At 33.0% G+C, this 69,617-nt stretch overlaps 7 protein-coding genes and 2 pseudogenes across 12 annotated transcripts; 1 reads left to right on the top strand and 8 right to left on the bottom strand.

The window, feature by feature from the left end:
* The first annotated feature begins 14,428 nt into the window (after positions 1 to 14,428).
* LOC107932727 (photosystem II CP43 reaction center protein-like) lies at positions 14,429 to 15,526 on the top strand (annotated as a pseudogene).
* Positions 15,527 to 17,905: 2,379 nt separating this feature from the next.
* On the bottom strand, positions 17,906 to 20,966 carry LOC107932728 (putative disease resistance protein At3g14460). Its single transcript, XM_016864816.2, has 2 exons — positions 18,158 to 20,966; positions 17,906 to 18,075 (listed from the first exon to the last, which is right to left on the bottom strand). Exon 1 carries the CDS (start codon positions 20,964 to 20,966, stop codon positions 18,207 to 18,209), a length of 2,760 nt encoding a protein of 919 aa, XP_016720305.2. The 3' UTR covers positions 17,906 to 18,075; positions 18,158 to 18,206.
* Positions 20,967 to 21,239: 273 nt separating this feature from the next.
* LOC121227847 (putative disease resistance RPP13-like protein 1) lies at positions 21,240 to 22,082 on the bottom strand. Its single transcript, XM_041110718.1, has one exon. The coding sequence runs from the start codon at positions 22,080 to 22,082 to the stop codon at positions 21,240 to 21,242; it is 843 nt and encodes a 280-aa protein (XP_040966652.1).
* Positions 22,083 to 26,429: 4,347 nt separating this feature from the next.
* LOC107932770 (putative disease resistance RPP13-like protein 1) lies at positions 26,430 to 31,983 on the bottom strand. Its single transcript, XM_041110717.1, has 6 exons — positions 27,791 to 31,983; positions 27,534 to 27,700; positions 27,253 to 27,429; positions 26,949 to 27,086; positions 26,774 to 26,844; positions 26,430 to 26,660 (listed from the first exon to the last, which is right to left on the bottom strand). Exon 1 carries the CDS (start codon positions 31,660 to 31,662, stop codon positions 29,824 to 29,826), a length of 1,839 nt encoding a protein of 612 aa, XP_040966651.1. The 5' UTR covers positions 31,663 to 31,983; the 3' UTR covers positions 26,430 to 26,660; positions 26,774 to 26,844; positions 26,949 to 27,086; positions 27,253 to 27,429; positions 27,534 to 27,700; positions 27,791 to 29,823.
* LOC107932729 (putative disease resistance protein At3g14460) lies at positions 27,840 to 29,162 on the bottom strand. The gene has a single exon (XM_016864817.1). The coding sequence runs from the start codon at positions 29,160 to 29,162 to the stop codon at positions 27,840 to 27,842; it is 1,323 nt and encodes a 440-aa protein (XP_016720306.1).
* An 8,334-nt stretch (positions 31,984 to 40,317) lies between the features above and the next one.
* On the bottom strand, positions 40,318 to 46,203 carry LOC107932730 (aconitate hydratase, cytoplasmic-like; annotated as a pseudogene).
* On the bottom strand, positions 43,418 to 49,330 carry LOC107932712 (putative disease resistance RPP13-like protein 1). 6 transcript variants are annotated; one of them, XM_041110712.1, is made up of 5 exons: positions 46,195 to 49,330; positions 46,023 to 46,104; positions 45,655 to 45,831; positions 43,833 to 45,486; positions 43,418 to 43,719 (listed from the first exon to the last, which is right to left on the bottom strand). In XM_041110712.1, exon 1 carries the CDS (start codon positions 49,244 to 49,246, stop codon positions 46,556 to 46,558), a length of 2,691 nt encoding a protein of 896 aa, XP_040966646.1. In that variant the 5' UTR covers positions 49,247 to 49,330; the 3' UTR covers positions 43,418 to 43,719; positions 43,833 to 45,486; positions 45,655 to 45,831; positions 46,023 to 46,104; positions 46,195 to 46,555. The 6 variants fall into 6 exon arrangements, with proteins under 6 accessions (XP_040966646.1, XP_040966647.1, XP_016720287.2 ...); XM_041110713.1 differs by having other exon boundaries at positions 43,833 to 44,047; XM_016864798.2 differs by having other exon boundaries at positions 43,418 to 45,831; positions 45,936 to 46,104.
* Positions 49,331 to 50,939: 1,609 nt separating this feature from the next.
* On the bottom strand, positions 50,940 to 57,712 carry LOC107932767 (aconitate hydratase, cytoplasmic). Its single transcript, XM_016864863.2, has 20 exons — positions 57,296 to 57,712; positions 56,931 to 57,035; positions 56,601 to 56,761; positions 56,412 to 56,504; positions 56,118 to 56,303; positions 55,781 to 55,942; positions 55,396 to 55,540; positions 55,146 to 55,288; positions 55,001 to 55,057; positions 54,842 to 54,921; positions 54,685 to 54,760; positions 54,206 to 54,391; positions 53,748 to 53,815; positions 53,498 to 53,616; positions 52,904 to 53,025; positions 52,402 to 52,500; positions 51,836 to 52,315; positions 51,655 to 51,753; positions 51,322 to 51,564; positions 50,940 to 51,231 (listed from the first exon to the last, which is right to left on the bottom strand). The coding sequence occupies exons 1-20, from the start codon at positions 57,582 to 57,584 to the stop codon at positions 51,163 to 51,165; spliced, it is 2,982 nt and encodes a 993-aa protein (XP_016720352.1). The 5' UTR covers positions 57,585 to 57,712; the 3' UTR covers positions 50,940 to 51,162.
* An 8,758-nt stretch (positions 57,713 to 66,470) lies between these two features.
* On the bottom strand, positions 66,471 to 67,409 carry LOC107932731 (heterodimeric geranylgeranyl pyrophosphate synthase small subunit, chloroplastic). The gene has a single exon (XM_016864818.2). The coding sequence runs from the start codon at positions 67,407 to 67,409 to the stop codon at positions 66,471 to 66,473; it is 939 nt and encodes a 312-aa protein (XP_016720307.2).
* Between the last annotated feature and the right edge of the window lie 2,208 nt (positions 67,410 to 69,617).

Genomic DNA, 69,617 nt, shown 5'->3' with positions numbered 1-69,617 from the left:
TTATTTTTTTATTTCTCCTTTCTTTACGATATATTGTCATTACCAACATTCTATTTTTTTACAAATTGGTATCTGAGCTTCGAGGTTCTTCATCTCGATCACGGTAATGGCGTCTTTAAAGTATGAAATTCCACTATTGGATCGCAACACCAGATTTGCGTTGTGGCAAATTAATATGCAAGCAGTTCTTGCGCATATGGATCTGAAGGATGCCCTGCTAGGGATAAATAAGATGCCTTCGAAATTAGCGAATGAAGAGAATGAGTGTAAGGATCGAAAGGCATTAACACAATAACATCTACATTTGTCTAACAAAATTTTTGTAGGATGTGATGAAAGAGAAGACCGCCACTGCATTATGGATGAGGCTGGAACAAATATGTATGTCGAAAACTCTAACCAGCAAGTTGCATATGAAGCAGCGTCTTTATGCTCATCGTTTGGAGGAAAGTGCGTCTATGCATGAACACTTAACAGTGTTTAAAAGAATTCTCTCAAACTTCGAGGCCATAAAGGTTCAGTATGATAAGGAAGATCTAAGGTTGATTCTACTTTGTTCGTTACCCCCGTCTTATTCAACCTTTAGAGACACGATTTTATATAGCCGCGAGTCTCTCACAGTTGATGAGATTTATGATTCTTTAACCTTGTATAATAAGATGAAGCATCTTGTGGTTAAACTCGACTCTTAAAGAAGGGTCTCATTGTTCGTGGGAGACAAGATCGAAATGGTGATGATGATCATGGAAGGACATAGGAATGGAATCCTCATGATTAATCTAAGGGTAGATCGAAGTCTTCAAATAGAGGTAAAACTTGTAACTTTTGCAAGAAAAAAGAGCACATTAAGTCTGAGTGCTATAAGCTACAGAACAAGATTAAAAGGGAGGCTACGAATCAAAAGGGAAAACAACCAGAAAATTCTGGTGAAGCTGATGTTGTAGAAGACTACAGCGATGGTGAACTTCTAGTCGCTTCTGTCAACAATTCTAAAGTAAGAAAGGAGTGGATCATTGATTACGACTACACCTTTCATATGAGTCCCAATCGGGATTGGTTTACAACTTATGAAACAGTGTCTGAAGATGTTGTTTTGATAGGAAATAATGTTTTGTGTAAAATTACAAGTGTTGGAACGATTAAAGTTAAGATGTTTGACGGAGTTATCAGAACATTTAGTGACGTGCGACATGTTCCAGAATTGAAGGGAAATTTAATTTCGTTGAGTACTCTTGATTTAAAAGGGTACAGATACACAGCTGAAAGTAGGGTTTTGAAAATTTCCAAAGGTTCCCTCGTTGTAATGAAAGGGCAGAGAAAGACTGCCAAGTTATATGTTTTTCAGGGTTTTACTATTACTGGTGATACAGCTGTCATTTCTTATTCCTTGTCAGATACTAAACTTTGGAATATGCACTTAAGGCATATAAGTGAGAATGGCATGGCAGAATTGAGCAAAATAGGACTTCTTGATGGGCAAGGAATTTACAAACTAAAATTCTGTGAACACTGTATTTTTGGGAAGCAAAAAAGAGTTTGATTCACCAGCAAAATCCATAACACGAAAGGGACGTTGGAGTATATTCATTTTGATCTATGGGGCCATCCAGAGTGCCTTCAAGAGGTGGAGCTAATTATATGCTAACTTTTATTAATGATTTTTCCAGAAAAGTTTGGGTGTTCTTCTTGAAGCAGAAAAGTGATGTGTTTTCCACATCTAAGTCTTGGAAAATTATGATTGAAAAATAGACAAGAAAACAAATAAAACACCTCCACACAAACAGTGGCTTAGAGTTCTGTTCTGATGAGTTTAATGAATTATGCAAGTCAGAGGGATCGTGAGACATTTGACAGTTCATCATACTCCACAACAAAACGGTGTTATAGAATGATCATGGAGAAGTTCGATGTATGCTGTCGAATGTTAACTTACTGTAGTCGTTTGGGGCCAAAGCAGCTTCTGCTGCATGTTTTTTGATCAACCGATCTCCATCTGTTGCCATTAAGAAAAAGACTCCACAAAATGTATGGTCTGGTAATCCTATTAACCATTCTGGTTTAAAGATCTTTGGGTGTCATGCGTATACTCATGTTAATAATGGAAATTTGGAACCAAGATCCATAAAATGTGTTTTTCTTGGTTATAAAGGTAAAAGGGTATAAGTTATGATGTCTTGAAAATAGAAAAGTTATGATTAGCAGAGATGTTTTTGATGAAACTGCTATGCTACCTAACTTATCTCTTAAAGACTCTTCTAATAAAGAAAATCAAAAGCAGGTGGAGCACCAGATAAATCCAGAATCCACAACAGAGTCGATTCTTCAAGCCAGTACAAAAATTCATAATAGAGTTGCTTCTCCACCACAATATTCTATCACCAAAAACAGAACTAGAAGAGAAATTAAACCTCCAAAGAAGTATGCCAAGGATGATCTAGTTGCTTATGCTTTAAATGTGGCTGAAGATATAGATGCAAACCAAAAGTCATCTAATTATTCTAAGGCAGTTAGCTATGAAGACTCAGAAAAGTGGATTTTTACTATGTAAAAGGAGATGGAACCACTCCACAAAATAGAACATGGGATCTTGTGAAACTTCCTAAAGGTAAAAAGGTTATTCGTAGTAAATAGGTGTTTAAATAAAAAGAAGGGACTGCAGGAGTTGAAGAACCCAGAAATAAAGCAAGACTTGTTGCAAAGGGTTATAGTTAAATTCTCGAATGGACTTCACAGATATGTTCTCCCCAGTTGTGAAGCATAGTTCGATTCGAGTTTTGCTTAGTGTTATGACCATGCATGATTTGGAGCTTGAGCAGTCAAATGTAAAAACTGCATTTTTGCATAGAGAACTTGAGGAGGATATTTACATGCAACAACCAGAGGGTTTTACAGTCTCAAAAAAAGAGAACTATGTTTGCTTACAGAAAAAGTTCCTTTACAGTTTGAAACAGTCACCAAGACAGTGGTATAAGAGGTTTGATTCCTTTATGACTTCTAATGATTTCAAAAGAAATAGCTTTGACAATTGTGCTTACTTTAAGAAAAATAGTGATGGTTCTTTTGTGTATCTACTCCTTTATGTTGATGACATGTTGATAGCAGCGAAAGTTAAATGAGAGATAAGAAAGGTCAAAGCCCAACTAAGTAAAGAATTTGAGATGAAAGATTTGGGACCAACAAAGAAGATTGTAATAACCCGAATTTTGCGGTTATCGGAAAAGTGTATTTTCGAGTCTTCGTTACTAAAAAAAAGGATCCGTAAATATTTATCAAAAATATTTAAAAAGTTCAGACTGGCTAATTAGAGTTTAATTAAGTGAATTTAGCTTAATTAAGGATAATTGGATAAAAGGATTAAATTGAATAAAGTGTAAAAGTTTAATTATAGATTAAAAGAAAATAAAAAGGACCAAAATGGCAATTATGCCATTTAGCATAAGTGAGGCAGCATATAAAATAAAAATCTAAGATTTTTACTTAGATTTTAATTAATATATATATTAGTAATAAATGATATTAAATTAATTTATTATAATTATATTATAAGATATTTATATGATAAACAAATTAATATAAAGACAAATGTATAGTAAATAAAATATACAAGTGTATGGATAAAAATACATACATTTGTAATACATGTATTAGATATTAAATAGATATTTATTAATTAAATAATTATATTATAAGATTTTATATGATAAATATATTAAATAATGACAAATGTATGGTTATAAATGGATACAAATGTACTAATAATATACACATGAATAAATAAATAATACTTATTATTCAAGTATAAATACATGTGTGTATATATAAAAAAGGGAAAATAAAAAGGAAAAAAGAAATAAAGGAGAGAAATAAAGAAACAAAGCAAACGAAACAGAAAGCAGGGGAAGGAAAGAAAGAAAAAGAGAAAAGAAAGAAGAAAAGGGAAAATCAAATGTGTGAAGCTTGGAAGTTTAATAGGTAAGTCAATTGAACCCTTTTTACTTAATTTTGATATTTTAGAAGCTTTGGACAATATTTTGATGAAATTAAGTTGATATTTTGAAAGATATTAGATTTTTAGATACTGTTCATGTTGAGTAAAATGATGAAATAAGGGTTAAATTGATAGAAATTCAAGTTAGAAATGAAATAAGGATTGAATTGTAAAGTAATTCACAAGTTTTATGTTGAAGGGCTAATTTGAGGAAATTTTGAAACTAGTTAAATAAGCTGAAAATTTAGTAGTTAAATTTGAGTTGGGATGGAACTTGAATAGAAATAGAGTACGAGCTAAGTTAGTAAAATTAATGGAAATTGATTTTAGGACATAATTGTGAAAATGTTGGAATTAAAGTCTAGTGCTGAAATTATGATTTCCAAAAGTTGTAAAGTAGTTTAAAGTGATAGAATAAAGTGTTAATTGAGAAAAATCAGCTCAATTGAGAGGCTAATTGAGTAGGGACGAAATTGTTATTTATTAAAGCTTAAGGGAAAAATGGTAATAAACAACTTGCACTAAAACAATATTGGACAGCAGCAGTAGACTAACTTTGAAAAATTACCATAAATTGTAGAAATCGAATTAGAAGATGAAAAAATATGAAATTAAATCTTATTGAGTCTAGTTTCTCATAGAAGAAACAGTGTAAGCAATAGATTTGTAAATCATAAGATATAATAAATTTTGTGAGACAATATCAGAATTATTTTGGGTTCCCCTATTCTGAATTTGAAAAATCATAAAAAAATTGGATAAACATAATTATGGGCTTAAATTTATATGTTTAGAATCTTGAATGAGTCTAGTTTCAATAGAAATAACCGGAAACATCATTCGAATTCTGTACGAGAAGATAATTAATTTTTAGTGAAGAAGGGTCACAACTGTTAGACAGCAGAATAGGGGTAACTTTAAAGAATAAACTGTACTCATTTACTAAACAAAAAATTCTGAAAATTTTATAGTAAGAATATATATAAGTCTAGTTTCAGGGAAAATTAGCGGATCTTAATTTTGAGTTCTATAACTCCAGATATAAATAATTTAGTGACTATGACACAGATGGACAGCTTGAATATTCATAAAAGTAAATAATAAAAAATTATAGATGATGTTACTTACAAGTGTGTTATATACATTAAGGATGTGGAATGGAGAGGAGGAGGAGGAAAAATATATATGAATATCCAGCTAGCATGGCTAATTTGCATGTTTTAGGCTTAAGGACTAAATTGAATAAAAGTAAAACTTCAGGGGCAATTTTGTAAAAATGTCAAAATGATCAAATTGAAGGGAATGAATTGTTTTATTATCTAAATTAATAAATTGAATGAAATTGTCAATTTAATATCGGGTGAAAATTGGGAAAATGGTAAATTACCAAAATGTCCCTAAATCTTGATATTTCTACAATTTCGCTAGGTAAGTTTATGTAACTTGAATTATATTCTTTAATGCTTGAAATATATGTTATTGATGTGAAAATGATTTGAATGTTCATTGTATGAAAATTGATGAAACATTGATATATTTGATAAAATGGGAAGAAATCCTGGTTGAATGAAAGGAAATTTCGATGGATCTCTAAAAAGGAATTGGCGGTAAAAAGGATCTAGCCCGGACGGGTGATCCTAACCTGATATAACCCTCCTGAAGAATATATGGAAAATGGATTTAGCCCGGACGAGTAATCCGAATTAGGGTCTGAATTTAGCCTGGACTGGTAATTCAGATCCAAGCTTATTAGAGTAATTGTCGTTGCAGGGGATTTAACCCAGACTGGTTATTCCGACAATACTCAATGAGTTTATATTACAGGGGATTTAGCCTGGACTGGTAATCCCACTGTAAGGATGAGGTTCGCAGGAGTGTACTCTCTGATATGAAATGTGTAAGACCATGGTTGAAAGATACCATGGCAATCTGATATGAAATGTGTAAGACCATGGTTGAAAAATACCATGGCAGTCTGATATGAAATGTGTAAGACCATGGTTGAAAGATACCATGGCAGCCTGATATGAAATGTGTAAGACCATGGTTGAAAGATACCATGGCAGCGTGACATGAAATGAATAAGACCATGGTTGAAAGATACCATGGCAACATGACAGAAAATGAGTAAGACCGTAGTTGAAAGACACTATGGCATCATGTCAAAGATAAATAAGACCGTGGAAGAGAGACGCCAAGATATCTGTTGAACAACTAATATTCAGGTAATATGTACCAGATGACAAATAGTTATATGAATTGGTTGTACAAAATGGTTGTGTGAAATGTTTACAGGAATTGGTCATATGGAAATATATGTACAAAATAGTTGTATGAAATAATTAAGAAGATAGATAAATGAAATAAGTATAGATACATGGAATTTAATTTATGTTAAGTTTAATACGAACTATTACCAAAGTAAATATACATAAGATATAAGGAAATGATGATGCATGAAATATTGATATAACGAAATGAATGATATATGCTTATGAAGAAATAGTAAGAGAATAATATATTTTGAAACATGTACATATATAATTATCTTTGATATGTTGATATAAGGAAATTATGTAAGTTGAGACTATTATTGAACTTAAGTGTGATATGTTGAGAAAATAGGTATATCATTGTTGAATTTATATGAAGTATGTGCAAGTATACTAACAATGTTGTTGTATGATGCTTAGACAAAGTGCCAAGCTATTGATTGAATGGTAACATGTTTAATTATAAGGAGCATTGAAATGGTAAGTACTTAGATGAAAATATAATTTAAGATTTTGCGAAATTTTTTTATGATCCCGATTTAATTCTGGTTGGTTTTTAATGTATGTTTGGGGCTTCAAGGGCCCAATAGAGAAACGTTATGGTTATTTTCAAACTATGAATAATAAATGACTCAAAATTATCTGAAAATGTTTAGTAAACTCCAGTAATGCCTCGTACCCTATTCCGGCAATGGATACGGGTTGGGGGTGTTACAAAGATACTTGGTATGGAGATTCTCAGAGATAGAAAAGCAAGTAAATTGTACCTAAGTCAGAAGGGATACATTAAGAAAGTTCTTTGCAAGTTCAATATGCAGAGTGCTAAGCCTATTAGTACTCCTTTAGCAGCTTATTTCAGACTTTCATAGGTTTTGTTTCCAAAATCAGATAATGAGATTGAGTACATGTCACATGTTCCATATTCTAGTGCAATGGGATCTATCATGTATGCTATGGTTTGTTCACGTCTAAATTTATCATATGCAGTCAGTGCAATTAGCAGATACATGGCAAATCCCAGTAAAGAACATTGGAAATCAATTCAGTGGATTTTAAGATACTTACGAGGTACTACTGATGGTTGCTTACAATTTGGAAGAACTAGAGATAGAGTCATCAGGTATGTTGATGCTGATTTTGCTGGAGACCTTAATAGAAGAAGATATTTCACAGGTTATGTCTTTACAATCAGAAGTTATGCAATCAGTTGGAAAGCCACTTTGCAAACTACAGTCGCTTTGTCTACCACTGAAGCTGAGTACATAGCGATTACTAAGGCTTGTAAAAAAGCTATTTGGTTGAAGGGACTCTTTAGTGAACTCAATGAAGACCTTCAAATCAGTACAGTATTTTGTGACAGCCAGAGTGCCATCTTCCTTACAAAAGATCAAATGTTTCATGAGAGAACAAAACACATTGATGTTAGGTATCATTTTGTCCGTGATATTATTGCTCGTGGTGATATTGTTGTGAGCAAATCCTGAAAATATGATGACTAAGTCACTTCCTATAACCAAGTTTGACCATTTCTTAGACCTTGGTTGGTGTTCATTATTAAAGTTAAACCCTTAAGGGGTTTTATAGAAGAGGTGGAGAACTTGTTTGTTGAGAGTTCACGATGAAGAACTTGTTCATTGAGAATTTGTGTCAAGGTGGAGATTGTTAGAATTAAGTAACCCGAATCCTTATTTAAATAAAATACAGTGGTAAAATAAAATAAAAGTAAAATCCATATAGAATTACACTTCTTTTATTTTATTTTAGAATAAGGTTTTTTAAACCTTATTAAACTTTATCTATTTGATATTGATAAGGTGTTTCAATCTTACTACACTCTTATTAGAATATGGTTTTACAAGACTATAAATAGACATAGTCTACTCCTGTTGTAATCATTCGAATTTGACATAGTGAATTTTCTTCTCCTCTGCCCGTGGTTTTTTCCCTAAAGGGTTTCCACGTAAAAATTTGTGTTCTTTATGATTTTTTTTTGCGATATATTGTCATTACCAACATTCTATTTTTTTTACAGTTACTAATTTCAAGAACACTTAATCTAGAAAATAAACAAGCAGTTACAAGAAAAACGAGCATTTAATCTATATACTTAAGTTTTGCTAATTATCTCCCTAATAAACATGCATTAATCAAGCAAATCACTCAATCACACACAAACTCCCTGACAACAGCGCCAACAACGTGACAGCGTACACCGGTGCTAATAATCAACACAAAAACAATCAATAATCTAGTGGTGTATTGCAAGTGTGACAAGTCAAGTTGTAATATTTTTAGTATTATGAATATTCGAGTATTCTAAGGATTGAACCCAAGAAAGTTCGGGGACTAAGTGATTCCTAACCAACAAGAATGGAACAAAGAAGTCTACCTAACTACTTGTTAAATTCTATAGTACGATAATTCATGATCAAGGTTAATTACACTAATTGGCTACCTAACACTAACAAGGACCAAATTGTAAAACTGTAAAACTAGAAAATTATCAGTCCCATTAATGAGAGTGGTTTGTTGACTTCTATGTTGTTGATTAGCCTTTGGATTAGGGATCTAAAATGTAACGACTCGAACTTTAAGGTTATTAGAAAAGTGTATTTTCAGGTCAGTGTTTCTGAAAAATGGATTAGAAAATATTTATTAAAAAATATTTATGAAGTTAATCGAGTGGTTAATTAGAGTTTTAATTAAGTGAATTTAGCTTAATTAAGAGTAATTAGGAAAAATGACTAACTTGAATAAAAGATGAAAGTTAAATTGTAGATTAAAAGAAAATGAAGAGGACCAAAATGGAAATTATGCCATTTGTCCTAAGTGAGGCGGCATAAACATAAAAATCTGAGATTTTTATGTGTTAAAATATATATATTAAATTATTATTATTTATTATAGTTTTATATTTAATTATTATTGTTATTGTTATTATTATTTAAATTGATATTATATTATAAAATGAATAAAAGTAAGACAAGTGTGTGGTAGAAATAATTTATATTTGTACCAATGATATACATACACTTGTAATACACATACATGTTTGCTTATTATATAAGTATATTATATATTATTATTAAAAGTAAAGTAAATAAAAAGGAAATAAAGGAAAGAAATAGAATGAAGAGAAACAGAATGTGGAATGAAACAGGGGAAGGAAGGAAGAAAAAGAGAAAAAGAAAGAAGAAAAGAGAAAATTAAAGGTTTGAAGCTTGGAAGTTTAACAGGTAAGTCAATTTAGCCCATTTTCTTATGATTTTTGAGTTTTTGGAATCCTAGAGATAAATACTACTTGTTTTAATGGAAATTTTGAAAGTCATTAGATTTCTAAGTATGGTTCATGCTGAATAAAATGATGGAATTGGGGGTTTATTTGATAGAAATTTTGATTGGAATTGAATAAAGGATTGAATCATAAACTAAGCTATAAGTTTTGAGTTTTAGGGATTAAATGGAAATAAATTCGAAATTATGAAAATATGCTGGAAATTTAATAGTTAAGTATGAGTTTGGACAAAATTTGAATAGAAATGAAGTATGAATTGAGATAGGAAAAGTAAGTGAATCTAGTTAAGGTTAAATTGAAATTAAAGTAGAAATTGAATAAAAATTGTATTAATTAGATATAAATTAGTAGTGAATTAACGGAACTTAATTTGGAGTTTCGTAGCTCCAGATATAATCTTATGGAATTGTGTGTAATTGTTCTGTAAACTCCGGTAATGCTCCATAACCCTCTTTCGGGATGATTTGGGGTTAGGAGGTGTTAGCTATAAGGCTTAAACTTCTAATTGGCTTAATTTTAACTTTCAGTCACCATTTTACCAAATTAGACGATTTAGTTCAGTTTATCTCTCGACCTCACCAAACTAAATCTGGCTAAATGAATTAATGCTCAATAGGATCTCCTCTCGGTCTCACCTATCTAAATGTTTCCTTAAAGGTGTCAATTCTAAGTTTTAAAGTTTATTCAATTTAGTCCAGTTTTTACAATTTAGTCATTATACCAAAAACTAACCGAGCAACATTTCAATCAACCAACCACCAAAAATTTAGTTATCCAACATCATTTTCATACAAACTATAGCCCAATAAACATTCAAAGCATACATTAGATTAAGCATAAAAAGTAGGAATAAGAAAGTTTAGTAGTTTCTTAATGGATGCTTCAAGGAGAAAATGTACGCAACAATAGAGGTGAGAAAATATCAGAAAAGATCAAAATTTGAAACCTTTAAAATGAAAATAAAGCTAAGCTATATTAAATCTTTTGGATGAAATTGAAAATACAAGCTAAAGCTTGAGCACTAAAATGTAAATAACACCTAGCTACATTAACAACTAACTAACAGCTAAAAACTAGAAAAGTGATAAACTAAAACCCTAAAAAGATGAAAAAAAAACAACTACTTAGCTAAAAAGATGATAAAAAAAGTGTATGGAATAATGTTAAATGTGGCTCCTTTAAAGTTAACAACCAACAACTGAATACAATGCAAAAATTTTGACAAAAGCCAAGAGGTAAATTTTTTATTAGGGTTGGTGTTGGAAAAAACTACCCCTACAATCAATTTTTTCTTCGTCCAGAAGTGATATCGCGAAACCCATGCTTTGATGTTGCGATACCCAAGACAATATCAAAATTGAGAGTATTGAGGTCTCGGTGTCGCGATATCCATTCTCGGTGCCATAATACCCATCCCCGGTGCGTGATATCACTAAAGTTGGCCTCAAATTTCTTCATTTTAGCACCTTCAGGGGTATCACGACTTCTATGGTCTCAATATTGCAATACCCACTCTAAATGATGATTTCCTCGATCTCGAGCCATTATTAATTTCCTACACCAACTCAATCACATTGTTAGGTCCCCCATGGCGCCATTTGGCCAATTTGGGTCTCAAAAGGGCATAAAACTAACAAAAATTATTTATTAATAACAAAAGTTAGAAATTGATGAAAGTAAAGAAAAAACACCTAAATTGCTTGAGAATAAGCTCCTCTAGTGTAATGGAGAGCCTAATTTGACGTATCAAATTACAATAAATCATTGTTCAATGCTTAAGACAAAACATCTCTCCAATTGGACTTGAAAGATGGCATATTAGTCTTTCAATCGATTTTTTTATCTCTGATTAAACTAATGACGTGTTTAAGTTCATCTACTAATACAAGTCATCTTTCTGTATTAAGATCCGACCATATAAAGTCGCTTAGTATTAGTTAAACGTTAGATAACTAATGAGCCAATATTTGCTTTCATTTTTCTTTGCGTGCAAAATCCTTTGAGGACAATATACAAAGGGTATATAATGTAATTTATAGATGATTTTATTAAAACAATCTGTTCAAAAAAATACAAATATACAAACGAATATACTACACTTAGGGTACCAAATTCAACAAGTGCTATGAGTGTCAAGGATATGGTCATATCCAATCTGATAATGTGATTTTGGTTAAACAAGTAGCCTCCAAAGAAACGCTTTTTTTAGAGGAATCAGACAATTGTGTGAAGATCAAGAAAGAGCTTGCTGAAATGAAGCTTACGCTCGAGAAATTAACTATCAACAGCAAAAAACTCGATGATATTTTAGTAGATGGGAGGAGGGATCAAGGAAGGGGAGGCCTAGGCTTTGTTGATAAAATTAAAGTTGTAATGTCAAGGCTCACAATTTTTGTTAAAGAAACTAGTTTCAAAGAAGTTGGTGAAAGATCTAGGCTAGTGTTAGTTAAACCATTCAAGAAGAGTGTTCTTCCTCATAAGGTGATTTGTCATTACTATGGTGCCCTTGGTCACATAGTACCACATTGCTTCAAGATGTTGCATGAGCTAAGATCGAAGAATTCAGTGCCTAAGGCAGTGCCTACTCCCCATGGCATTACAATGCTGGGATTTATTTCTTTTTCGTAGGTTCAAGTCTCTACCTAGATTATAAGAAAAAAAAATTCTACCTTAAGAAGAAAATTAGAAAAGTTTTAAAAAACTTGGAAGGATCATGTTGATAATGTATTGTTATGAAATAAAGAAGAATGGGAGTAAACAACAAAAGAAAATAAGGAGACGTATCTATTTTATTGATTAAGAAGGATGTGTGCAATACTTCTCCAAAGCTTATATTTATAGGCATAAGAAGTATTAATGAAATAAAACTCTACTTCTATTGAATATTAGAGATATAAAGTACATCAAACTTATCTTGATCTTAATGAACATCCACTTAATAATAAAATATTTATAACAATAATAAGGTTTTCTTTGTAAAAAATATATACATTATGACAATTATGACTCATTATAATTATATTTAGGGTAAACTACAAGATCACTAACCTATTAGTAAGTTTACGTTTTGATCACTCAACTTCAAAAAGTTACAAAAATATCCTCTCAACTATTCGAAAGCTTTTATTTAAGTCAATGGACTGTTAAGTTTTTTTTTTCAAAAAAGAAGAAGTTTGGCTAGGAAGCTCCAATCGACAATTCGATGATCGGTATGGTGGATCAGTTCCCATAGACAAGTAGAAGAACATAGCTTAGATCCAAGTTGATTTGACAGTCAATGTCAGAGCTCAGATATCGAAGAAGAAAACTATTTGGATTTGGATTTTGATCTGTGGATTCGTGATGTTTAAAGCTACTTAATGAAAAAAAATTGAATTGTAGAAGAATAATTTAATGATTTTATACGTAAATTGTTTATTTTTGTTATTTATTGTCAGCAATTTGTGCATATTATTATTTATAATTAATTATTTTAGTTGGTCAATAAATTTTGAATGAATCCTTTATATCGTAAACATCAATCAAATTATTATTTTTGTATGTATCATTATGATATATCAATTTTTTTATTTCAAATTTATGGTGAATTAATTATTTGAATATAAAATATCTTTTAAACCTAAAAATATTAGAGCAATTTTACTTTGGCATAATGATAAAGTTAACCCTTAAAGCTTGCCTCTTTTGTCACTTTGGTCCTAATTCGTTTTTTTTTTTTTTGAACACTTTGGTCGTTACCCTTCAAATTTTAGTCAAAATGTATTTCTTTAGGTGAAAAACTTGACTGAACTATTAAAATTTTAATGACGCTGACATGACAATTTGCATGGAGTCCAGAGGTCTCCATAAGAATTAATAAAATTTTGATAAATTTTAGAAAATCAATAATTTATCCATTTTAGAAATGAAGTCACGAAAATTATCATGTAAGCTGCCATATTAGTGCCATTAAAATTTTAACAATTCAATCAATTTTTCCATCCACAAAAATCAATTTGCCTAAAATTTTGACAAAATGAGTAAGTGTTAGGAGCTATATTTGTAATTATGCCTTATGCTTTTTAAGACATATATATATATACCCACAATAATCGTTATTGTATAAAAAACTTATATGGTTATTCCTATCCTCTTCCTTTGTTAACGAGGATTATAGCAAACGAGTATAACGTTAGTTGACAACATCAAGTTGGTCTTTCTAACTTCTCTATTTATTTTTACTTGTTTTTATAAAAAGTTTTCCTTTTTCTTTCAACTTTGGCATATTTAGATATGATGCATTTGTTTCATCAGTAGGCAAGTAAGAAACTAAATTCATGAGTAGGGTCAGGTCAAACTCGAAATGAGTCTAAACATGATATTAACATAATTTACGCTTGTTTTATATTTGTCTAAGTCCAATCTAACCTAAAATATGAACCTAAAATTTTATCCAAGTTTGTTCAAATTTACAAAAAAACTAACCCCAAATCCATTTTATGTCCGTCCATTTTTTAAAAAAAAATTTAAATATTTATATTTTTAATTTAATATTTTTAATTTTATATATTTTTTATTTATTAAAAATTTTTATATAGTCATCTTAACATTACTTTAATGTTTACAATAAAGTAGTATTAAATATTTGTTTTTTTATGTGTTATAAATTACATAATAACACTAAGGATGGCAATTGAGAGAGGTTGCCATCATTTTGGATGTATGACTTTAAAAGAAATGGCATAATAAATTTTTTAATCCTCTAACTTTATAAAAAGTCATTTTAGTTATTTATTTAATTTTTCGTCTCTTTTAGCTTTTCAGGAAATTTTCAAACGAACAATTTCAACTCTATGTATTCCTCTATCCGTAGAGTGCATTGAATGTACAGAAATGGCTATAGTAGAGTTTCTATTATTCGTATTAACAACTACTCTAGGAGGAATGTTTTTATGCGGTGCTAATGATTTAATAACTATCTTTGTAGCTCCAGAATGTTTCAGTTTATGTTCCTACCTATTATCTGGATATACCAAGAAAGATGTACGGTCTAATGAGGCTACTACGAAATATTTACTCATGGGTGAAGCAAACTCTTCTATTCTGGTTCATGGTTTCTCTTGGCTATATGGTTCATCCGGGGGGGAGATCAAGCTTCAAGAAATAGTGAATAAATAGTGAATGGTCTTATCAATATACAAATATATAACCCTCAGGAATTTCAATTGTGCTTATATTCATCACTATAGGAATTGGATTCAAGCTTTCCCCAGCCCCTTCTCATCAATGGGCTCCTAACGTATACGAAGGAGAGCGGTTCGTTCGATAAATTTCTACCTCTCATCTATCTCTGAGATGCTTGGATTTTTCAAAACTCCATGGACATGCAGAAGAGAAATGCTATCCCCACTCAGACCAAGACATAACTTTGACTTTGACTTGTTCAAATAAAAATTAAGGTGACCTCGTGGAAACGCTCTTTAATAGAACTTTTGCTTTAGTCGGTCGTGACCAAGAAACCACCGATTTCGCTTGGTGGGCCGAAAATTCCCGGCTTATCAATTTATCTGGTAAACTATTAAGGGCTCATGTAGCCCATGCCAGATTAATCGTATTTTGGGCCGGAGCAGTGAACCTATTTGAAGTAGCTCATTTTGTCCCAGAAAAACCCATGTACGAACAAGGATTAATTTTACTTCCCCACCTAGCTACTCTAAGCTGAGGGGGTAGGTCTTGGCGGAGAAGTTATAAACACCATTCCATACTTTGTATCTAGAGTACTTCACTTAATTTCCTCTACTATATTGGGCTTTGGCAATATTATCATGCACTTCTGGGACCTGAAATTCTTGAAGAATCTTTTTCATTTTTCGGTTACATATGAAAGATAGAAATAAAATGACCACAATTTTGGGTATTCACTTAATTTTGCTAGGTGTAGTTATTTTTCTTCTAGTATTCAAGGCTCTTTATTTTGGGGGCGACCTTTAAACTTTTGTTCTTTGTCAAATCACTCCAAAATGGATATTAAAAAGTTAATAATTTATTATATTTTTTTGAATTTTTAAATTTTTAAAATTTTAAATTAATTAATTGTTGATTTGGCATCCATGTGGCATTTCACATGTATGTCACGTCAATAAAATAAACAGATATTAATTTTTTTCATCCATTTTGAAGTAATTTGACAAACAATATAAGTTTAAAGGCCAAAAGAAGCGAAAATTTACATGAATGACTAAAATTACTTTTTTTGGAAAGTTGGAGGGCCAAATAAGTCATTGTGCCTTTTGAAAAACACTACAACTTCCATAGATGTTGAATACATCCATCTTCACCTCGCCTTGTCTCGCCTCACTTCAATTTGATTTTTATTAATTATTTCTAATCATTTAAAAAACCAATATTTATTTTTTTTGAACAATTTTTCTAGACATAATACCCTTTTAATAATCATACTTATATAAAATTAAAATAATAAATTTATATAGAAAAACAAAGCAAGATAACCAATTATCATATATGCTCTATATTCAATATTCAAAAAAATCCGCTCTACCATGTTGGAAGGTCTATTCATAATATGGGGGAAAGACTTCAGAAAGGTCGAAGTTGAATGTGATAATGCACTTTTTGTTTAATTGATTTGCCTTCCAGATGCCAAATTCTGCAGCTCAAAGAACTTCTAAACTGCTTCTCTCAAACTCTTTTGTTGCTCTCTCCCACAAATGGGAAGTGAAAGAATGAAGAATGGAAAAGGATGGTGAATAAGGGATAACTTAATAGCTAGGGTTATTTATACTTGTAGATATTTGCTATTTTTAGCGAATGAGAGCCTCGAAAATCCAACCCTTATTTTAAGGAAAGTGAGTGGATGACTTTGAAATTTTTGCTTGATTCATGGGAGAGAAACCTTTAAATGAGGAGGGGAGTTGGACAGTCACATATGAGAATTTTGTGGCTGATTTTCAATGTTTTACCGAGTCTTGGGTGGCTGATTTGGGCACCTCTATGGACTAGGACTTCTCCTCCTTAGTGGACAGTTTGGGCTCCTATCTCCATAGCAAGCTATCCATTTTTGCTGACCCAATTCTTAAGTTGGGTTAAAAGAATTTTCTAAGCTCAATAAGCCTTTAATTGGGTCCAAAGGTAACCATATCTCAACCCTCTTTTACATGGCTTATGTTGTAGAAATGCTATAGCATTAAGGACCAAAAGGGTGAGCTTCAAGACTGGCTTTTCTTCCAGTATATCAACTGTCTCAAAAACTGCAATCATGTGTTTTAGTATATGATCAAATTAGTAAATTCATCTTAGTATCATTCGACAAGACAAAGTTGTAATAAAAATCTTAAAATTTTTTATCAAACACTTAAAATTTGCATGAAATACTAATCTAGAAGTGCTAAAGTTAACTCTATGTTTTAGAGTTATCAGTTAGACAGGAAAGGCGACAGTGAAAAAAGGGAAAGAAACAAATGGCTGAGTAGTAGTGCATGTTGACTAGAAGCAAGGCCATTTATGGTGGTGGCTCGGTTCGACGACAGAGAGCAGCGGTAGTGAAACACGGTCCAGGGCTTTAAAAACAAAAAAAATAAAGTAGAAAAGAAGCGGGAAAGAGAAAGGAAATGTGGACCATTTGGTGGCTTCTCCGATCAGTGACAACATCGGAACAAGCAGTGATGACACAAGAGCAAGGTGATTGATGGAGGAGAACCCTAACGCCATTATTTTGAAATGAAAGAGAATGAGGAAAAGAGTTGACCAACGCCATTATTTGGACCGAAGAACAAATGTCGTAGTGCAACTGTGGTGCATGCTAGCGATAGCTAAGGTTGGGAAAGAGAGGCAAAGAATAGGAAGAAAAGAAAGAAATAAAATTGAAATAGGAAAGAAAAAAACAAGAAAGGGAAATAGAAAAATAAAAGGAGAAAATTGGATAAAAATGTTGAAATAAAAAAAGTTAGGGAATTGGTCGATATTGCCTAAATTTAGGGAAATAGATTTATTTTAGAGGGAGAAACAGAAAATACATCTTGGGAAAAACATTTTGTACAAAATGTGTATTCTTTTAACATATTAGCTTTTTTTTAGTCAAATGGTCAAATGTTCAATTTCTCTCCTACTTATATTTATATTTTTTTATTTCATATAGTTTAAAATTTTTTAATTAACAAATATATTGTAAAAAAATTACTAATTTGTAAAAAGAAAATGAGTTTTATAGAAAACGCATTTTCTATTTCTATCTCCTAAATCAACATATTTCCATAAATTTAGAAAATTTCGGCCCAATTCCCTAAATTTTTTTTCTGATGTTTTTCCTAAATTTTCAAAAATAGAAGATAAGTTAATATCGATGGGATATCCTTTTCCAAACCAAATAAATATATTCAAAATAAGAAAAATGTTATAAGAAAATGAGTTTTGTAGTAACAAGAAGATTGAATGAATTTTAACGAAAGAAGTGACATCTTTTTACTTTTCCTTCAAAGGATCTTTCTGAAAGTCCACTTCCACCCCAGCTTAGCTTTCAATGCCTGCAAATATCAATCAATAAATTTATACTAATTCCTATTATTATATTGTTCCTAAGGAAAGTTAGAATTGTTTGTTTTGTACCTGTCCCATGACTCTGAAGAAACCAATCACAGATTTTGCGGCTCATCTTTCAATCTGATTCCATCGGGATGACACTTTTAAAATCAATTTTAACAAGGGGAATGTGGGAAATCTTAGACCACTCTCGTCCTTTATCGCTTGAGCACTCTTCTTTCAGCAACGGACACCTAGAAATAAGTAAATATCCAAGCGAGAGAAGCATGTCTTTTTTTGGAAGAGATGTTAGCTGGGGACAATTATCGATCACCAATTCTTTAAGTGAGGCGAGGTCTTGAAAGCCCTCGAAGAACATGAATTCCAGGTTCTCAAATTCTGAAAGGGAGATACGGGTGAGAGAAGGAGGCAGCATTATTCCAATCCCTTCTTCTGGGAACGACACCACGTTTGAGCATCCTCCACCTCCGATGGTCAATTTTTGAAGAGAGGTGAGTCTATTTAATCCCCATTCCACAAGTGACCTATAAATTTTGGGTGCGTTTGAGATTGCAAGTGATGTGAGATTGACAGGGAATCTCTCCGATGGAAATGATATGTCAGCCAAACAGTTGCACACACGTAATTCTCGAAGGGAGGTGATGCTGGCCATGCACTTAGGAAGGGCTCCAAATTTTCCACAACGATCAACTAAGAAAGCTCTGAAGCTGGTGGTGAGCAACCCACTTTCTTCAAAAGGAACCAAATTTGAACACGAACCCAAACAAATCTCCTGGAGATGGATGAGCTTGTCTAGTCCTCGTGGTAGAGATTTAATTCCAGATCTGAAAATTACAATAGATTCAAGACAAGCGGTTTCCTCAAACTCCTGGGCTATGTATTCCAACTCTGGACATCCCCTAATTGTTAAATCTTTAAGCGTTATGGGAAACATGGTGTTTGAAAATAGGCAACTCAGCTTTGAGCATGCGGAAATTTCGAGAAATTGAAGCTGATTGTAAATATTTTTGTGCCCCTTCGATGACAAAGACATTAGAGATGGACACTCAAATATTTCCAAGTCCTCAAGAAGACAGAGGGTACTACTCATACTCTTATTATCTTCTTTTTCATCAACCAAGTACTCCAAATTCTCACAGTCTGCAATCTTCAGCTTTTTTAAATTAGGAGGTAAGTTATTCTCTGCAAAAGAAACCAAGCCTCGACAATTATAAATTTCCATCACCGTAAGGAATGTGAGCTCATGTAAGACTTGTGGTAGTCTATTGAGCCTACCACAAGAAGCTATCTTCAGAGATTCAACATGTGAAATCTTGTTACGCTGCAATTCGGCTTCCTCGGCTTCCAAAGACTGCAGTTGAGGACAATGCCAAACGGAAATGAAACGATGTCCAACTAAACTAAACCCATGCTGTGATAGAGATGCCAACTCCTCCCAGGCATCAATTTCAAAATGTTCTGAGTTTCCAAACCTCAACATTATCCTATCTGCTGGAATATTAAACTTTGAAATGTTAGAAAGAGACAAGGTTTGCAAAGAGGAAAGCTCCTTTGCAGGAGAAGAGCAATCATCCACCAGTTCTGCACACCCTCGTATACTGAATTTACACAGTGACGGGAAACTTGATATTGAAACAACCAATCTCGTACAGCTATGAATTTCAAGTTTTTGCAAGGAAGGAAGATGGGTAGGCAACCTTCCCAGCAATTGAGGACAGGTTTTGATTGAAAGCTCACGAAGTCTGGGGAGTTTCAAAACCTTCTCGTCTCCTTCGCAAGTGTCCCACTCCTTCCAGTTTGGAGGACTCTCAAAAGACAGAATCTCTAATGATGCAAATGGATTCAATTGATTTTCTCCGAAGAGCTCAACACCAATCTTCTGTACTTGATCGAAACCAATAATTGAAAGATCTTTTAACAATGGCAACCTTCCAACTGATGGTAGTGACTTGCAGTTTTTACAATTGCGAAGCTTCAAAGACGATAAATTCTTGAAGGAAGAATCCGCTATCCAAGACGAGAATTTTACACCCCCGTAATTCTCAATGATGAGTTGCTCAAGCTTTTTCTGAGGACGAAGAAAGTCCAACACCCGCTCTTCAACTTCTTTTTTCCTTGTACTATTCTCCAAGCCTGCACCCCATTGTAGTTCTAACCCATCAATCCCTAGCTTCTCATTTAACTTAGCTTCCCTCGCATCTTGACCATTAACATTCTCCAATCCAGAAAGACAAAAATTACCTCTAAGGTTTGACAAATTTTTCAATTCTCTAATCAGAAGTCCATCACCTTCCCCTATAACAAAATTAGATAAGATTTGAAGTTTGGTGAGCTGATCAAATCCGAAGGGCATCCTTTCTATTGAGTCCGCACCTCTAATATCAAGAAAATGCAAGTTGACAAGGTTTCCGATCTTCGAGGGTAAATTTTTGAGCTTTGAACAATCTCTTAATATTAAAGTCTCCAAATGATAAATAGTACACAAAGAATCAGGTAAACATTTAATTCGGGTTCTAGAAAAATTTAAGTAGCGTAGATGTTTTAAATTTTCAAAAAAGTCGGGCAAATCATAGATCTCATACCCACGCAAAGAAAGAACCCTTAAGTAGCTAAGTCTTGACAATAAATCATCCAAGACAACATTAGATAAGTAGAATACCTCATATCTTGGAACCATTAAGGGTAATGGTAAGAAAGTACGTAAAGAAGTCATTTGATAAAATGCTTCAAACTTCTTTACACTGTGATTCCAATCATCGCTAACATGAGCTGAGTGACGAGAACGACGCGAAAACTTTTGTTGCTTTTCACCTTCCAATCTGCAGCATATTTCTCCTGCAACTAATTGAGCTAAATCATTCATAAGATCATGCATCACGAAACGGGATTTATCTTTACTAGATCTTTGGAAAAATGACCTTGACACTAGATCTTGAAAATACTGGTTTCCAAGACCTTTGCCTTGAATTTTAGCTTTTGATTGCAAGAAACCTTCTGCTCTCCACAACAAGATTATCTCTTCTTCTTTAAATTCATAATCTTTAGGAAATATGGAACAGTATGCAAAGCATCGCTTCAAATGAGGGGGAAGATAATGGTAGCTTAATCGCAAAGCTGGAATTAAGCCATGTGGATCTTCTGGTAGCTCCTATATCTCGCTCTCATATACTTTTTCCCATTCACTATGATCCGTAACTGTCCGTAATAAGCTTCCAATGGCTTCTGCTGCCAAAGGTAAGCCGTTGCACCTTCTCACTATGTTCTCTCCAATTTCTTTAAATTGGGGATGCCCATCAAAGTTTCTTGCTTTCAATGCATGCTGAGCAAATATGGATAAACAATCATGATGCGAGAGTTTATCCAAGAAAAAAGCTTTCACCGGATCTACATTAGATGAAACCTTTTGGAGTCGAGTTGTTACAATAATCTTGGTTCCTGCTCCAAATGGACGACGTAAGATGGTCCAATCACGGTAACTCTCGTTCCAAATGTCATCTAAAACAAGCAAGAACCTTTTACCGGATAACTTCTCCTTCAACATGACTTGAAGCAAGTTCAAGTCATTCTCATCTCGTGAGTCAGCATCGAGGGATCTTAAAATCGTCTTTGTTATGTTAACAGCATCAAAGTCATCAGAAACGCATACCCAGGACTTGTGATAAAAAGACTCCTTAATGCTGGGATCATTGTAAACAATCTGAGCCAGAGTCGTTTTCCCTATCCCTCCCATGCCAACAATGGAAAGGACACAAACTCCATCGGAATTGTTACTTTTGAGCAACTCAAGCATTTTTTGCTTCTCATTGGCTCTACCAACATACTCCACAGCCCCATCAATCAAGGAAGTTGGTTGCAGCCTGGGCTTCTTTCCCTTGGAAGTTGCGCCTTGAGACATGATCTCACTCAACCCCAAACTATTTCTTCTAGTGTTCAAACTATTCAGTCTATCAGTGATTGCTTGTATCTTTGAAATCATCTTAGCATTGAACATAAAAGAGATTGGAGAGAAATTACCACCAGTACAGCAGGTTGGAATGAGTTTCTGTATCTTACTAGTGTTGGCTTGTGCTTGAGTTTTTTGAAGCTTGAGACGTAACTCTTGGTAAGCGAACTCGTCCAAGATGTCATCCACATCGTAAGCTAAGTCTTGGAGATCACCCAGCCAATTCTGCACACCCTCGTCCTCGTCCTTGATCTGCTTCTCCTCTGCATGGTTCAACACTGCTTTGATCTCGGGTAATATGGATTGCCACAGCTTGAGTTGCTAGTGGACTTGCCCGTAATCGGCCACAAAGTTAAGTATAGAGTCAAGCAACTTGGCAGACAAGAGCTCCAAAAAGGCAAAAAGAACAGCCTCTCCAAAGACAGACATGGTGGAATTGGGACAAAGAAATCAAAGAGAGAGATGAAGAAGGAAACGGAAATTGAGGGAAAGAAACGGAGATGGATTGTGGGGTTAATAGGCAAGAGAGTTGAAGTCAATAAATAGTGACAAATGAGAGTGGGAAACACAAGAAAGTGGAGAACAGGTCTCGTTTTTTGAACGTCCCCTCCAATTTCTTTATTTTATCCCGTACGAATTTTTCGCTTCATGATTTTATTCGCCGGCTAAAAATAACGCATATTTAATATATTATATTCTGTAAATTAATTCAGTAATTATGACTATCTAATTGTATTTATTTACGCCATACAAGTTTTATGTTTTAATGCATAAGTTAATAATAAATTAATTTTATTCAATGAATTTTAGTTATATACAGTTATTTTTAATAAATAATAATAATAAATATTTTATTATGATAAACTTAAATCATTAATTAATTTATTTAGGTCCCAAAATTATTATTTTAGAAATTTTTTAATTTTTTAAATTTCTTTATATATTTTTATAATTTTTTTGAAAATTTTTTAATTTTTTAAAAGATATGAATTTTGAATTTTTTTATAAATATTTTGAGTTTGAATTTTTTTTCGTAATTTTTTGTAAAAAGAAACTAATTTGCTTATTTTTAAATTTGGACCAAAATGGTATTTATACCAATCTGTTATTTAAATTATTTGAGTTATTTAAATTGTAAAATTTAACTTAATTCGAACTCAAAACCCGAATTACTTATTCAAGTTGATTGTAACAATTCAAATAACTCAAAATTTAAAAATGTGAAAATAAAAAATAAAATAAAATAATAAAAACACACAAAGATTTTACATGGAAACCCTTTCGGGAAAAAAGCACGGGCAGAGGAAAAAAAATTCACTATATCGAATTCGAATAATTACAAGAGGATAGACTATGTTTATTTATAGGCTTATAAAGCCATATTTTAGTAAGATTGAAATACCTTATTCTAATCAATATTAAATAGATAGAATTTAATAAGGTTTAAAAAACCTTATTCTAAAATAAATAAAAGAAATATAATTTTATATGGATTCTTCTTTTATTTTATTTTATCACTGTATTTATTTAAATAAGTATTCAGGTCACTTAATTTTAATAAAAAATAGTTAAATTTTTTCGAATCAAATAAAATTTTATTCAGCCTAACTTATGAATGTCAAGTTTATTTTAAATATTTAAAATTTAAACAGTAAAATATAAGTATTATTTTTTTACAAATAAAATACTGATGCATTAAAAAAAATAAATATTGAAGCAATATCCCAAGCCTAAGTCTGCAATCCAGCTTTACACCTGTTAAGCTATAAATGCAGTCTTCAAAACCTTTCTCCCTCCATGCATGAGTTCCAGATCCAGAAATACATTGACTTCAACCAAAACTTTGGCTTTCTACACTCAATTTAATTTTAAATATATAGAGTTTGACATTGATGTTTTTTCTTTAAGTGTGATTGACCATTTCAAAAGTAAAAGTATATTATTTTAATTAAAATTTATTGAAAGGATATTTTTTTGTCTACAAAATAAAATTTGAGTTCGAGAGTAATTTTCCATTGAGGAAGATATTAACACCCCATAATACTTAATAACAAAATGAAACCATTAATCAATGTATTTAAAATTATTGAACATGTAATTATTAACTTTAAAATTATTAACTTTCTAGAAGACTACCTAATTTTCTTTTTTTTTAAAAATGAATACCTTTGAAATGTAATTATTCATAAATGTGCAAACCATTTCCAAACATACGAAAAATATAATATTATTGAACATGAATATCCATAAAACAAAAATAAAATATAACCTAACCTAACGGGCCTTTTTTTAAATTACAAAAATTATTCTCTTTCAAAATTATTTACGTAAATAATTCTTTTATTACAGTAAAACTTGGTGTTGTTATTGCCATTAGTAGCACCACCCCTAATAATTACTAAATTATTGTCCGTTTTAATAAAAAATTAATTTTTGAGTGTTATTGTAGTCATTGGCGACACCAATATGTATAATCGCCCACCAGTCAAAAATACTGATATTCTAGGAGAAAAAGAAAAAAAAGTAAAAAATATTTTAATGGGTGTTGTCGTTATCATTAGCGATACCAATGTTTTTTTTTTAAATGTGTCAAAGATTTTGCATAAAGCTTTTTTTGTGTCGCTATTCTCCTTGACAAAACCTGTCAGAAAAAATAATATTTTAAATAAAAAATAGATTTTTTTGTCACCCTTGCCATTGGCGGCACTAATGTATTTTTTGTCAGAAAGTTCGAATCTTTTTGGTGCCATTCTTCTCATTGGCGACACTAGGCTATTTTTTTTTCCATTAAAATTTTTCTGTTGCCGCCAAGCTCTTTGGCTGCACCAGTCCCTACATATACTTTTTTTTTAACATTGCTGTAATTGTTCAACCGAAAAAGAATAAAAAAGAGAGAAATATTAGTGTTCAGTAGAAGAGAAAACAAAAATCGTTTTGAAAATGAATAACCCAATGTTTTTTGTGTACATTCTCTTCGATGAAGCAATTGTAGAATGTGACGATGGTTGTGTACATTTCAAGATCGATAGAGAGTAGGTGTGAGATTCAATAACTTTGTGAAGCTAGAATAAATGAGAAGAAAGATCATTGTAAAAATAGTTCTCCATTGTAAAATGGTGATGTCAACATTATTGTACAAGTTTCCAATTTCAAAAACACTTAACGAATAAAATAAACAAGCAATTGCAAGAAAAAACAAGCATCATATTTATAGACTTAAGTTTTGCTAATTATCTCCTTAGTAAACATGCATTAATCAAGCAAATCACTCAATCACACACAAACTCCTGACAATGGAGCCACCAACTTGATAGCACACGCTAGGCCTAAGAATCAACACAAAAAATAATCAATAATCTGTGTACTGCAAATGTGATAAGTCGAGTTGTAATATTTTTATTGTTATAATGGAACACTCGAGTATTCTAAAGATTGAATCCAAAAAAATTCGGGGGCTAAGTGATTTGTAACATCCCAAATCCAATTTTGACGTTACAGTTAGATTATGGAGGTTACACTTTACATGAAAATAATATTACTTCATTTTGGCAAAGCTCTTAAACTCAAAAGAAATCTTGTCTAATGCCCTGATTTATTAAATTTTGTTTTAACGAATTTCATAATATTTAAGTATCTGTATCAGTGGTCAAGTGCTTTGATTCTATGCCTGAGATATTGAGTTTAAATCTCAATTCAATCGTATCTTAGGTTTGTTTTGAAATAAATAAATTAAGTATTTAATTTATGTTTAATTCCATTTTATGTTTTGCTTTTGTTTAATTTATTTTTGTTAAAAACCCCAAAACCCACGTTTCCCCTTTTGTTATTTCCCTAAGCCACGCAGCAATTTCAAATTCCAAATTTTGATTTTCTTGTTTCATCTATTCAACTGTTCTTTCAATTTTTGCTTTTGGAGTTTCGCTTTAAACGTTGGGTTGCTGCTCGTTGGGTTTCCAATTTGTCCCTTCCTTGGTTGCGTCAATTTCTCTCCTCTTAGGTTACGTTTTAGTTAGTGATGTTGTTAAATTTGGGAATACTGGGATGCTAGTGATGTTGCTAAATTCTTTGATTGTTAATTAATTAATTCGTTGCGTTTAGGCGAGGGTCGTGAGATGTTGGGTGCTCCTTCAACATCGTAATTTCGTGTGATTACGGTTTGAATTTACGATAAGAGTATGGAAGAGTTTTGGTGTGTTGAAAGAGTTTGATTCTTAGTTATCTTGTGCCTCGATATTGTTATAATCATTTTATTTGTCATATTTAAGTCTCGGGGGTCTTGTAGTTGCGTTCTCATAGAAATCGAACTAGGTATGTAACGAGAAATCCGAAAAACAGCAAACGGCGAAAACCGAAATTAGGGGTTGTCAACGCCACATAACCATTTGTCAAACCGTATAAGAAAATAAAATAAATAACATTATAATATACATGGTTCGGGAATAATCCCTACATCTACGGCCAGAATAAAAAATACTAAATGACAAATTCCACCTATTGAAGTGTGGTAATTTTGCAAAGGGACACTCAATCACATTATGCCAATAACATCTCATCAACATTTATACTTTGTAGATTGAATGAATTTTGGATTGGCATAACAATGTCACCAGGATGGTATCCACAATCCTGAATACAAGGTCAGTATAAAGAAAGGAAGCTTAGTGGTATAATTAGAACATGCAGATGAAAACACAGCATTTATGTTGCTGAATAAATGTTGCATAATAGAATCAACTAACCTCTTTATAAAAATCAAATAAGCTAAAGTAGCTCAGTTGAATGCTACCTCACCAATTTAGCTTTCTTTCACCTGCAAAGATAATATTGATTGCTATTATCAACTTGTTCCTCAGGACAATCACATATTATCGAACTAAACAGCTATCAAATTGGTCAAGGTTTAAATTTTCACACCTGTGGTTTGAGTGTTAGCCTGAGCGGTCCTGTATCTCCCTCTGTTATTTCCAGGAAATGTTAGTCTGTGCGGTCCTCGACAAAGCAATGGCTACCAAAGAACTCTCATGTATTTAACTATGTCTAACAAAGGGTACTCTGCAGATCCAATCAAACACTATTAATGCAAAATGAGAAAGAAAGATGAGACAGGAATCATGCAAAATGATGGAAATAAGTTAAGTTTTGCATGCTTATATCATTTGGTTTAAATATAAGTTTTGGAAACAAGAATCTGCCATCCAAGATGAGAATTTTGCACCACCTCAATTCTTAATGATGAGTTGCTTAAACTTGTTCTAAGGACGAAGAAAGTATAGCACCCGCTCTTCGACTTCTTTTTTCCTTGTTTATTCTCCAACTCTCTACCCCATGTCTTCATTAGTTTTCTTGAAAAGATCTTCTGAAATCAACACTACCTCGTCGATTTAGCTTTCATCACCTGTAAAAATAAATAAATATATCAGAAAGATCAGACAGGAATACTGCAAATTGATGGAAATAATTAATGTTTCACATGCTTATATCATATGGTTTAAACAATACCAAATTCATCACATCTAAGAATCCAAAATATTCTCCAAAATGACAAATTCTCTTCAATGGCATCAGTATGGTTATATACAAATACCGAAGAGAAGTGACATCTTTTTACTTTTCCTCTAAAGGATCTTTCTGAAAGCCCACTTCCACCCCAACTTAGCTTTCAATGCCTGCAAATATCAATAAATAAATTTATACTAATTCCTATTATTATCTTGTTCCTAAGGAAAGTTAGAAATGTTTGAAATGGCTTTTTGTACCTGTCCCATGACTCTGAAGAAACCAATCACAGATTTTGCAGCTCATCTTTCAATTTGATTTCCCTAGGATTACACTTTTAAAATCAATTTCAACAAGGGCTATGTGGGAAATCTTAGACCACTCTCGTCCTTTATCGCTTAAGCACTCTTCTTTCAGCAACGGACACCTGTAAATACATAAACGTCCAAGCGAGAGAAGCATGTCTTTTTCCGGAAGAGATGTTAGCTTGGGACAATTATCGATCACCAATCCTTTAAGAGAGGCAAGGTCTTGAAAGCCCTCGGATAACATGAATTCCAGGTTCTCAAATTTGAAAAGCTTGATACAGGTGAGAGAAGGAGGCAACATCATTCCAATCCCTTCTTCTGGGAACGACACCACGTTTGAGCATCCTCCACCTCCGATGGTCAATTCTTGAAGAGAGGTGAGTCTATTTAATCCCCATTCCACAAGTGACCTATAAATTTTGGGTGCGTTTGAGATTGCAAGTGATGTGAGATTGGCAGGGAATCCCTCCGATGGAAATGATATGTCAGCCGAACAGTTGCACACACTTAATTGTCGAAGGGAGGTGATGCTGACCATGCACTTAGGAAGGGCTCCAAAATTTCCACAATTAACAACTACGAAAGCTCTGAAGCTGGTGGTGAGCAACCCACTTCCTTCAACAGAAACCAAATTTGAACACGAATCCAAACAAATCTCCTGGAGATGGATGAGCTTGTCCAGTCCTCGTGGTAGAGATTTAATTCCAGATCTTAAAATTAGAATAGATTCAAGACAAGCGGTTTCCTGAAACTCTTGGGCTATGTATTCCAACTCTGGACAGTCCCAAATTGTCAAATGTTTAAGCCTTATGGGAAACTTGGTGTTTGAAAATAGGCAACTCAGCTTTGAGCATGCGGAAATTTTGAGAAATTGAAGCTGATTGCAAATATTTTTGTGCCCCTTCGATGACAAAGACATTAGAGATGGACACTTATTATCTTCTTTTTCATCAACCAAATACTCCAAATTCTCACAGTCTGCAATCTTCATCTTTCTTAAATTAGGAGGTAAGTTATTCTCTGCAAAAGAAACCAAGCTTCGACAATTATCAATTTCCATCACCGTAAGGAATGTGAGCTCATGTAAGACTTGTGGCAGTCTATTGAGCTTATCACAATAAGCTATCTTCAGAGATTCAACACGTGAAATCTTGTCAGGTTGCAATTTGGCTTCCTCGGCTTCCAAAGACTGCAGTTGAGGACAACGCCAGACGGAAATGAAACGATGTCCAACTAAACTAAACCCATGCTGTGATAGAGATGCCATCTCCTCCCAACCATCAATTTCAAAATGTTCCGAGTTTCCAAACCTCAACATTGTCATATCTGCTGGAATTTTAAACTTTGAAATGTTAGAAAGAGACAATGTTTGCAAAGTGGAAAGCTCCTTTGCAGGAGAAGAGCAATCATCCACCAGTTCTGCACACCCTCGTATACTGAATTTACACTGACGGGAAACTTGATATTGAAACTACCAAACTCGTACAGCTATGAATTTCAAGTTTTTGCAAGGAAGGAAGATGGGTAGGCAACCTTCCCAACAATTGAGGACAGGTTTTGATTGAAAGCTCACGAAGGCTGGGGAGTTTCAAAACCTGCTCGTCTCCTTCACAAGTGTCCCACTCCTTCCAGTTTGGAAGACTCTCAAAAGACAGAATCTCTAATGATGCAAATGGATTCAATTGATTTTCTCCTAAGAACTCAACACCAATCTTTTGTACTTGACCGAAACCAATAATTGAAAGATCTTTTAACAATGGCAACCTTCCAACTGATGGTAGTGATTTGCAGTTTTTACAATTGCGAAGCTTCAAAGACAACAAATTCTTGAAGGAAGAATCCACTATCCAAGACGAGAATTTTACACCACCGTAATTCTCAATGATGAGTTGCTCAAGCTTTTTCGGAGGATGAAGAAAGTCCAACACCCGCTCTTCAACTTCTTTTTTCCTTGTACTATTCTCCAAGTCTGCACCCCATTGTAGTTATAACCCATCAATCCCTAGCTTCTCATTTAACTTAGCTTCCCTCGCATCTTGACCATTAACATTCTCCAATCCTGAAAGACAAAAATTACCTCTAAGGTTTGACAAATTTTTCAATTCTCTAATAAGATGTCCATCACCTTCCCCTATCACAAAATTAGATAACATTTTAAGTTTGGTGAGCTGATGAAATCCGGAGGGCATCCTTTTTATTGAACCCGCACCTCTAATATCAAGAAAATGCAAGTTGACAAGGTTTCCAATTTTCAAGGGTAAATTTTTGAGCTCTGAACAATCTCTTAATATTAAAGTCTCCAAATGATAAAGAGTACACAAAGAATCAGGTAAACAATTGATTTGGGTTCTAGAAAAATTTAAATGGCGTAGATGTTTTAAATTTTCAAAAAAGTTGGGCAAATCATGGATCATATACCCACGCAAAGAAAGAACCCTTAAGTAGCTAAGTCTTGGCAATACATCATCCAAGACAACATTAGATAAATAGATATGATATCTTGGAACCATTAAGGGTAAGGGTAAGAAAGTACGCAAAGAAGTCATTTGATAAAATGCTTCAAACTTCTTTACACTGTGATACCTATCATCGCTAACATAAGACGAATGACGAGAGCAATGCGAAAACTTTTGTTGCTTTTCACCCTCCAATCTGCAACATATTTCTCCAGCAATTGATTGAGCTAAATCATTCATAAGATCATGCATCACGAAACGGGATTTGTCTTTACTAGATATTTGAAAAAATGACCTTGATACTAGATCTTGAAAATATTGGTTTCCAAGACCTTTGCCTTGAATTTGAGCTTTTGATTGCAAGAAACCTTCTGCTCTCCATAACAAGATTATCTCTTCTTCTTCAAATTCATAATCTTTAGGAAATATGGAGCAGTATGGAAAGCATCGTTTCAAATGAGGAGGAAGATAATGGTAGCTTAATCGCAAAGCTGGAATTAAGCCACATGGACCTTCTGGCAGGTCCCATATCTCGCTCTCATATACTTTTTCCCATTCACTATGATCCTGAACTGTGCGTAATAAGCTTCCAATGGCTTTTGCAGCCAAAGGTAAGCCGTTGCACCTTCTCACTATGTTCTCTCCAATTTCTTTGAATTGGGGATGCCCATCAAAGCTTCTTGCTTTCAATGCATACTGAGCAAATATGGATAAACAATCATGATGCGAGAGTTTGTCCAAGTAAAAAGCTTTCACCGAATCTACATTAGATGAAACTTTTTCGAGTCGAGTTGTTACAATAATCTTGGTTCCTGCTTCAAATGGAGCCCGTAAGATGGTCCAATCACTGTAACTCTCGTTCCAAATGTCATCTAAAACAAGCAACAACCTTTTTCCGGATAACTTATCCTTCAACTTGACTTGAAGCAAGTTCAAGTCATTCTCATCGCGTGAGTCAGCATCGAGGGATCTTAAAATCGTCTTTGTTATGTTAACAGCATCAAAGTCATCAGAAACGCATACCCAAGACTTGTGATCGAAAGACTCCTTAATGCTGGGATCATTGTAAACAAGCTGAGCAAGAGTTGTTTTCCCCATCCCTCCCATGCCAACGATGGAAATGACACAAACTCCATCGGAATTGTTACTTTTGAGCAACTCAAGCATTTCTTGTTTCTCATTGGCTCTACCAACATACTCCACAGCCCCATCCATCAAGGAAGTTGGTTGCAGCCTGGGTTTGTTTCCCTTGGAAGTTGCGCCTTGAGACATGATCTCATTCAACCCGAAACTACTTCTTCGAGTGTTCAAACTATTCAGTCTATCAGTGATTGCTTTTATCTTTGAAATCATCTTAGCATTGAACATAAAGGAGATTGGAGAGAAATGACCACCAGTACAGCAGGTTGGAATGAGTTTCTGTACCTTACTAGTGCTGGCTTGTGCTTGAGTTTTTTGGAGCTTGAGACGTAACTCTTGGTAAGCGAAGTCGTCCAAGATGTCATCCACATCGTAAGCTAAGTCTTGGAGATCGTCCAACCAATTCTTCACACCCTCGTCCTTGATCTGCTTCTCCTCAGCATGGTTCAACACTGCTTTGATCTCGGGTATTATGGATTGCCACAGCTGGAGTTGCTGGTGGACTTGCCTGTGATCGGTCACAAAGTTGAGTACAGAGTCAAGCAACTTGGCAGATGTTAGAAATCAAACCCACTCCAAGCATAATCTAGAAGCATGAGACGTGGAGCAATTTTGTGCCATGCAAAGTGCTGAAATTTTAGCCATACAAAGTGCTCCATTATTGAGATGTTTTGTGGCTGGAAATTAAGTGGATTAATAGCCACATTTGTTGTCACTTTATCAGCCTATAAATAGAGGCTTGAACTTGTGTTGTAATGAAGTAAAAAATAAGAAAAAAAAGAAATAAGAGAAGCAACGTGAGTGAGAGTGAGAAGGTTAGCAAACCTTGAGTGAGTTAAAATCTAGCAGCAGCTAGACTATCTAGTCATTGAGAAAATATTTGTAATCTTCGTATTGTAATATATTGAGTGTGTAATAAAAAGTAAATTTTCGGCCCATCACGTTTCCAACAAGTGGTATCAGAGCTACGGTTCGGAGCTTGGTTCGGAGTTCGGTTCGTGTCCGGTTCGTGTCCAGTTCGGAGTACCTTTGGTGTTCATCTAACAAGTCGATATGGGCGACGTAATTCAGCTACAAGTTCCACAATTGACGAAGACAAATTATGGAAATTGGAGCATTCGAATGAAGGCTTTGCTCGGTTCGCAAGATTGTTGGGAGATCGTTGAAAAAGGATACATCGAGCCCGGAGATGCCGCTACAGAAGCAGCTTTATCAAATGACGCTAAGAAAGCGTTACGAGAAGCACGAAAGAAGGATCAAAAGGCCTTGAATAGTATCTTTCAAGGTATGGATGAATCAACCTTCGAGAAAATATCAGATGTGAAGAACGCGAAGAATGCATGGGAGATTTTGCAAAAATCATTTCAAGGTGTAGAAAAAGCTAAAAAGGTACGCCTTCAGTCACTTAGAGCTGAATTTGAAATGTTAAAAATGAAGAGCTCCGAGAATATCGATGACTATGCCAATCGTGTAAAATCGGTGGTAAATGAAATGAAACGAAATGGAGAAACTCTTGACGAGGTAAGAGTGATGGAGAAAATTCTACGGTCACTCACACGCAAATTCGAGTACGTAGTCGTTGCCATCGAAGAATCAAAAGATTTGTCAAAGATGTCACTCGAAGAACTTGTGGGTTCTCTGCAAGCCCATGAGCAAAAGATGAAGCTAAATGAAGATAGTGAAAATCTTGATCAAGCCTTGCATAGCAAGTTGTCCGTCGACGACGGAGAAACAAGTAATAACTTTAGCCAAGGAAGAGGAAACCGCAGAGGATACCGTGGAGGCTACCGTGGTGGAAACAGAGGAGGAAGAGGATCACGAGGACGTGGAAATCAATCATATGGGAGATATCAAGAAAATAAAGATTATCAAACATCCAACCGTGGACGTGGATCTAGAGGTCGTGGCCGAGGCAGATTTCAAGAAAATAAATCTCAGGTACAATGCTACAACTGTAACAAGTATGGACATTTCAGTTACGAGTGCAGATCAACACACAAAGTGGATGAAAGAAACCATGTAGCAGTCGCAGCAGAAGGCAACGAAAAAGTGGAATCAAGTGTCTTTCTCACTTACGGAGAAAATGAAGATCGCAAGAGAAGTGTGTGGTATCTCGACAACGGTGCAAGCAACCACATGTGTGGAAGAAAGGAGCTGTTCACAGAATTAGATGAAACAGTTCATGGACAAATAACTTTTGGAGACAACTCACATGCAGAAATCAAAGGAAAGGGCAAGGTTGTTATAACACAAAGGAATGGAGAGAAGAAGTACATCTCAGACGTTTACTACGTACCAGCTTTGAAGAGCAACCTGATCAGTCTTGGTCAACTCCTAGAAAAAGGATATGAAGTTCATATGAAAGACCGCTCACTCGCCATCAGGAACAAAAGTGGAGAATTAGTTGTTCGAGTTGATATGACGCGAAATCGTCTTTTCACCCTCGACATCGAGTCTGGAGAAGTAAAATGCATGAAGACGGATCTGAAGAATGAATCATGGTTGTGGCACTTAAGGTACGGACATCTCGGATTTTCTGGCTTGAAGCTGTTGTCGAAGACAAATATGGTGAATGGATTACCAAGTATTAATCATCCAGATCAACTGTGTGAAGCCTGTGTCAAAGGAAAGCAGCATAGGCAGAAATTTGAAGTAGGAAAATCTCGAAGAGCTAGAAGACCATTGGAAATTGTACACACCGACATATCTGGTCCGTACAACATTGAATCACTCGGTGGAAACAGGTACTACCTAACTTTTATTGATGATTATAGCAGAAAATGTTGGGTTTATTTTCTCAAAGCAAAATCGGAAGCCCTAGAAAAATTCAAGGAGTTCAAAGCAATGGTGGAAAAACAGAGTGGTCGATATTTGAAGATACTCAGATCCGATAGAGGAGGCGAGTATACTGCAAAGCTTTATGAAAGTTTCTGCAAGGATCATGGAATCATTCATCAGTTAACAGCCAGACGCACTCCACAACAAAACGGAGTTGCAGAAAGGAAGAATCGGACAATTCTGGATATGGCAAGAAGCATGATAAAAGGTAAACACCTTCCGAGAACTTTCTGGGCTGAAGCCGTTGAATGCGCAGTTTATCTATTGAATCAATGTCCAACAAAAGTGTAAGACACAAGACACCAGAAGAAGCATGGAGCGATCACAAGCCAAGAGTTGGACACCTCAAAATTTTTGGATGCATTGCATATGCACACGCTCCTGAGCAACAGAGGAAAAAGCTTGACGATAGAGGAGAGAAGTGTATCTTTATAGGCTATGACAAAAGAAGTAAGGCCTACAGACTTTATAATCCTCTTACTAAGAAATTAATTATCTCAAGAGATGTCGAGTTCGATGAAGCGGATTACTGGAGATGGAGTGAAGAAGAAAAGAAAGTGGAAGGATTATTTTCAACGAAGACGACAATGATGTCATCAACCAAAAGGAACAAGGCGATGATCAAAGTCCTGGTACAACAGCCCCTTCGTCACCAACCAGCAGCAGCGGAAGCAGCAGCTCAGATGAAGCACCCACAAGAACACGGAGTCTCAACGACATCTACAATTCTACGGAACCTGTAGAGACGCAGTTCGATTATTCACTATTCTGTCTAATGACAGAATGTGATCCAGTGACATACGAAGAAGCAATTGAAGACAATAAATGGAAGAAGGCCATGGACGAGGAGATTGCTGCAATAAGAAGGAATGACACGTGGGAGCTAACAAGTCTGCCAGAAGGACATAGCCCGATTGGTGTCAAGTGGGTGTACAAGACGAAGACCAACAAAGAAGGAAAAGTAGAGAAATACAAGGCAAGACTAGTCGCCAAAGGCTACAAGCAAAGACAAGGAGTGGACTATGATGAAATATTTGCTCCAGTCGCAAGAATAGACACAATTAGGCTTCTCATAGCGGTCGCAGCACAATACAAATGGAAAATCTATCAGATGGACGTCAAGTCTGCATTCCTGAATGGCTACTTGGAGGAGGAAGTCTACATAGAACAACCACCTGGATATAGCATACAAGGAAAGGAGGACAAAGTCTACCGATTGAAGAAAGCTTTGTATGGATTGAAGCAAGCCCCAAGAGCATGGAACACAAGGATCGACGAGTACTTCCGAAGAAATGGATTCATCAAAAGCCCGCACGAGCACACCCTGTACACAAAGAAGAATGGATATGGAGATATCATGATCGTATGCCTATATGTGGATGACATGATCTTCACCGGAAACAATCCAGGTATGTCTGATGATTTCAAGAAAGCTATGACTAAAGAATTTGAAATGACAGATATCGGTGAGATGTCATACTTTCTTGGAGTCGAGGTGAAACAAATGCAAGATGGAATTTTGTCTCTCAAAAGAAGTATGCGGAGCAGATTTTGAACAAGTTCAAAATGAAGGATTACAAGCCAGTAGTCACGCCAGCTGATCCAGGGATGAAGCTAAGTGTTGATTCGACAAGGGAGTCGATAAATCCGACGTTGTTTAAAAGTCTCGTTGGAAGTTTAAGGTATTTGACAATCACACGACCAGATATTACATATGCAGTAGGATTGGTGAGCAGATTCATGGAGAAGCCGAAGCAAGACCACTTAATTGCCGCAAAAAGAATTTTGAGATATATCAAAGGTACGATGAACCATGGTTTATTCTATACCCACTCACAAGATTCAAAATTAGTTGGCTACTCAGATAGCGATTATGGGGGAGACTTGGATGATCGGAAAAGCACTTCCGGATATGCATTCCACATCAGTTCCGCAGTTTTTTCATGGTCGTCAAAGAAGCAACAAACAATTGCTCTCTCAACATGTGAAGCAGAGTATATGGCCGCAGCAACTTGTACATGCCAAGCAATGTGGTTGAAGAATATTTTGGGAGAAATAGGTGTTTCAAATGAAGGTCCAATTACCATCTACGTTGACAACAAATCCGCTATATCACTTGCCAAGAATCCGGTGTCGCACAGCCGAAGCAAGCACATCGATACGAAGTATCATTTTATCCGAGAGCAAGTGAAAAACAAAAACGTGGAGTTGGTCCATTGCAGGACAGAAGATCAACTGGCAGATATTTTCACAAAGCCGTTGAAAGTGGAGACATTCAACAAATTCAAAGAGAAGCTCGGTATGAAAGTTGGGTTTGAGGGGGAGTGTTAGAAATCAAACCCACTCCAAGCATAATCTAGAAGCATGAGACGTGGAGCAATTTTGTGCCATGCAAAGTGCTGAAATTTTAGCCATACAAAGTGCTCCATTATTGAGATGTTTTGTGGTTGGAAATTAAGTGGATTAATAGCCACATTTGTTGTCACTTTATCAGCCTATAAATAGAGGCTTGAACTTGTGTTGTAATGAAGTAAAAAATAAGAAAAAAAGAAATAAGAGAAGCAACGTGAGTGAGAGTGAGAAGGTTAGCAAACCTTGAGTGAGTTAAAATCTAGCAGCAGCTAGACTATCTAGTCATTGAGAAAATATTTGTAATCTTCGTATTGTAATATATTGAGTGTGTAATAAAAAGTAAATTTTCGGCCCATCACGTTTCCAACAGCAGACAACAGCTCCAAAAAGGCAGAAAGAGCAGCCTCTCCAAAGACAGACATGGTGGAATTGGGACAAAGAAATCAAAGAGAGAGATGAAGAAGGAAAGGAAAATTGAGGGAAGGAAATGGAGATGGATTGTGTATAATTGGGGTTAAGAGGGAAGGGAGATGAAGTCAATGAATAGTGACAAATGAAAGTGGAAAACAGGCCACAGTTTTTGGAACGATCGCACCCTCCAATTTCTTTATTTAATCAAAAGATAATCTCATTGAAAAGAGAGCAAATAATATTTTGTGTTACTTTCCTTGTTTTTCTTTTTTTTACTTTTTTTAACTTTTGTCCTTTTTTTTTACTTTTTTTTTAATTTTATCTTTATACTTATTTTTATTTATTTATTTATTATTAATTTTAAAAAACTTGAAATGTATATTTGAAATGTTTTATAATATATATATTTTAAATTTTAAATATATATTTTTAAAATTTTTAAAAATATTTAAAATATATATTTTTGAAACTTTTTTAAATTTAAAAAAATATTTAAAATATTATAGAACAAATTAAAAAATATTTAAAATTTAAAATATACATTTAAAATATTATAAAACTAAAAATAAATTTGAAAGGTCATAACTTTAAAATATTTAAATGTTTTATATTATTAAAAAATATATTTAACATTTAAAAAATAATATTTAAAATTTAAAAAATATATATTTAAAATTTAAAAATAATAATATGTATTTAAAATTTTAAAAAATATATATTATAAAATATTTCAAATACACATTTCAAATTTTTTAAAATTAATAATAATAAATAAATAAAATATATTTAATATTTAAAAAAATAAATTAAAAAATATTTAAAATTTAAAATATACATTTAAAATATTATAAAACTAATAATAAATTTGAAAGTTCATATATTTAAAATATTTAAATATTTTATATTATTAAAAAATATATTTAATATTTAAAAAATAATATTTAAAATTTAAAAAAAATAATTTCAAAAATATATATTTAAAATTTAAAAAATATATATTATAAAATATTTCAAATATACATTTCAAGTTTTTTTTAAAATTAATAATAAATAAAAATAAATAAGGATAAAAAAATAAAAAAAGGATAAAAGTTAAAAAAAGTAAATAAAAAAGTAGCAAAAAGTTGAGGGTGTCAGCGAATCTGGTAGCGCCAAGTTAATTGGCTCCACCAGAAAATAGAAATTTTTTAAAGTCTCCCGTATTTTCAGAAATTAAAGTATTTTTCTAGTATTTATACAGGTGGCGCTATTCTACATGACTCCATCAAAAAATTAATTTTTTTTCCTAGTTGCTGACGTGGCATGTTGGTGGGGCCAAACTATTTGGCTCCCCCAACTTTTACTGTAAATTTTAAGTCATTTACATGTTTAATTTAAAAAAATGAGTCATTGTGATAATTAATTAAATTTCTTAATTATTTTTATAAAAAAACCCATAACTTAACAATAAATTAATTTTATTCAATGGATTTTAGTTAGATACATTATTTTTTAGTTAAAGACTAGAATTTATTACTTATTTTTTATTAAAGTTTTATTAATATTTTTGATTTTAAGTTTAATTTTATACTAATTTTTTTTATTTTGATATTATAAATGTAATGATTATTTATTAAAATATGTATCTTCAAAAATTATTTTTTGAAATAGATTTTTTAGGGATATTTCAATATACATGAGTGTTAAATTCAATGTGATTGTTAATATCAACGAGTTTTTCATGCCTATTGGAATCAAAGTAATTATTAGTCATGATTATAGCACTTTGACATCTATTGATAGGAGTGAGTGATCGATCGAATCAACTGAAAAATTTTCATATTAATCGAACTGATGAATCCTATTTTATCGTCCAAGCTCAATTTGAATTTTTTTCGAATCGAGTCAAGTGAAATGAAATTCGAGCAGAGCCAAATCGAGTGAAATTGTTCAAGTTAAATTAAAAAATTAAACATGTTAAATTAAAATTTTGTTACAATATAACTAATTACATGTTATAACACATAAATCTAAAAAAAATTCAAAGCAAAATAATAATAATAATAAATACTTTATTATGATAAACTTGAATTATTAATTAACTTATTTAAGTCCTAAAATTATTATTCTAGAAAAATTTTAATTTTTTAACTTTCTTTATATATTTTTTAGAATTTATTTTGAAAATTTTATAATTTTTTAAAGGGTAAATTACACCAACAGTCACTCAACTTTGAGGTAGCTGACAAAATAGTCACTCGGGTTTCAATTTAGTCACTCAACTTTTGAAAAATAACAAAATAATCACCACTAACCATTTTTCGTTACAAAGGGAATGTTACAAGCTACTCTTTGTTTTTTTGTTATTCTTCATTCCCGTTTTACGGTACATATTTGAGATATGTGACTACCCCTCCCAACAATATCATCTTCAAGGTTAAATTTGTGTCTCCCATTGAAAGCGCAATATGTCTTACCATTGCATAGGGCTATAAATGAACATAGAATTCAAATGAACAATTTAGTTTTTGTTCGTTTATATTCGGTTGTTAAGCTAAATAAATGAACATGAATAAGATTTTAAGGCTAGTTTACTAAATATATTTAGCACAAACAAAGCTTGTTCAGTTCATTTATGTTTATGACCAAGCTCATTTATATTTATTAAAATTTCGTCTAATAAATCATTCAAAACTTGTTTATTGTTTCATTATTATATATTAATAAAATTATTATGATTTTTGTGCTTATTTTTTTATTTATAATATAATTATAAATATTAATATTTGACTTTTTATATCTAAATAAATATATATATGTATGCATCTTTTTATTTATTTATTTGTTAATTACTCATAAATATTGATTGTGAACATATTCAATTATACGTTCATGAATATGTTTGTTTACCGTAAACAAACAAATATAAACTTACATAATTTTAAATAAACGAATAAGAATGTACAAATTTAAAAGCAAACAAACGAATGTAAGAAAGCATCCATCCAACGTTAAAATTTTGAGGATCTTAATGTCATAAATGAAAATCAAATTTTAAAGAATGCTGGTTATGGAAACCAGAAACAGACTTGAAGAATCCTAGTAACATAGTAACAGGTATAAAAACAAAAAGATCTTAAAGGAGGACTCAGAAACAGACTAGATTTCATTTCTATCTCTTCAAATTGGTTCGGGTTTCAAAATGAATCACGCCAGATATTACAACGAAATATTACAAAAAACAAGTCGTATAGAGAACATTGAGATACCAGTACTAGTTATTGACTGTCGATCGAATCGATACCGCTGTAAAAACCAATCAAAGCAGATAGCAAAGTGAAAAGACTACTTACTTGAAGCCAAATTGTCTACTCTCTGTTTAGGTTACGGATAACAAATGGAAGAATGCCACCGTGATCAAAGTATGCCAATTCCACCTGCAGCCAATTTTTCAGGAATATTAAAAACTCTTATGTATAAAAAGCAGTTGATCCGAACTCTTTTCTCTTTCCAACAATATCGGCATACCTCAGTATCGAAGTGGACAGTACACGTGAACGATTTGCCAGTGTCAGTTGTGACTGTAAAATCTTGGCCGGGCCTTATCTCACTGATTTTATTTGGAAGGTCAATTGAATAACGTTCATGGCCAGTTAATCCTAGAGAATCAGCGTCCTCACCAGGCTTGAAACAAAGAGGAATGATTCCCATACCAACCAGATTACTTCGATGGATCCTCTCGAAGCTCTTGGCGATAACTGCATTCACGCCCTGAACAAAGCAGAAAAACCGTTTGGGATGTAAGAGTTAAAGAGATAATCGATATTCCAATATCAAGAATTAGTGAGCCAATGCCCGTACCAGTAACATTGGGCCCTTGGCAGCCCAATCTCTTGAGCTGCCACTTCCATACTCTGCTCCAGCTAAGACAATCGTGTCTTGCCCAGCAGCCTTGTACCTCTGCAAGTTGATAATATATTCCATTAGTAATTGCAGTCTAAGTGGAAGCAACGGATTTTTAAATAGCAACGTTAAAACTCACCATTGCTGCATCATGTACATAAAGCTTTTCTCCTGTCGGAACATGAATAGTCTTCGGACCAACTTCTCCCTTCAGGAGCTTGTTGACAATGCGGATATTGGCAAAGGTGCCCCTTGCCATCACTTCATCATTGCCTCGACGACTACCATAGGAATTGAAGTCCTTCTTGTCCACCCCACGCTCAAGAAGAAACTTAGTAGCAGGGCTATCCTTTTGGATGCTACCTGCAGGAGAGATGTGATCGGTGGTAATACTGCACCAAAATTGAGCAAGCAATAGGCATCTTTCACTCCATGCGGGCCAGGTGGTTCTACAGTCATGTTTTTGAAATATGGAGGTCGTGAATGTATGTTGAGTTTGGATCCCAAGAATAGAGCGTGGAAGCAGGGACCAAAAGTCCAATAAGCCTTTAATTGGGTCCAAAGATGACCAGATATTAACCCTCTTCTACATGGCTTATGTTGTAGAAATGCTACAGCATTGAGCACCAAAATGATGAGCTTCAAGACTCTCTTTTCGTCCAGTGCATCAACTGTCTCAAAAACTGCAATCATGTGTTTTAGTGTATAAAATGATCAAATTAGTAAATTCATCTTAGTATCATTTAACAGGATAAAGTTGTCATAAGAATACCAAAATTTGTTATCAAACACTTAAAATTTGCATGAATTACCGGTCTAGAAGTCCTAAAGATAATTCTATATTTTAGAGTTATCAGTGAGACAGGAGAGGTGACGGTAAAAAAGGGAAAGAAACAACATGTTGACTAGGCAGGGCCATTGACGATGGTGGCTCGGTTCGACGATGGAGGGCAATGGCAGTGAAACGGCGATCAAGGGCTTTAAAAACAAAAAAAGTAAAGTAGAAAAGAAACGGGAGAGAGAAAGGAAATGTGGACCGTTTGGTGGCTTCTCCGATCCGTGACAACATTGAAACAAGCAGTGACGACACAAGGGCAAGGTGATCAACGGAGGAGAACCCCAATGCTATTATTTGGAAATGAAAGAGAATGAGGAAAAGAGTTGACCAATGCCATTATTTGGACCGAAGAACAAATGCCGGAGTGCGGCTATGGTGCTTGCTGGCGACAACTAAGGCTGGGAAAGGGAGGAAGAGAATAGGAAGAAAAGAAAGAAATAAAATTGAAATAGGAAAGAATAAAAAAAAGGGAAAAAGGAAAAAAAAAACAAGAAAGTGAAATAGAAAATTAGAAGGAGAAAATTGGATAAAAATGTCGAAATAAAAAAAGTTAGGGAATTAGGTCGATATTTCTTAAACTTGGGAAAATAAGTCTACTTTGGAGAGAGAAATAGAAAACGCATCTTGAGAAAAACCTTTTGTATAAAATGTATATTCTTTCGACATGTTAGCTTTTTTTAGTCAAATGGTTAAATGTTGATAGTTATATTCTTGAGAGTTCGAGTTCAATTTCTCTTTAATAAATATATTGTAAAAAAATACTAATTTGTCAAAAGAAAATGAGTTTCGTAGAATGCACTTTTTCCAGGACGCATTTTCTATTTCTCTTCAAAATCACCAACGTATTTCCTTCAAAATCACTGACATATTTCCTTAAATTTAGAATTATCAGACAACATATAATCAATAAGATACCAAGTTTAGTAGTTTTAAGGGTGCTATAACCCTTCATACGCATAATTGACTCTCGAAACTATTTTTTCTTTGGATTTCAATGCATACCTAAAAATTGTTAATTTTAGATAGACTGTAAAATTTTTTTATAAAATGTGATTTTATAGGTAATTGATCACACCTAACCAAAAATATTCAACGATAACTCCTTTTTTTTAAATAAAATCTGTATTTTTCTTAAAATCAAAATTTCCATATTTTAAAATAAGCCTAAAGCTTTTTTTCTTTTTTTTTCAACTGAACAAAAAAGGATCATGACAATCAAAAGAAAGACAAAAATCTTCTTTGATGCTTTACGTCTTACATTGGTTGAAGTATACAAGAAGATAAATACAATGCTTAAAGCTATACATAACCCACCCAACCATTAAATAAGAGGAGAAATGCGCTTCAGCATGCTCGAATCTGAGCTAAGACTATATCGACTAAAATTAAATTTAAATAAAAAAGTTTTATTAAATGGATACAAAATTCTTCAATCAAACTCAACTAATCGAATTAAACTCATTTATAAATAAAATTTTTATGAATAAATAAAAATATATATTCAAAATAAGGAAAATGTTATAAGATTGAAGTAATTTATATTTATGTTCATCTTATTCTTCCGTAACATATCAAAGTAGTATATAAGAAAATTAAAGTAAAAAAATAAAATAAACAACATAATAATTTACGTGGTTCTGGAATCAAAACTTGAGATTACAATAGACAAAGCTCATATTATAAAATAACCAATGAACTAATGGTACTACAAAATTAAACCCCAAAGCCAAGAAAGAACTCTACATACATCATCACTTGAGCTCTCTGAAAATACTAAAACACCACCCACCCTTTTACTAGCTTAAGGGACGCTAAATGACAAATTCCACCCATTAAAGTGTGGTAATTTTGCAAAGGGACACTCAATCACAATATGCCAATAACATCTCATCAACATTTATATATTGTAGATTGAATGAATTTAGGATTGGCGTAGCAATGTCACTGGGATGCTATCCACAATCCTGAATACAAGGACGGTATAAAGAGAGGAAGCTTAGTGGAATTATTAGAACATGCAGATGAAAACACATCATTTAAGTTGGTGAATAAATGTTGCATAATAGAATCAACTAACCTCTTCATAAAAATCAAATAAGCTAAAGTAGCTCAGTTGAATGCTACCTTACCAATTTAGCTTTCTTCACCAGCAAAGATAATATTGATTGCTATTATCAACTTGTTCCTCAAGACAATCACATATTATCGAACTAAACAGCCATCAAATTGGTCAAGGTTTAAATGTTCACACCTGTGGTTTGCGTGTTAGCCTGAGCAGTCCTGTATCCCCCTCTATTATTTCCAGGAAATGTTAATTTGTGCGTGATAAACCGTAATCTATATATATATATATTTACCCCATGCTTGGCATATTTATGAATGATTTTTCCTTATTTTTAGTGAATTTGATGCTCCTAATCCTTTAATTTCATGTTTTATACTCAGGAGAGCTTAAGATAGCACAAAGAGTGAGAAACGGGCTAAAAACTGATAAATTGGGCTTAAATCAGTATTTCACACAGCCTAGGCACTTCCACACAGGTAATCCACATGCCCGTGTGAGGCACAGGGGCAGACCACACGCCCGTGTGTCATGGCCGTGTTGAAATTATTTCAAGTCAGAATTGTACACGATTTGAAGCACTTACACACGGGCGTGGCACACGGCCGTGTCCCTGTCGAGCCCAAGTCTAATTCTACTCGGAAAATGACACTTTTGAGGGTTCTGAACCATTCTAAAACTTATATAAACACCCTAGAGGAGGATTAAAGGGGACACACAGATTTGGAGGCAGAAAATACTCAAGAACAGTCATCAGGATCAGCTCAGAAGGGGGATTTACATCAAGACTGAATATTTCCATCCAATTTCGGCGAAATTCTTTGGGTTCTTTATGTTTTGTTGTTTTCCAATCTTTGAGATGTTTTCCCTTATTATTATGAACTAAACTCCCTGAATTCTTAAAGGAGATGAAATCTAAGACGAATCTTATTACCCTTTGATTTATATGATAAATATTTGTTCTTATTTTTAATTATGAGTTTTAATTCTTGTTTTAATATTCCAGGATATTAATTCAGGTTTTGATGTGCTTATTTAGTGGAGCAAAAGTCTCTGTTTAATAATAGATCATTCATAATTAAGCGGAGTTGGATGCAATCCTAGAGATAGGACGACATAAATCTGCCGGATTAGAGTCAAATCTAATAGGGAAATTCATAAATCGAGTTAATGCGACAATAGGGGTTTTAATTAGAAAGAGATTTCAATTAATCGACCTAGAGTCAGTTGTTTCTAGTCTCGAGAGAGATGATAACATAAATTAGGGATTTCTACAGAATAAGTCAAATGAATAAATCGTCTAAGTCAAAAGTAATAAGTAAAGTCTAAGTAGATTCTTCCTTGGGTATTGTCTTCTCTATTAATTTTTCAAAAAGTATTTTCCAACTTTCATCTCTGTCGTAGTCTTAGTTAATTTAGATAATTAGTTTTAGTTTAAAAAAACTCACTTTAATTCTTAGGCTAAATAATAAAAAGAGAGTAACTACTAGTACTCTTAGTCCTTGTGGATACGATATTCCGGTCTCACCATAGCTATATTATTGTTCGATAGGTGCGCTTGCCTTAAGTCGAATTTTTAGTTAGTTTCACGACCATCAGTGCGGTCCTCGACAAAGCAATGGCTACCAAAGAACTCTCATGTATTTAACGATGTCTAACAAAGGGTACGCTGCAGATCCAATCAAACACTTTATTAAAGCAAAATGAGAAAGAAAGATGAGACAGGAATCATGCAAAATGATGGAAATAAGTTAAGTTTTGCATGCTTATATCATTTGGTTTAAATATAAGTTTTGGAAACAAGAATCTGCCATTCAAGATGAGAATTTTGCACCACCTTAATTCTTAATGATGAGTTGCTCCAACTTTTTCTAAGGATGAAGAAAGTCTAGCACCCGCTCTTCGACTTCTTTTTTCCTTATTTATTCTCCAACCCTCTACCCCATGTCTTTATTAGTTTTCTTGAAAAGATCTTTTGAAATCAACACTACCTCGTCGATTTAGCTTTCATCACCTGTAAAAATAAATAAATATATCAGAAAGATCAGACAGGAATACTGCAAAATGATGGAAATAAGTAATGTTTCACATGCTTATATCATATGGTTTAAACCATACCAAATTCATCACATCTACAAATCCAAAATATTCTCCAAAATGAAAAAAATTCTCTTCGATGGCATCAGTATGGTTATATATAAATACCGAAGAGAAGTGACATCTTTTTACTTTTCCTTCCAAGGATCTTTCTGAAAGCCCACTTCCACCCCAACTTAGCTTTCAATCCCTGCCAATATCAATAAATAAATTTATACTAATTCCTATTATTATCTTGTTCCTAAGGAAAGTTAGAAATGTTTGAAATGGTTTTTTGTACCTGTCCCATGACTCTGAAGAAACCAATCACAGATTTTGCAGCTCATCTTTCAATCTGATTCCCTCGGGATGACTATTTTAGCATCAATTTTAACAGAGGGTATGTGGGAAATCTTAGACCACTCTCGTCCTTTATCGCTTGAGCACTCTTCTTTCAGCAACGGACACCTGCAAATCAATAAACGTCCAAGCGAGAGAAGCATGTCTTTTTCCGGAAGAGATTTTAGCTTGGGACAATTAATGATGACGAATTCTCGAAAAGCGGCAAGGTCTTGAAAGCCCTCGGAGAACATGAATTCCAGGTTCTCAAATTCTGAAAGGAAGATAAGGGTGAGAGAAGGAGGCAATATCATTCCAATCCCTTATTCTGGGAACGACACCACGTTTGAGCATCCTCCACCTGCGATGGTCAATTCTTGAAGAGATGTGAGTCCATTTAATCCCCATTCCACAAGTGACCTATAAATCTTGGGTGCGTTTGAGATTTCAAGTGATGTGAGAGTGGCAGGGAATCCCTCCGATGGAAATGATATGTCAGCCGAACAATTGCTCACACTTAATTGTCGAAGGGAGGTGATACTGGCCATGCACTTAGGAAGGGCTCCAAATTTTCCACAACCACCAACTTTGAAAACTCTGAAGCTGGTGCTGAGCAACCCACTTTCTTCAAAAGAAACCAAATTTGAACACGAAAACAAACAAATCTCCTGGAGATGGATGAGCTTGTCTAGTCCTCGTGGTAGAGATTTAATTCCACATTGTAAAATTTTAATAGATTCAAGACAAGCGGTTTCCTCAAACTCTTGGGCTATGTATTCCAACTCTGGACATATCTCAATTCTCAAATGTTTAAGCATTATGGGAAACTTGGTGTTTGAAAATAGGCAACTCAGCTTTGAGCATCCAAAAAATTTGAGACGTTGAAGCTGATTGCAAATATTTTTATGCCCCTTCGATGACAAAGACATTAGAGATGGACACTCAAATATTTCCAAGTCCTCAAGAAGACAGAGGGTACTACTCATACTCTTATTATCTTCTTTTTCATCAACCAAATACTCCAAATTCTCACTGTTTGTAATTCTCAACTTTTTTAAATTAGGAGGTAAGTTATTCTCTGCAAAAGAAACCAAGCCTCGACAACCCTGAATTTCCATCACCGTAAGGAATGTGAGCTCATGTAAGACTTGTGGCAGTCTATTGAGCCTATCACAAGAAGCTATCTCCAGAGATTCAACACGTGAAATCTTGTCAGGTTGCAATTCGGCTTCCTCGGCTTCCAAAGACTGCAGTTGAGGACAACGCCAAACGGTAATGAAAGGATGTCCAACTAAACTAAACCCATGCTGTGATAGAGATACCAACTCCTCCCAACCATCAATTTCAAGATGTTCTGAGTTTCCAAACCTCAGCATTGTCCTATCTGCTGGAATATTGAACTTCGAAATGTTAGAAAGAGACAAAGTTTGAAAAGAGGAAACCTCCTCTGCAGGAGAAGAGCAATCATCCACCAGTTCTGTACACCCTCGTATACTGAATTTACACAGTGACGGGAAACTTGATATTGAAACTACCAAACTTGTACAGCTATGAATTTTAAGTTTTTGCAAGGAAGGAAGATGGGTAGGCAGCCTTCCCAACAATTGAGGACAGGTTTTGATTGAAAGCTCACGAAGGCTGGGGAGTTTCAAAACCTTCTCTTCTCCTTCACAAGTGTCCCACTCTTTCCAGTTTGGAAGATTCTCAAAAGACAGAATCTCTAATGATGCAAATGGATTCAATTGATTTTCTCCAAAGAACTCAACACCAATCTTTTGTACTTGATCAAAACCAATAATTGAAAGATCTTTTAACAACGGCAACCTTCCAACTGATGGTAGTGATTTGCAGTTTTTACAATTGCGAAGCTTCAAAGACGACAAATTCTTGAAGGAAGAATCTGCTATCCAAGATGAGAATTTTACACCACCATAATTCTCAATGATGAGTTGCTCAAGCTTTTTCTGAGGACGAAGAAAGTCCAACGCCCGCTCTTCAACTTCTTCTTTCCTTGTACTATTCTCCAAGTCTGTACCCCATTGTAGTTCTAACCCATCAATCCCTAGCTTCTCATTTAACTTAGCTTCCCTCGCATCTTGACCTTTAACATTCTCCAATCCAGAAAGACAAAAATTACCTCTAAGGTTTGACAAATTTTTCAATTCTCTAATAAGATGTCCATCACCTTCCCCTATAACAAAATTAGATAACGTTTGAAGCTTGGTGAGCTGATCAAATCCGGAGGGCATCCTTTTTATTGAACCCGCACCTCTAATATCAAGAAAATACAAGTTGACAAGGTTTCCGATATTCGAGGGTAAATTTTTGAGCTTTGAACAATCTCTTAATATTAAAGTCTCCAAATGATAAAGAGTACACAAAGAATCAGGTAAACATTTAATTCGGGTTCTAGAAAAATTTAAGTAGCGTAGATGTTTTAAATTTTCAAAACGGTCGGGCAAATCATAGATCTCATACCCAGACAAAGAAAGAACCCTTACGTAGCTAAGTCTTGGCAACAGATCTTCCAAGACAACACTAGTTAAATAGAAACGATCTCCTTGATGCAATAAGGGTAGAAAAGTACGTAGAGAAGTCATTTGATAAAATGCTTCAAACTTCTTTACACTGTGATTCCAATCATCGCTAACAAAAGTTGAGTGACAAGAACGATGCGAAAACTTTTGGTGCTTTTCACCCTCCAGTCTGCAACATATTTCTCCTGCAACTAATTGAGCTAAATCATTCATAAGATCATGCATCACGAAACGGGATTTGTCTTTACTAGATCTTTGAAAAAATGACCTTGACACTAGATCTTGAAAATATTGGTTTCCAAGACCTTTGCCTTGATTTTTAGCTTTTGATTGCAAGAACCCTTCTGCTCTCCATAACAAGATTATATCTTCTTCTTCAAATGCATAATCTTTAGGAAATATGGAGCAGTATGCAAAGCATCGTTTCAAATGAGGAGGAACATAATGGTAGCTTAATCGCAAAGCTGGAAAGCACATAGAAAGTGGAAAACAGGTCACAGTTGTTGGATTGGAATGATTGCAGCCTCCAATTTGTTTATTTTATTGCGTACCAAGCTTTCTTTATTTAATCAAAAGATAATCTCATTGAAAAAGAGAGCAAATAATATTTAATACATTATATTTTGTAAATTAATTCAGTAATTATGACTATTTAATTGTATTTATTTACGCCATACAAGTATTTGTCTTTTACTGCATAAGTTAACAATAAATTAATTTTAGTTAAAGAGTAGAATTTATTACTTATTTTTTATTAAAGTTTTATTAAATATTTTGAATTTTTAAATTTGAATTCATATTAATTATTTTATTATTTTATTTTGATATTATAAATGTAATGATTATTTATTAAAATTTATATTCAAAAGTTGTTTTTTGAAATACATCTTTTAGAGATAATAAGTTTATTGTGATTATTAATATCAACGAGTTTTTCTTGGAATCGAAGTAATTATTAGTCATGATTATAGTACTTTGACATCTATGGATAGGAGTGAGCAATCGATCGAATCAAGTGAAAAATTTTCATATTAATCGAACTGATAAATCCTATATTTTCATCCTAACTCAATTTGAATTTTTTAGAATCAAGTCAAGTAAAATAAAATTCGAGTCAAGTCAAGTCGAATCAAGTGAAATTGTTCAAATCAAATTAAAAAATTAAACATATTAAATTAAAATCTTATTACAATATAACTAATTAAATGTTATAACACATAAATTTAATTTTTTTTCAAAGCAAAATAATAATAATAAATACTTTATTTTGATAAACTTAAATCATTAATTAATTTATTTAACTCCTAAAATTATTATTCTAAAAAAAATTTACTTTTTCAACTTTCTTTATATATTTTTTAAAAAAAAAATTGAAAATTTTATAATTGTTTAAAGGGTAAATTACACCAGCAGTCACTCAACTTTAGGATAGCTGACAAAACAATCACTCAAATTTTAATTCAATCACTCAACTTTCGAAAAATAATAAAACAATCACTTATTTTCCATTACAAAAGAAATGTTACAAGTTTATTTTTTTGTTATTCTTCCTGCTCACTTTACAGTCCATATTTAAAATATATAACTACCTCTCCTAACAATATCATTTTCAAGGTTTAATCTTGTATCTCTCATTGAAAGCGCAATATATCTTACCATTACATAGGGCTATAAATGAACATAGAATTCAAATAAACAATTCATTTTTGTTCGTTTATATTCTGTTGTTAAACTAAATAAATGAACAATATCAAGATTTGAAACTGGTTTATTAAATATATTGAGCACGAACAAAGCTTTTTCAATTCATTTATGTTTATGAACAAGTTTATTTATATTCATTAAAAATTCGTTTAATAAATCATCCAAAACTTGTTTATTGTTTCATTATTATATATTAATAAAATTATTATGATTTTTGTGCTTATTTTTTATTTATAATATAACTATAAATATTAATATTTGATTTTTTATATCTAAATATATACATATGCATAAGTTTAAAAACAGGAACAAATTTAAAAACAAACGAACGAACATAAGAACGCATCCATCCAATGTCATAAATGAAAATCAAATTTTAAAGAATGCTGGTTATGGATACCACAAACAGACTTGAAGAACCCTAGTAACATAGTAACAGATATAAAAACAAAAAGATCTTAAAGGAGGACTCAGAAACAGACTAGATTTCATTTCTAACTCTTCAAATTGGTTCGGTTTCAAAATAAATCACGCCAGATATTACAACGAAACATAACGAAAAACAGGTCGTATAGAGAACATTGAGATACCAGTACTAGTTATTCACTGTCGATCGAATCGATACCACTGTAAAAACCAATCAAAGCAGATAGCAAAGTGAAGAGACTACTTACTTGAAGCCAAATTGTCTACTCTTTGTTTAGGTTACGGATAACAAATGGAAGAATGCCACCGTGATCAAAGTATGCCAATTCCACCTGCAGACAATTTTTCAGGAATATTAAAAACTCTATGTATAAAAAGCAGTTGACCCGAACTCTTTTCTCTTTCCAACACCACCGGCATACCTCAGTATCGAAGCGGACAGCACACGTGAACGATTTGCCAGTGTCAGTTGTGACTGTAACATCTTGGCCGGGCCTTATCTCACTGATTTTATTTGGAAGGTCAATTGAATAACGTTCATGGCCAGTTAATCCTAGAGAATCAGCGTCCTCACCAGGCTTGAAACAAAGAGGAATGATTCCCATACCAACCAGATTACTTCGATGGATCCTCTCGAAGCTCTTGGCGATAACTGCTTTCACGCCCTGAACAAAGCAGAAAAACCGTTTGGGATGTAAGAGTTAAAGAGATAATCGATATTCCAATATCAAGAATTAGTGAGCCAATGCCCGTACCAGTAACATTGGGCCCTTGGCAGCCCAATCTCTTGAGCTGCCACTTCCATACTCTGCTCCAGCTAAGACAATCGTGTCTTGCCCAGCAGCCTTGTACCTCTGCAAGTTGATAATATATTCCATTAGTAATTGCAGTCTAAGTGGAAGCAACGGATTTTTAAATAGCAACGTTAAAACTCACCATTGCTGCATCATATACATAAAGCTTTTCTCCTGTCGGAACATGAATAGTCTTCGGACCAACTTCTCCCTTCAGGAGCTTGTTGACAATGCGGATATTGGCAAAGGTGCCCCTTGCCATCACTTCATCATTGCCTCGACGACTACCATAGGAATTGAAGTCCTTCTTGTCCACCCCACGCTCAAGAAGAAACTTAGCAGCAGGGCTATCCTTTTGGATGCTACCTGCAGGAGAGATGTGATCGGTGGTAACACTGTCACCAAAATTGAGCAAGCAATAGGCATCTTTCACTCCATGCGGGCCTGGTGGTTCTACGGTCATGTTTTTGAAATATGGAGGCTCGTGAATGTATGTTGAGTTTGGATCCCAAGAATAGAGCATGGAAGCAGGGACGGAAAGTTGATTCCACATCGGGTTGCCCTTTGTGATGGCTTCATAGGTGCTCTTGAACATATCAGGCAACACACTAGATTGAACAACCTGTCACGTTAAAAAATTCCACATCATTTGGGCTCAAAATATTATGCAACATTGTCAACTTTCAAGTGACTTCACAGATTATTTACCTGTGCGATCTCATCATTGCTAGGCCATATATCCTTGAAATATATACTTTTACCGGATTTTCCTGTCCCTATAGGCTCTTTCTCGAAGTCAATATCAACCTGAAAATACGGAAATAAGGACCTAAAGATGCTGCTACCACAATATCAACCTGGACTTGCTATTCACAAGAGAAAAAAAGAACATCCTCATAAACCACTATTATTATCATATTATTATATGAACTTCCAAATTTAAATTTGTGCTCTTGGATCCATGATGCATCACGGACTTGAAATCAAGTTTGATAAATAGAACTTTTCACATTGAATAGGGTTGGAAAAATATTGAAAGGCCAAATAACAAAGGAGAAAATCTGCAGTGCCCAAGTTTTGGAACACCCTTGCATGAATAGTATCAAACTAAATTGTCTAAAATATTGTGGCATGACTAATCCAAAAGTAAGAAAATGTATTAGACGCTGCATTTTCGTTAATATCAATAAGAATGCAAAGTATACATTACCGTGCCAGCAAGGGCATAGGCAACTACTAATGGAGGTGAAGCAAGATAGTTAGCTCTGGTTAGGGGATGAACACGACCTTCAAAGTTTCTATTCCCGGAAAGAACAGCTGCAGCGATGATATCTGAAATAGTGACCGAGGTATTTGTTAGTGAAGATAAATTACACTGGGCAAGGAACAAAGACAGAGGGAAACTAGAAACAAGTAAAAAGCAGGTGCTGAAAATTAGTGAAGGTGAATTATTAGAGAAAACCAAAAGGAACCAATGGGAGAAAAACTTCAATTTTTGATGACACATGCGGAATAAATAAATCAGGATGTGAACTAGAACAATCAAGAAGGAAACATGATTTAAAATGAAATAAGGATTGGCCTAAAATCTAGAACTGAAAATATTAGCACATTTTAGCAAGTTTATGAAAATTTAACTAGTAAGAAAATTGGATAGACTTTTTAAGTATATCACCGGAGATTATCCATTAATCCTCACACTTCCGGAAAAAGCCCCCTATCACTATTCACTACCAAGAGAACTGTTGGCAATTTTCAAAAGAAAATAAAGAAGCAGATTTTGCATACAAGAAAATAAATTTACCATTTTCCGAAATTGCTGAAGCAACTGATTCATCAAGATCTCCAGAATTTCCGATACAAGTTGTGCAGCCATAACCAACAATGTTAAAACCTTGTTGATTCAAGTATTTTTGCAGCCCACTATAGAACACCAAATCAAGAGCAAGATATTACTGTTGTCAGAGACATTTTCTTGTTCTTAAAAGGGATAAGATAGAGACAATAGGGATAACTAAACTTCTTAAAGGAAATATCGTATGCAATCAACATACCTTTGAAGCAAATACTTTGTAACAACTCCAGATCCAGGAGCAAGACTTGTTTTAATCCATGGCTTGACCTGGGGCATAATAATGGAAAGTACATTTTAAGATATCAGGCAAGACTTGTCTTCCAGCTACAGCAGAGTTGAAGTGCACCATTTTTTTTCCTTAAAGAAAGAGAAGAAAACTGAAACACACAGGCACACACAAAAAAAGGGGGAGATAAAGAGAGAAGAAAAAACACACTCAAGATCCACAAGTTTACAGTTCCAATGCAGATATGAGAGAATGGTTGTCAACTATAATACAAAACTACTTCCAATATGGCCAAATTTTCACAAGAGTTATGAAACACAAGATACCGCTCCAAATTAACTCGCTTCCTACACATTAATTTACAAGCCCAGAAAACATTGATACCTTAAATGGTTAAAAACAGAGGACACATACAAGAAGCTAAGACTAACCTCCAAACCTAATTCATAAGCCTTCTTAGCAACAAGACCAGCCCCGAGCATGACACTAGGGTTTGATGTGTTTGTACAGCTGGTGATAGCCGCAATTACAACACTTCCATGTCTAAGTTCGGCAGGCAGGCCATGGAATGTGAACTTAGAAACTTTATTCTGCTCTTCCTTTGGCTCAGCAAAACCCTGCAACAAGGATTACACAATTAAGGCATGATGTACAAATAAGTAAATGCATAAAAATGTGCTCAATATTTTAGTTTTGTAGACTGATGAAAGATGGAAAATGATAAGTTCTGTAAAGGTAGATACAAAGGCTTACTAGGCTTGAGGCTACACAGAGGGACCTAGCAATTCAAACCTTAAAGCCAACACTATTACCAGAGTTTGAACTTGTTTCTAATGAACACACGCCATGGAATGACATCAAACAAGAGTTTTTTGATGAACCAACTGCAGTAAACTTGTCTGTGTCTAACCTTGAATCCAACATTGTTATCAAGACATGCATGCCAATCAGCCTTCATTTCTTTCAAAGGAACTCGGTCATGAGGCCTAGTAGAAAGCATCAAAGAAAACTGTCAATAAGTAAAATATAACAAAGAGGCATTAAAAGAAAAGAGGTAATGTGCATACCGCTTCGGCCCTGAGATACAGGGTTCAACTTCGGCAAGGTCCAACTGTAAATAAGAACTGTATGCTCTTTCTTGTTGAGGCTGCTCATAGAAATAGAGTCAAGAATGATGATACCATCTGAAAATGTATCTCTACCAACAAGAGTTGAGGAAAACTTACCTCATTGTAGTCAACAAACATCTTGTTTGCACGCAAATAGGCTTCTATCATTGATACCTGATATATAAAAAGCATATATCAAACCACCCAGTATAACATTGGGCAAGGTAGCACAATATAGAAACCCATGGAAAATTGAACTCACTGTCTCATCACTTCTACCAGTTAGCTTAAGATACTGCAGTGTTACATGATCTACAGGGAAAAAGCCCATGGTTGCTCCATATTCAGGCGACATATTTGCTATTGTGGCTCGATCAGACAATGATAATTCACCCATTCCCTCACCTACATGCAAATTAAAAATAATAAATGATGATGAAGGCATGTACATTGGATAATAATGGTAAATATATATATATATCTGTTGATAGACTTGTGATCATAGAACAAACCATAAAACTCAACAAATTTGCCAACAACACCATGCTTCCTCAACATCTGTGTCACAGTCAAAACCAAGTCGGTGGCCGTGACACCATCACGCAATTTGCCAGATAGCTTGAATCCAACGACACCAGGTAACACCATGCTCATTGGCTGTCAACTTTGCAAAGTAAAGCATTAGAGAAAATAGCAAAACCAAACTTTCAGCTAGATAACTATGCATAGTGCAAGCACTTCAACTCAAATCAACATAGGAGCAGCTACAAAAGAAAATGAGTCATCAAGTTTCAGGAACCAAATAACTAATAGTACCAGAAAAGTAAATATGTCTACTGCTACAAGAAAAAAAATCCACAAAGCATGAATATACGAGAAAAAGGAGGCAAAGATTACCTGGCCAAGCATTGCTGCCTCTGCTTCAATTCCTCCAACTCCCCAACCTGCAACTCCTAGCCCATCTATCATAGTTGTATGTGAATCAGTACCAACAACGCTATCAGGGTAGAGCATTCCATCAGAGTTAAAAACAACACGTCCTAGGTATTCCAGGTTCACCTGCAAATTCATCAAGAGACATTCAATTCCAAAGCAGTAAAACATAAACAAAATAAAGATAGGCATTGAACCAGCATATAATTTACTATATGTTCCTAAGTATGCCACTTAGGGCCTAAAAAAATCTGATAGATGAAGAATACTAGTATAACTGTAAGACGCAAAATGTCTTTACCTGGTGAACAATTCCAGAACCTGGAGGAACAACAAGCATATTATGGAAAGCAGATGAGCCCCATTTAAGGAAAGCAAATCTCTCTTTATTCCTCTTAAATTCAAGTTCCATGTTTTCTTGTACTGCATTTTCAGATCTTGCAACATCAACTTGAACCGAATGATCAATGACAAGGTCTACTGGAACCTGAAAGCAAATTTAATCTCCTTAATTACACATAGCAACGCCTGTTGATTAAGAAACCAAAGCCGCAAGGTATAGCAAAAGAGGTGCTCATAAGGGTCAATCACAAACCAATGGATTAATCTTCTTTGGGTCATTGCCAAGATTCTTCATAGCATCCCGCATGCTTGCAAGGTCAACTACAGCTGGCACTCCAGTAAAATCCTGGTACAGAATAGTGGATAGAAACACTTACAATTTGAAACACACATCCTAATTTCCAGATATGATTTCCATTCACATGTATATTATGCAACAAACCTGTAAAAGAACACGAGCAGGCTTGAAGGGGATTTCAACTTGCTTCGGTGATGTATTCTCCCAATCAATGATCTTCTCAACATCATCCTTTGTGACTTGAAAGTTATCACAGTTACGGATAGCAGATTCCAAAAGGATCCTTATCGAGTATGGAAGACGGTCTTCAATATGAAGAAAAAAGAACAATTTTAGTCATTTTGTGCGGTGATACATAATTGGAAGTCAAAATGAATACCCTCTATAACTTAATGTGAAGTGTAGAAAAAGAACCCCACTTCGAACATCAAATAGACATGAAGTAGATTAGAAGTACGACCCGAGGCAACATACCAATTCGTGGATCATTCAAAGCCGGCAAACTATAGAATTTGCCGAATTCTCCACCCCCAGGCTTGGGAATGCTTGCCATCACTCCCTTGAAAGGATGCTCAGAAGCTGCATAGAACGCATAAGAAAAAGAACCCTCTTTAAGCACTAATCTTATATTTTTCTCAAACAAGACTATTTCCCGCCAATATCCCTTACTCATTTAAAAAAATACAGAAGAGCTAAATGACTTCTCTATCAAAATCAATAGCGAATTAGTTTTTTTCCCTCCCATTATAATATAAATTTTCTAAATAACTAAATCAACCAAACACACACAAAAAGCAATCGAATTTAAACAACCGAAACCGGAAGAGTTCTATATATACCAGTAGTAGCGATCCTCCGGTGGAACCTCTCCACAACCGGAACAGAGGTCCTCGCCAGAATTCGAAGGCTCTCCGGCGACCTCCAATGGAGCCGCGGCGCCGAGCACCTCAGCGACCGGAGCGAAGACAAGAAGCTCAAAGAGCGGTACCTCTTGTTCCAGAACGAAACAGAAGAAGCAGAAGACGGAGAAGCAATCGGCGACGAAACTCTACTACACACAGAAGGCGAAAACGACGCCACCGCCGTCGTCGAAGCTAGCCTCGAGGCGAATCGCGCTCTGCAATACATCGTTAAAGCTCTCAAATCTCTCTAACTTTATGAGAATTTCAAACTGGATTTTCTATTATTATTTGTAGAAGAAGCTGCTGGAAAGAGAAATGGTGGCAGCTTCTCTCACTGGGCTTTGAAGAAGATTTGCGATAGTGAAATGGGGGTTTATATACGTGGAGAAAAAATTTTGGGGTTTTATTTTGACCGTTGGATGGATAATAAACGGTAGAGATTATGTCGGAAGGTTGACTTTGACCTGTAATCTGCCTTTGTTTAAGCGTTTCAAGTTTTTATTCCTTTTTATTTGTCCTAAAAGGGTTAAGCATAGGAATGATTGTAAGATTACCACAAATATTGTCGCGTGTTTGACACGCGTTTACCAACAAAGACAATATTTTCGTAATCATTGGCCTCATCTCGATGTTCGATTCAATAGATTTATTCAGTTTAATGAATAAAATTAAATATTTTAAAATATATTTATAAAATAGAAAAGATTGATTTAATTGTCGATTCAATCAGTCCGACAGGTTCATTGATCAATTAATTTAGTTCTTTATTTTAAAAAATACCCCGATCAATTCTCAATCTAGCCTGTTCTGAAAGCAAAGCTTAAAACAGTAATGTTTATCAAGTAAATTAATCTACTATGTTAATAAAATTAGTACTAAATTTTGTCACGCCTAATATACAGGTGAAGGAAAATATTTTATGTTAAAAATATTTTTCATTTTAAAATTTATTCAATAATGAATATAGGTGAACAGATAAGAACTTGTATTAAAATATTACTGAACATGTGTTCAATTCTTGAATTCATTATTTTTAAATGTTTTATTTAAAGATAATATAAAAGTACGAAAAGACAAATCGTCGTAATAGAATTAATTATAATTTAAAAGAATGAGTATTTATGTAATTTCATATATGAGTCAGTTACCCGATTAAGAATGATACCAATTAGTAAAATGCTTAAATAATAGTACAGATAATAATCTATCTATATTTTTAAGTGTTTTGCTGAGTTGTAGTCACCCAATTCAGTTGTGAAATTATCAAAAACCCTTTATTTTTATGAAGTAGAAAATATTACTTTGAGGGCAATATTGTCTTTTTATATTTTATATAGAAAAATACATGTAATAAGATTTAAACTCAAGGCTCCTCTACATTTATAAACTCGAGTATCCCATTTCAACTAAAATCGCATTTGGGGTTTTTTTTTCAACTTTTTATAAATTTATTACATAATTTTTTTCACTTACATTGTAGATGTATCATAATTAATTTTTAACTTCTTTCTTACATTGTAGATTGAGTCTTAGTTCAATTGGCGTAGATATTATTATTAATACAGAAGTACGTAGGTTCGAGTGAGAGACTATAAATAATTTCAGTTATTATATCAAAAAAGCAAATATAATCATAAGATATAATAAAATTATAAAAAAAAAGTTGTTCCCAACTCAAGAAATAAAGAAAGAAAATGGGGGAGATTTTGATCCTTTAAAGGCTTTAAAGGGCTAAATTTTGTAAAAAGTCACCAAATTAGGGCCAGGAAGGGGCGGAAAAGCTTTTCAATAGTGCTAGAAGGCATTAGTCTCATTGTGGCGTCTTTGAAGTTTGAAGCCATCTCTTTGGTACATTCAAGGACACACCCCCTCCATTAGAAGTCAAAGAGCTTTATTCTTCTCATAAAAGGATGAAGTTGGGTAAATTGGGAAATTTTGCTCTTTCATGAAAGTGTGTTTTTTTTTACATACTTTCAAATTTAGCACTTAATATTTATATTTTTATTAATTAGTTTTTTTTTAAATTAAATTTGGTCATTAATATTTCAAAACGAGTTAAATAAATTTTTTAACGAAAATACTGACTAAATTATTAGTTTTTTAGTGGCATTGGCATGGTATCTCGTGTGATAGTCTATATGTACTTCATATTGATTATAGATGCTCATGGATTGGGTTTGGCTGAGCCTAAGCATGATATTAACATATTTTATACTTGCCCAAACCCGGCCTGAAATATGGGCATAAAATTTTGCCTAAACCTACCTATATTTTCAAAATACTAATCCAAACCCATTTTAGCCATTTCATATTATTTTTAAAAATTATATATTTATTTTATTTTATTTTAATATTTAATATTCTATACATTTTTATTTATTGAATTTTTTTTATATAGTCATCTTAACATTATTTTAATGTTTATATTAGAGTAGTACAAAAACTAATTTGTAAAAGTGCAATCATTGTTTAGCTCTAAATTATAAAATACTAGAGGGCCTACGTAGCAATTAAGCTAGGGACTTGATGTTTAATTAACCACAAATATTTTATGAGTTAGTGGATGAGAACATTTCCTTCATCCTTTAGTCTAAGAATAAATAATTAAAGTTAGTGGAGAGAAAAGATGTTCTCATCATTTCCATCTTTGCTGTCGAAGTTAAGAATAAAAGAAAGAAAAAAAAATGGTTTGTTCCATAGCCATATTCGATCCAAATTTCTAAGGCTCGCATGGCCAGCCCAAACGAAAAATTACCATTTAAGCTCTTTAAATTTTTTTTAAATTTTAATTTAGTAAAAACAAAATTACATTTTGAACTTCTACAATTATAAAAATTTAATTTAATCCTTTAAAAATTATAAAGATATAAACTATAAAAAATTAAAATTTCATTTGGCCCCCTAAAAAATTATTTTGGCTTCGCCTCTGACAAGAATGTAAATTTTCATTTGATTTTTGTGAAATTATGATGATCTCAACTTAGTATGTTGTACTGATGTGTTAAAATTTCAAATTATTAGGTTAAATCCAAATTTTCATTAAAGAGTTGTTAGGTTTAAAGCTTGAAAATGATGAATGTTTAATTGTTAAACTTAGATTTTGTTAACATTGTATTACAAGGTAGTGAAATTAGCTTAGATTTAAAAGTTTAGTTATATAGTTAATTTTTATATTAAAGACTAAATGAATAAAGTCATTTTCATCAGTACTGAGAAAATACATTTATTTCTAAATGTGACCCATTTATCTAACTTTATCATTTCCATCCATTTTTGTTCATTTGATTCTTTATGCAATTTATTTCTGGTTTCAACAAGCTAGCGAAGAGACCGATTGAACATATATACTTAAAGCTCAAATAATCTATAGTTAAGTTCTAGCTTTTCGCTTATTAATTATTAGCTCATTTAGTCACGAAGTGATTCCATTATAGTATCATGACTGAGCTATCCCTAATTATATATCATTACGAAAGCTATTCGATCAGTGCTCATCCAATGACATTGTCATAAATGTGTTACCGGCATAGAATATCATTAATCTGTTTGGAATAAATTTGTTCTCCCAATATGATCATATTTTATCTCATTGTAATCATTACATCTTCTTTCATGAAAAGTCAATTATTATCAAATAGTAATTAAGTCATTTATCACAAAGACAAACGACCCATGAACATGTTTTTACTTTTCATCGATCTTGTAATGTCAATGAGAGGATATCATTTCCCCATTTCTTGGGCTATGAATTTTACTATTGTGAATGATGCTACGTATTGCAAAAGTCGTATACCCAACATACTAGCTTTCAATTCCATATCTATTTGAACTCAGGCTTTTACTTACATCAAAATATATAAGTTACACATCTATCATCCACTCAGGATTAATGTATGTCACACTATGAACATCACAAGTGAATAAATCCATAAGCGAATTCAAGATCTATTCTACTTGGGTCATGTCCAATGTATTATCAGTGCAATTAATCACATCTATGTCTTTATCTTCTAGAAGTCATCTGCTTCAATGCTCAAGACAAAGCATCTCCCCAATTGAACTTGATAAACGACATATTAGTCTTTCAATTGGTTTGTTCATTTTCGATTAGACTAAGAACATGTTTTGGTTCATCTACTAATACAAGTGATCTTTTCGTATTACGATCTGATAACATAATACTACTTAGTATTAGTTAAACCAATGAGCCAATATTTGTTTCCATTTTTCTTTGCATACAAAAAACATTAAGGACAATATATAAAAGGATATTAGTGTAATTTATGGATAAATTTATTAAACCAATTTGTTCGAAAAAAAAAACAAGTATACAAACAAATATACTACTCTTAGGGCACCAAATTGAACACTTCCCTTGTAGCAAAATCTTCCTTTCAAGATAAAGTCTAGATGACCCTTGGATCAAAGCTCCTCATAATCTAGTTGCACCAATATAAAGGAGATAGAAATTGTTTTTCAAGATGAAGTCTTGATAATCCTTAAAGTAGACTCAATCATCTAAGATCAAGTTTTGAAGATCCACACATCCAAACTCTCTCCAAACACATTGTCAAGGTTAAGTTTCGACAACCCTTAAAGCAAACTTCATTTATTGAAGATCAAGTCTTAAAAACCCTTTAATCAAATCTGTTAGGCCCGAAAATACCAAGAGGGGGTTGATTTGGTATTTTAAAATTATTTATAAGTTTTTCTAAATAATGAGGAATGAGAAGAAAAGGTAGAAAAAATTATATTTATTGTGGTTCGTCCCTAGTTTCCTACCTTAGTATACCTCAACCAAAGATTTCCTAATTAATTATAATTGAATTATTACCTTTCAAGGAAAGGTATAACCTTTACAATTCCTATCTTTTTCACAAGGCTGAGATAGAATTATGGCTTAACTAGAACCCTCTAGTTTTTACAAGGCTCAACTAAAACCCTTTACAAATTACTTAAGGTTTTATACCTCAAAAACCTTAAGTAACTTTACAATATGAAGAAAAGATGTAAACAATGACGACCTCTCAAAGGCATTTGTTTACAAGTGTTAAGCTTTCTCAAGAATGTATATGAGAATGATAAAATGATCTAACAATAAGCACCTAATATATATGTACAAGACAAATGAAGAAATAAAGAATTGGAAGCTTTTTTCTTAATTTCTATGCTTGGATGTTTGTCTTTTATGCCTTGATGTGTTTTTTACTTGTATTTATATCAAGGAATGAGTTTGTAGATGTTTATGGTTGTTGGGGATGAATTCTAACAATTGGAAGCATTAATTTTGGGCTTAAAAGCACTTACAAAGCTTCGGGGTGCGATACCTATACTTTGGGCTATGATACCTTCTTCAAAATTTTTACCATTGAACCACAGATATTACACCCCAACTAGAAGGGTGTGATATCTCTTGGAAAAGGGTGCAGGACCTCTTGAGTGGGGTGCAGAGCCTGGGTGAAAGGGTGTTGTACCTCAGTACCTATTTGCACGCTGACTTTTAGGCACTGCACCTTCTGGCCAAGTTATAACATCTATCCCAAAAACACTTAAAAAATTCTTAAATATTATTTGTTAAGCCTTAAAATTGCTTTGAAAATGTTTAATGAAATTTTCATTAAATGGCTTAAAAACATCATATATAAAATTTATTTTAAGTGTTGTTATATCAAAATCTTGGGACATCAAAGCTAATAAAATCAAATTAAATTCTCTAGTAAGCATATCTTCGAAGCTAGTTTTAAGATCAAGTCTTGACAACTCTTGAAGCAACTCGCATCCATCCAATATCAATTCTAGATGATCCTTGGACCGAAGCTCTATTGAAGATAAAAATCAAAGGGTTTATCCAAATATTTTAACTCATAATTTCATATATGATTTTTTTATTTGGTCTAATTTTTTAGATTTGATTTCGGTACAATAGCTGTGTAAAGTTTTAATTTTACAAGCGGGGTTAAATTTTGCCATATGTCCTTAAATTGTATTTAGAAAAATAAAAAAGAAATAAAATAAGACTCCATTTATTTAACTGAAAATGACTTTCAGAAAATAAGTTCTAGAGAATGACTTACTTTTTCGAAAAAGCTAATATTTTCTACTGTTTGAATGAATCTGTATAAAATATTTTCTATTGTTTGACAGGTTTCCTGAAAATATTAGAAAATATTTCATAAAAATTGTTTTCAATGAAATAAACATACATTTGAGATTTTCTTATCTTTTCACTGTTCAATTGAATTTATTTTATATCGTAAATTTATATTTTATATTGTTCTTTGTAAAACAAACATGACATAAATATATTTGTTATAAAATATTAGAGTGCAATTTCTTTTTAACAATTAAAATTTATTTTATAATAAGAAAATATTTTGTAATAATCAATGTCATATATAAACTTAATAAAAAATAATGCTTAATTAAAATTTAATTTAAATTACTTATATTACATATATGAGAGTACATATTGACACATTAGAGTTATAAGGGATAATGAAGCTAAGCATTATTTAAAGAAATACTCGTATTTATATAATTAAAATATTCATATTTTTATATTAGGTTGAAATATGTCATAAGTTATTGTACTATTCGTAAATTTGAAATTTAGTCCATGTACTTTTATTTTTGGATTAGTCCTACATTTTAGATATCAAAATTTAGGTTCAACTGTTAACATTATTAAAAATATTTTGTTAAATTCATGTTTATTATAACGTCATTTTTTAGTTACATGAATACTGAATATTTTTTATTTTAAAATGTGATATCAACAAAATTGGCAAAAAAAAATTAACAATGTTAACAATTGGACTTGATTTTCAAATTTGAAAAGTAGAGAGACTAAATTCTTGAAAATAAAAATACAAAGACTAAATTCCAAATTTGTGAAGAGTTGACTTATAGCATATTTTAACATTTATACTACAAAACATTTATTATTAATATATTTATAATTGAATAAATATTTATTATTAAAATATAAATATTGAATATTTTTCAATAATATATGAAGAATATTATTTAAAATTATTATTTTTAAATTTTGTTATTAAAATAAAATTGAAATATTAAATAAAGTATTATTTAATAAATTATATTAATATTTATTATATGATTGAATATAGATAACTAAATATGTATATTTAATAATATTGAAAATTATAATATTTTATTAATTTTAAATATTTTAAAAACAAAATTTTATTAAGCTTAACTTAAGTTAACATTTATATAAAAATAAAATTATTATAAAGGAGTTTTTTTTCAGGAAAATGACTTACGCTTTTCAAAAGGGTAAGTCATTTTACAGGAAAAAAGACTTATTTTCCGTTAACCTGTAGGTCAGTTTTCATTGATCAAATTGTTTTCCATGAAATAAACACAAAAAAAATGTAAAAAATATTTTTCAAAAACTATTTTTAATAAAACAAACGGAACCTAAATAACAAAATCTCTAACCAATTTATAAAATAAAAACTTTAGAGTACGTATATATCAAATAATTACCCATAATTAGAACCCAAACTTTAATTAAGTGATAAAAGGAAATTTTGACCTAGAATCCAAACCAAAGTCAATAAAAGACCTGCTCCTTTCATATTGTTTAAGTGAGGAAATGACACGTAGTATGAACTTATGAACTTGAATTGCAAAAAGCCAAAACAATGAAGGATTAAATTGCAAAATTGAACTTCTCTATGCACATGTTGTCATGTGAGTACGAGAATGAATCCAAAATAATTCTCATACGTGTTTTATTAACACCATATTTCAAGCTGAGTTAATGGAATCCACACAAGAAACATTAAACTTTGTCCCCCATCATTGAAAAAAATATATTTATACTAAAATATCTTATTGTTAGGAGAATTTAGATTTTTCGGTAGAAATTTTTGAAATATTGTTCGTGGAAAGTTGATGGAGCCTTCAACAGATCTGATTTTAAGTTGGGGATATATATACTTAGTTAGCCTTGAACTTTGTCTCTTACCTTTACTAAGAGCCGCGTTAAAGTTATAGAAAGGAATATCTCACCCACCGTGCAAATTCATAAATTACTTTTGGTGAGATTTAAACTCATGTCCTATGATATATAAGAGCTAGATTGGTAAGATGGTGTCACTTAATGTTAGCTAGATCAAGCGGGTGAAGGCACTCCCCTTCATGAATTCAACGTTGTTTTCGATTATGTCTGTTCTTGATATTGTGAGGTTATAGACAAAATAATAAAATGGGGTTTTAGATTTCTTAAAAGTTGAAGAAAAAAATTTTAGGTCCCTTAAAAGCTAAAAAAATAATTTTGGAGCCCCTTAAAAGTTGGTAATTTTTTTTTTACTTTTAAAAGTTCAAAAAAAAATTTAGACCCCTTTCAACGTTGGGCCCTAGATGGCCGTACCTCTAGCAACCCCAAGGCCGGGCGTGTTTTCTTGTTTCAGAGCATCTACTATCATACCCACAATGATCGGCCATACTATCGCTATCCATAATAGAAAAGAACATTTGCCCATTTATATAATGAATCGTATGGTAAGATATAAATTAGGAGAATTCGTACCTACTATAATTTTTTTGCGGACAAACAAAAAATATAATAAATCTCGTCGTTAATATTATTATAATAATAAAATAGAGATTAATTAATGAATTCATTAGTAAGAGGTAAACTTTATGATAAAGATAAAAGAAACACAGGAGGAACCCATATACAACTTCAATTGTTATATAATTTGGATTGTTAATTGGTTTAGTAGTAGAATTTGATAAAAAAACGCCTTGAACTGAAGAAAGTATTTGTCCTAACTCTGACCAAATGTTCTTTCGTACCAAGAATCAAGAGCAAAAATGCGAATATAGTTGAATGGTAAAATTTCTCTTTGCCGAGGAGAAGATGCGAGTCCGATATTCGACTGATGACACTTCCAAAATATCTTTCCATTAAACTAATTAATAGATGTCAACCAAACGAGTTATTGAATTTTTTTCTTATTCTAAATTATGACATCATTTGTGAAAAAGGGACATGTTTTAGAACATATTTTTAGTTACAACGAAAGCACTAGCTTTGGGATATTACTTAGATTTGGACCATTTGGATATCTCGTTTTAATCATTGCTTACAAAGATCAAATGGACTAGATTGTGTGTTGAATATTGCTTTCACCTTTGCTTCATTGAACCCTCTCAGTTCATTGTTAGCCAAATTTCTCAGCTCCTCCACCAATTTTTCCATCAAATCCTTGTCACTACTGCTTCCAATTCTACTCATAATCCCCTCTATTTTCCCTATATATAAACCATACTTTCTCATTTTCTCTATTTCATCTTCACATCCCTCTCCTATTATTGCTCCACAAGCACCCGCACAAGCATACAATGTTCCTTCATATTTTTCGGAGACACGCTCGATTTCTTCGATGTGGCTCGACTTGTTATTGTCGGATTGATAAGATTCCACTTCATCGTACTGTCCGTAAATCATTCCTTCCGAACCAATCGCACGTGTGATCTCAACCATCACACGTAGAATTCGATCAGAGTCATTTCGGGCTGGATCATCGGATTTAGCCAAAAGCTCGAACCCAAATGGTATCATTGCATTACCAATTTGTAACTCAATGCCTGGACCATACACATGTTGAATTTTGGACATAGGCCTAGAGGTTTCACTCCGTGGAACATACTCATGGGTGAACGAAGCCGCATACACGAGATGAATCGTCGACGCTGCTGGCAAAGCTCGATCACGATTACCACCGACCAACTCACAAGCCGCCACGCATAAAGCCGAAGCGGTGGTCCGTGGGGCAGCAAACGTTAAATGGTGCATGGGCTCCAATACAGAGAGCGGTTCACGTATAGGGATAGCCTGTTTGAGATGCGCTTCGATATCTTCGTTTATAGAGGCCCAATAAGATTGGTTGCATGACATGGTAACCTTCAAAGGCTTGTTATAAGACAAAAGCAAAGGAAATGGACGGTTGGGATTTGGTCTAGAGGGAAAATAAAACATTGGGTTGCCATTGATGTGGTAGAAAGCTTTCGCCATGAATGAAAAAGCTTGAGGATGTGAAGGAAAGTGATGTTATTGCCTTAAGGTATATAATGGGAGTTGTTGAAGAAGAGGAAAGCTGAGGTCAATTATACAAGGCTGAGGAAAGCTGAGGTCAATTATATAAGGCTCTCACTGTCTCTTAAGAATTAATTTTATAATCTATATTTTGGAATTATTAGACATGTGAGATCCTGAAAGATCACGTTTATAAATGACTAATTAAATATAATCACTTTAATTTTCTTTTTGTTGATTTAGTTTTTATTTATTTTTAGTTAAATTTGATTCTCGATCTTTAAAAAAAGTTAAATTTGATCATCAAATTTTAAAAATAATTAAATTATTTTTTAACGAAAATAGTAACTAAAAAAATTAATTTTTTAAACATGAAAACTCGGATGACAATACATCTGCATTTTGTATTAATTTTTTAAATTTATTTTTTAAATTTTAAATTATTTGTTGATATGACATATAAAATAAATAGTGTCATGTCAATATAATGTATATAGCCTACCATGCGGGTTGTCATGCCAACATCGTTAAAAAAATTATTATTTCTATTAAAAAATGATTTTACTCTTTTTGAAAGTTAATAGCTAAATTTAGCTAAAAAAAAAGAATAATAATCAAATTAACAAAAATTACAAAATCATTGAATAAAACAACATTGGAAGGTTCATAGGCGGCTGAATATTTATTCCATAAGGGTTTATTCGATCCAATCGTACCACGTGATCCTTTAAAATGTGTTATGAGTGAGTTAGTTCAGCTCCACGATTTTTTTCTTTTGAATCAAAATTTAATCAAGTAGAGTTTAAGTGAAATTATTTTATTTGTAGTGAAAATGTAGTTAGTTAGTTTATCATAATCAAAGCCCATAGGCTTTGACTTTGTGACAAAAATAGAATTGTCGAAAAACAAATTATGTGGATAATTATTATTATTCGATATTACTAAAGAGTAAACCTCTAGCAATGAGATAAAAAGCGAATTTTTCCTTTTATGAAATGAAATTCGAATTTGGAGAGACAAATAAAACGAATTTTATCTTCCTCTATTGCGTATGTATATATAATTTAAATAGAGAAAAAACAGAATAGAAATATGAAGTTTTACATCTTTCTATATCTCTCGAAAATTCTATTTTTACTAATAATCTTTGTTCTTAGATCAGATTTTTACTAATAAAGAAAGTAAAAATAAGAATACAGTAAGATAATAAAGAAAGTGAATTATCTTATCATACACCTATTTTATTTGCTTTAGAAAGATGAGCAAGTCCTTTTATTTAATTCTACATTCCTTGCACTTATTAGATATCTATTAGATATACTTAGGGTGGGTTTGAAACTTATTAGATATCTATTAGATATACTTAGGGTGGGTTTGAATGGGTGGTGAGTTTATTTAGTATAAAAACAATGGTGGAGATGAGATTAGATATTGTAGCGATACCGTAGTGTGAGACAAAAAAGTAAGTTAAACGCACTGCACTGCACACAATCGCCCATCCAAATCCACCCTTAGTATTTAGATATAATTAGTATAATAGACAAATTATATAACAATAACAGGTAGAAATATTAAATTGAGGTATACATTTTATGACAATTTTCAGCAATTTTCCCTCTATTTTTGTGCCTTTAGTAGGTCTTGTATTTCCGGTAATTGCAATGCCTCCTTTATCTTTGTATGTTCAAAAAATTAAGATTTTTTAGATTCGGTGAGGCCAACACAGAATCTTATCTATTTTTTTTCTACATCACTTAAAAAGCCAATAAATCAAATTTTCGAGGCTAAAATTTATGAGCTAAAAGTTTTATTCATTTACTTCAAATTAAATGTAAAAAAATAAATTATTTATTTTATAGTAAACAAACTAATTTGTTCTTCAACCTATAATACGGTTAGTTCTCTCTATAACTGTTTTATTTGTCTATGAAAATTTTAGATGTTGGAAAGATAATTGTTATATACCCATAACAATATTTGAGATTTAGATTTTGATTTTGATTTTTTTTAATAAAATTTAAAATTTTAATTCTATTTATTAAAGATTATTTTAATTAATAAAATATAATTAATATAATTTTATGTAAAATTTAAACATATTATTGAAATAACATCTTAACTAAAATCTATTGTTTTTATTTAACTTAGGAATATAACAATTTTACTAAAATTTGAGACAAAAGATTA

Source organism: Gossypium hirsutum, chromosome A04 (assembly GCF_007990345.1).
Source record: "Gossypium hirsutum isolate 1008001.06 chromosome A04, Gossypium_hirsutum_v2.1, whole genome shotgun sequence".
In the NCBI taxonomy this organism is placed as follows: Eukaryota; Viridiplantae; Streptophyta; class Magnoliopsida; order Malvales; family Malvaceae; genus Gossypium; species Gossypium hirsutum.
This window is presented reverse-complemented; position numbering and strand designations above follow the sequence as displayed.

What these genes read in the sequence shown, in the direction of transcription:
- LOC107932767 (XM_016864863.2), bottom strand. Translation starts at nt 57,584, where the DNA reads ATGTATTGCAGAGCGCGATTCGCCTCGAGGCTAGCTTCGACGACGGCG. An exon ending in CTGGTAGAAGTGATGAGACA is followed by an intron (nt 55,058 to 55,145) that starts GTGAGTTCAATT and finishes TTTATATATCAG; the next exon opens with GTATCAATGATAGAAGCCTA. An exon ending in TTCAGCAATTTCGGAAAATG is followed by an intron (nt 53,026 to 53,497) that starts GTAAATTTATTT and finishes TCACTATTTCAG; the next exon opens with ATATCATCGCTGCAGCTGTT.
- LOC107932731 (XM_016864818.2), bottom strand. Translation starts at nt 67,409, where the DNA reads ATGGCGAAAGCTTTCTACCACATCAATGGCAACCCAATGTTTTATTTT.
- LOC107932729 (XM_016864817.1), bottom strand. Translation starts at nt 29,162, where the DNA reads ATGACAATGTTGAGGTTTGGAAACTCGGAACATTTTGAAATTGATGGT.
- LOC107932712 (XM_016864798.2), bottom strand. Translation starts at nt 49,246, where the DNA reads ATGTGCTTTCCAGCTTTGCGATTAAGCTACCATTATGTTCCTCCTCAT.
- LOC107932728 (XM_016864816.2), bottom strand. Translation starts at nt 20,966, where the DNA reads ATGCATGATCTTATGAATGATTTAGCTCAATTAGTTGCAGGAGAAATA.
- LOC107932770 (XM_041110717.1), bottom strand. Translation starts at nt 31,662, where the DNA reads ATGTTCAATGCTAAGATGATTTCAAAGATAAAAGCAATCACTGATAGA.
- LOC121227847 (XM_041110718.1), bottom strand. Translation starts at nt 22,082, where the DNA reads ATGTTCAATGCTAAGATGATTTCAAAGATACAAGCAATCACTGATAGA.